The following is a 72,089-nucleotide window of genomic DNA, read 5'->3' on the forward strand; positions in this document are numbered from 1 at the left end:
TCACATTCGTCAAACGTGTTGGGGGCTATATATAAAAGTTTGTCCCAAATACATACATTTAAATATCACTCGATCTGGACAGTATTTGATAGATTTCTATAAAATCTATAGACTCAAAATTTATGTCGGCTAATGCGCTAGGGTGGAACACAATGTTAGTAAAAAACAAGTAAGAAAAGTCTAAAGTCGGGCGGGGCCGACTATATTATACCCTGCACCACTTTGTAGATCTAAATTTTCGATACCATATCACATCCGTCAAATGTGTTGGGTGCTATATATAAAGGTTTGTCCCAAATACATACATTTAAATATCACTCGATTTGGACAGAATTTGATAGACTTCTACAAAATCTATAGACTCAAAATTTAAGTCGGCTAATGCACTAGTGCGGAACACAATGTTAGTAAAAAATATGGGAAACATTTAAATCTGAAGCAATTTTAAGGAAACTTCGCAAAATTTTATTTATGGTTTATCGCTCGATATATATGTATTAGAAGTTTAGGAAAATTAGAGTCATTTTTATAACTTTTCGACTAAGCAGTGGCGATTTTACAAGGAAAATGTTGGTATTTTTACCATTTTTGTCGAAATCAGAAAAACTTATATATGGGAGCTATATCTAAATCTGAACCGATTTCAATCAAATTTGGTACACATGACTATATTACTAATTGTACCTCTAGTGCAAAATTTCAACCAAATTGGGCCAAAACTCTGGCTTCTGAGGCCATATAAGTCCATATCGGGCGAAAAATATATATGGAAGCTATATCTAAATCTGAACCGATTTCAATTAAATTCGGCATACATGACTACACAACCAATTGTACTCCTCGTGCAAAATTTCAACCAAATTGGGCAAAAACTCTGGCTTCTGGGGCCGTATAAGTCCATATCGGGCGAAAAATATATATGGAAGCTATATCTAAATCTGAACCGATTTCAATCAAATTTGGCACACTTGACTACACGACTAAGTGTTATGTTTGTACAAAATTTCAAGCAAATCGGTATAAAACTCTGGCTGCTGGATCCATATTAGTGCATATCGGGCGAAAGATATATATGGGAGCTATATCTAAATCTGAACCGATTTCAATCAAATTTTGCACACTTGACTATATTTCTAATTGTACTCTTAGTGCAAAATTTCAACCAAATTCGGCGAAAAATCTGCCTTCTGGGGCCATATAAGTCCATATCGGGCGAAAGATATATATGGGAGCTAAATCTAATTCTGAACCGATTTGAATCAAACTTTGCTCACTTGACTATACGACTAAGTGTTATGTTTGTACAAAATTTCAAGCAAATCGGTATAAAACTCTGGCTGCTGGATCCATATTAGTGCATATCGGGCGAAAGATATATATGGGAGCTATATCTAAATCTGAACCGATTTCTTCCAAAATCAATAGGATTCTATTCTGACCCAAACTAGCAACAGGTGCCAAATTTGAAGGCGATTGGACTTAAATTGTGACCTAGACTTTGATCACAAAAATGTGTTCACAGACAGACGGACGGACGGACGGACGGACGGACAGACGGACATGGTTATATCGACTCAGGGACCCACCCTGAGCATTATTGCCAAAGACACCATGTGTCTATCTCGTCTCCTTCTAGGTGTTACAAACATATGCACTAACTTATAATACCCTGTTCCACAGTGTGGCGCAGGGTATAAATATGGGAAACATTTAAATCTGAAGCAATTTTAAGGAAACTTCGCAAAAGTTTATTTATGATTTATCGTTCGATATATATGTATTAGAGGTTTAGGAAAATTAGAGTCATTTTTACAACTTTTCGACTAAGCAGTGGCGATTTTACAAGGAAAATGTTGGTATTTTGACCATTTTTGTCGATATCAGAAAAACATATATATGGGAGCTATATCTAAATCTGAACCGATGTCAACCAAATTTGGCACGTATAGCTATAATGCTAATTCTACTCCCTGTGCAAAATTTCAACTAAATCGGAGTTAAAAATTGTCCTCTGTGGTCATATGAGTGTAATTTGGGCGAAAGCTATATATGGGAGATATATCCAAATCTGAACCGATTTGGCTGATATTTGGCAAGTTTTTCGAGACTCATAAAATATTCGGATGTACGGAATTTGAGGAAGATCGGTTGATATACACGCCAATTATGACCAGATCGGTTAAAAATATATATGGCAGCTATATCTAAATCTGAACCGATTTTTTCCAAAATCAATAGGGATCGTCTTTGAGCCGAAACAGGACCCTATACCAAATTTTAGGACAATCGGACTAAAACTGCGAGCTGTACTTTGCACACAAAAATACATCAACAGACAGACAGACAGACGGACAGACAGACAGACAGACAGAGAGACAGACAGACGGACATCGCTAAATCGACTCAGAATTCAATTCTAAGACGATCGGTATACTAAACGATGGGTCCCAGACTTTTCCTTCTTGGCGTTACTTACAAATGCACAAACTTATTATACGCTGTACCACAGTAGTGGTGAAGGGTATAAAAAAAGCAACAACAGATTAAATGCGTGTATAATTCAATTATTGACCGGTACATATAGGGAAGTCTACGAATAATTACAAACCGATATGAAGTATTTCGAGGTAATTACACGCAAAGAAAAAAAAACGTTTGGAAAACGTGTACCGAAAACGTTTTTCTTTTGTTAGAGTTTTTTGAATTGCTTCGAAAAGTATACTCTTTTATCACCAAAAAAAATCGTTTGTTACAAAATTTTTATTTTTTCAGTAAAAAAAGTTATTTTTGAACCAACAACACAGTCCATTTCATTTATATCAAACACTGTTCTTTTTTAAATTTAAGTCTTTAATAAGACACATTTTACAGTTCATAGTAAAAATTTAATATAGTAGAATGTAATGTTGAAATTTTTTTCGGAATCTTCCGATCATATCTGGAATATATGTAAAAAAAAAACTTTGGTCGAAGCAGGGATCGAACCCACGACCCTTGGCATGCAAGTCAGAAGTAGTAACCACTGCTCCACGGTGCCCAACTAAATGTATTTTTCTGTTAAATAAACTTTGTTTAATCGGCTCGTGGGCGCCGCAAGCTATGCTATATAAATATAACTTAGTTATATGGGTAATTGTCTATTGATGACTATAACGGCTACATGGCTCAGTGGATAGTGTGTTGGCTTACAAATTGCATGGTCCGCGGTTCGATCCTCCGTCCAGGCGAAAGGTAAAAAAAAAAAAACAAAAATAAAAATTTATAAAATCGTATAATTTCTTCTACATTGTTTGTGTTACAGAAAAAGGTGCTAAGAACTAAAAAACTTCGTGGAAGTGGAAAAGATGTGAGGGAAAATGCAATTAGCCAGAAAAAAAATTTTTTGAGTTAGTCTTTATGAAATTGTTTTTACATCCTGGAAAAGAATAAACGTTTATCACAAAAAAAATATACTTTTCTTCCAAATACACTTCCTTTCAACGAAAAGCAAATGAGAAACGAACTTTGTTTGTCTAAAATTTCGTTTGGGAGGAAAGAATTATTTTTTTGCGTGTAGAGAACCAGAATTGAAATATGGGGGTCGCTTTATATTGGTGCTATATACAATTAAGAATCGATATGGACCAATTTTTGTGTGATTGGTAATCCGTTTATCTGAGGGCTATATATAACTATAGATCGATATGGACCTAGTTAGGCATGATTGTTAACGGCCATATTCTAGCACAACGTACGAAATTTCAATCGGATTCGATGAATTTTGCTACTCCAAGAGGCTCTGGAGGTCAAATCTGGAGATCGGCTTATATGAGGCCTACATATGATTATGAACCGATATGGGCCAATTTTTGCATGGTTGTTAGAGACCACATACTAACACCACGTACTAAATTGTAAACGGATCGGATTAATGTTGCTCCTCTTGGATTTGCACTTGAAGAAATGCAAGTTTATGCGATTCTTCAGGTCTAGGTCTATTAGTGTTCGGTATAGTATACGGGGCTCGTTATTGGAAGAGTTTGAGTCTTTTGTTGATCTTTGCATTGTTATGGATCGTAGGCTTAATTTTAATGATCATATTAATTCGATGGTATACTCAGAAAATTGAATATTGTAACTACAAGTAAATTCCTTAATATTGAGTAGTTCAAAATTTTACTCACAGTTAGTTAAATTTAACTATTGACGAGCCACCGTGGTGCAATGGTTAGCATGCCCGCCTTGCATACACAAGGTCGTGGGTCCGATTCCTGCTTCGACCGAACACCAAAAAGTTTTTCAGCGGTGGATTATCCCACCTCAGTAATGCTGGTGACATTTCTGAGGGTTTCAAAGCTTCTCTAAGTGGTTTCACTGCAATGTGGAACGCCGTTCGGACTCTGCTATAAAAAGTAGGTCCATTGTCATTGAGCTTAGCATGGAATCGGGCAGCACTCAGTGATAAGAGAGAAGTTCACCAATGTGGTATCACAATGGGCTGAATAGTCTAAGTGAGCCTGATACACCGGGCTGCCACCTAACCTAACCTAACTTTTGACGAACAAAATTAACTCAGGGGAAGCAAATTGAACTTACGGCCATTACCAGCAAAATGGTTAAGAACTCCCAATGAGTTCGTAAATGGAGTGAAGCAAATATAATAATAGGGAATACGTATTTTCTCGAACGTACGAAGAAGTTTCTCAGTGTTACTGAACTTTTACTGTGCAATATTACGAAGTCTATTTGGACACGAAATTTCCATTTTTAGTATAAATAAACTAACGATGAATGTCAATTCTAAATACCGGTGAGTGAATCTATTTCTACACGCAACAAAATAATTCTTTCCTCAAAAACGAAATTTTAGACAATGTTCGTTTCTCATTTGCTTTTCGCTGTAAGGAAGTTTCTTTGGGAGAAAAGTATATACTTTTTGTGATAAACGTTTATTCTTTTCCAGGATGTAAAAACAATTTCATAAAGACTAACTCAAAAAACAATATTTTTTGGTTAATTGTCGATATAACCATGTCCGTCCGTCCGTCCGTCCGTCCGTCTGTCTGTGAACACATTTTTGTGATCAAAGTCTAGGTCGCAATTTAAGTCAAATCGCCTTCAAATTTGGCACATGTTCCTAATTTGGGTCAGAATAGAACCCTATTGATTTTGGAAGAAATCGGTTCAGATTTAGATATAGCTCCCATATATATCTTTCGCCCTATTTTCCGTCATATGACCACAGAGGTCAATGTTGTAGTATGATTTTCGTGAAATTTTGCACAGGTAGTAGAATTAAAATACTAAGTATGCATGTCAAATTTGTTTGAAATCGGTTCAGATTTTTATATAGATTCCATATATATGTTTTTCCGATTTGAGCAAAAATGGCCAAAATACCCACATTTTCTCTAAAATATCGCCACTGCTAAGTCGAAAACTTGTAAAAATGACTCAAATTTTCCTTTATTTCTAATACATATCCACCGACCGATAAATCATAAATACACCTTTGCGAAGTTGCCTCAAAATTGGATCAGATTAAAATGTTTCCCATATTTTTATACCCTCCACCATAGGATGGGGGTTATATTAACTTTGTCATTCCGTTTGTAATACATCGAAATATTGCTCTAATACCTCATTAAGCATATATATTCTGGGTTGTGGTGAAATTCTGAGTCGATCTGAGCATGTCCGTCCGTCCATCCGTCTGTTGAAATCACGCTAACTTCCGAACGAAACAAGCTATCGACTTAAAACTTGGCACAAGTAGTTGTTATTGATGTAGGTCGGATGGTATTGCAAATGGACCATATCGGTCCACTTTTCAATTGGTCCATATCGGTCAATAATTATATATAGCCCCATATAAACCGATCCCCCGATTTGGCTTGTTGAGCCTCAAAGAGAAGCAAATTTCATCCGATATGGTCCTTAACATCCAAGCAAAAATTGGTCCACATCGGTCCATAATTATATATAGCCCCCATATGAACCGATCCCTAGATTTGGCTTGCGAAGCCTCAAAGAGAAGCAAATTTCATCCGATGCGGCTGAAATTTGGTACATGGTATAAGTATATGGTCTCTAACAACCATGCAAAAATTGGTCCATATCGGTCCATAATTATATATAGCCCCCATATAAACCGATCCCCAGATTTGAACTCCGGAGCCTCTTAGAGGAGCAAAATTCATCCGATCCGGTTGAAATTTGGTACGTGGTGTTAGTATATGGTCTCTAATAAACATGTACAAATTGGTCCATATCGGTCCATAATTATATAAAGCCCCCATATAAACCGATCCCTAGATTTGGCTTGCGGATCCTCTAAGAGAAGCAAATTTCATCCGATCCGGCTGAAATTTGGTACATGGTATAAGTATATGGTCTCTAACAACCATGCAAAAATTGGTCCATATCGGTCCATAATTATATATAGCCCCCATATAAACCGATCCCCAGATTTGAACTCCGGAGCCTCTTAGAGGAGCAAAATTCATCCGATCCGGTTGAAATTTGGTACGTGGTGTTAGTATATGGTCTCTAATAACCATGTACAAATTGGTCCATATCGGTCCATAATTATATAAAGCCCCCATATAAACCGATCCCTAGATTTGGCTTGCGGATCCTCTAAGAGAAGCAAATTTCATCCGATCCGGCTGAAATTTGGTACATGTTATTAGTTTATAGTCTCTAACAACCATTCAAAAATTTGTCCATATCAGTCCATAATTATATATAAACCGATCCCAAGATTTGAACTCCGGAGCTTCTTGGAGGAGCAAAATTCATCCGATCCGGTTCAAATTTGCAACGTGGTGTTAGTATATGGCCGCTAATAACCATGCCAAAATTGGTCCATATCGGTCTATATTTATATATAGCCGATCCCCAATCACACAAAAATTGGTCCATATCGGTTCATAATCATGGTTGCCATTCGAGTCAAAAATAATCTAGCAAAATTTTATTTCTATAGAAAATTTTGTCAAAATTTTATTCCTATAGAAAATTTTGTCAAATTGTATTTCTATAGAAAATTTTGTCCAAATTTTACTTCTATAGAAAATGTTGTCAAAATTTTATTTCTATAGAAAATTTTATCAAACTTAATTATATACGTATTTACCCAAGTAATTCGATTGTGGATGACAGTCTTCAGTAGAAGTTTCTACGCAATCCATGGTGGAGGGTACATAAGCTTCGGCCTGGCCGAACTTACGGCCGTATATACTTGTTTTTACTAACATAGTGTTCCATCCCAGGGCATTTGCCGACTTATTTTAATTTTAAGTCTATAGATTATAAATTTGTTCATATGGAGTCAGATTTAAATGTATGTATTTGGGACAAAAACCTTTATATATAGCACCCAACACATTTGGCGTATTTGGTACAGTATCGAAAATGTGGATTTACAAAGTGGTGTAGGGTATAATATAGTCGGCCCCGCCCGACTTTAGACTTTCCTTACTTGTTTTTATTGAAAAATAAAAATTTTGTAACAAACGAATTTTTTGGCGATAAAATGTTAAAATTTTCGAAGAAATTCAAAAAACTTTAACAAAAGAAAAAAGTTTTCGGTTCACGTTTTCCAAACGTTTTTTTTTCTTTGCGTGTAGACAATAGTTCATCTCCGAAACATGTGCCCGTGTGGCGTTTCTAAGTTTATATATATATTATATACCCTTGACTGTATGTATTAAATAAATACATGCATTCAAGCAAGAAAAGTATAAACAAAGTCACATTTGGTTGTTGATGTTGTTTAGTTAGAAAACTGATGGTACGCAGTTCGATCCTCCGTCCGGACAAAAGGTACAATTTTATAAAATGATGCAAATAAAATCTAAATATGAAAGGATTTGTACTACAGAAGAGAAAGTGGTTTGTACTAAATATAATATGACATGTAGAAATGAGGACCTCCCCTTGAGGTCTCCTTGCTCCAAGTCAACAGGTGGTCTAGGAAATTCAGAACATTAATTTCTTTCGTTTTGAAAATGTATTATTTGGTAATTTTTTACTTCTGAACAGTTAAATTTGACAAAAGTTAAAACAAAGTACTAACCTATAGGAAAATATTGAACTTACTATGGGTATATGATTCTTTAGCGACATACGAAGTTAACACTGGATAGTTAGAAATAACTCGCTAATGGGTTCACTCTTCTCTGAGTGTAAATAAGGCATCAGGGGTTAAAGCGTTGGGCGAAGGAGTTTTCGGACCCTTATGTTACCAAGAGGCTTTTTACTGCCCTTGTTAGACCCATTCTGGATTATGGCTCTATCGTGTGGGATCCTTAGTTTGATGTTTACATTGATAGACTAGAATCGGTTCAGAAGCAGTTTTTATACCCACCACCATAGAATGGTGACGGGGGTATAATAAGTTTGTCATTCCGTTTGTAACGCATCGAAATATCGATTTCCGACTATATAAAGTATATATATTCTTGATCAGGGAGAAATTCTAAGACGATATAACGATGTCCGTCTGTCCGTCTGTCTGTCTGTCTGTCTGTTGTAATCACGCTACAGTCTTCAATAATGAAGCAATCGTGTTGAAATTTTGCACAAACTCGTCTTTTGTCTGCAGGCAGGTCAAGTTCGAAGATGGGCTATATCGGTCCAGGTTTTGATATAGTCCCCATAGAAACCGACCTCCCGATTTGGGGTCTTGGGCTTATAGAAATCGTAGTTTTTATCCAATTTGCCTGAAATTTGAAATCTAAAGGTATTTTAGGACCATAAAGAGGTGTGCCAAAAATGGTGAGTATCGGTCCATGTTTTGGTATAGCCCCCATATAGACCGATCTCCCGATTTTACTTCTTGGGCTTATAGAAACCGCAGTTTTTATTCTATTTACCTGAAATTGGATATCAAGAGGTATTATAGGACCACAAATACGTGTGCCAAAAATTGTGAGTATCGGTCCATGTTTTGGCATGGTCCCCATATAAAACGACCTCCCGATTTGGGGTCTTGGGTTTATAGAAACCGTAGTTTTTATCAAATTTGTCTGAAATTGGAAATCTAGAGGTATTTTAGGACCATAAAGAGGTGTGCCGAAAATGGTGAGTATCCGTCCATGTTTTGGTATAGCCCCCATATAGACCGATTTCCTAATTTTACTTCTTGGGCTTCTAGAATCCGAAGTTTTTATTCAATTTACCTGAAATTGGAAATCTAGAGGTATTATAAGACCGCAAATACGTGTGCCAAAAATTGTGAGTATCGGTCCATATTTTGGTATAGCCCCCATATAGACCGATCTCCCGATTTTACTTCTTGGGCTTTTAGAAAACGCAGTTTTTATTCAATTTACCTGAAATTGGAAATCTAGAGGTATTGTAGGACCACAAATACGTGTGCCAAAAATTGTGAGTATCGGTCCATATTTTGGTATGGTCCCCATATAAAACGACCTCCCGATTTGGGGTCTTGGGTTTATAGAAACCGTAGTTTTTATCCAATTTGTCTGAAATTGGAAATCTAGAGGTATTTTAGGACCATAAAGAGGTGTGCCGAAAATGGTGAGTATCGGTCCATATTTTGGTATATCCCCCATATAGACCGATTTCCCGATTTTACTTCTTGTGCTTCTAGAAACCGTAGTTTTTATCTGATTTGCCTGAAATTGTAAATATTCCGGTCCATTTGGTAATGACTCCATATAGACCGACTTCACTTCTTGAGGGTGTAGAAGGCGCACTGATCATGAAAATTGCTTGAAACTCAATGTAAAATTTCCAGATTTTACTTCTACAGATTTAAGATTTCAAATCAAGACGTTATTTTATAATTTTCTTGCACACTTACAAGAGATGTTAATGATTCCTTTAAAACTCAAACAAAAATGGTTCTTATAAATCCAGAATCTGATATAGTCCTCATAGTTGAAATCTTTAAATTTATCTTCGGGAAGTGTCCTCAAGTCCTCAAGCCCTCCTGAAATTTCAAAGGAAACCCTAATATTTGGTTCACGGTGGTGGGTATTTAAGATTCGGCCCGGCCGAACTTAGTGCTGTGTATACTTGTTGTTCTTCGCTTTGAGACATCTTCATTGGAACAGTGATTTTGTTCTTCCTCCTTATATTTCTAGATTGAGGCTGATTCATTACACTTCTAGATTGAGGTTGAGCTCTATGATGATGTATAGGTTAGTTAGGTTAGGTGATATTCCATGCTCGGAAATGATATCTAGGATTAGGATAAATATTCGTTTGATTTTCAACGTTCGAATTATGCTTCTGTGGAGCCTATTCGTAGAATTAAAATTTTGACAACATTTTCTATAGAAATAAAATTTTGGCAAAGTTTTCTATAGAAATAAAGTTTGACAAAATTTTCTATAGAAATAAAATTTTGGTAGATTATTTTTGGCTCGAGTGGCCACCATGATTATGAACCGATATTGACCAATTTTTGTGTGATTGGGGATCGGCTATATATAACTACAGACCGATATGGACCAAATTCGGCATGGTTATTAGCGGCCACATACTAACACCACGTTGCAAATTTCAGCCGGATCGGATGAATTTTGCTTCTCCAAGAGACTCCGGAGATCAAATCCGGAGAACGGTTTATATGGGGGCTATATACAATTATGGACCGATATGGACCAATTCGTGTCCATATCGTGTTTGTTAGAGACCACATACTAACACCACGTTCCAAATTTCAATCGGATCGGATGAATTTTGCTCCTCCAAGAGGCTCCGGAGGACAAATCTGGGGATCGGTTTATATGAGGACTATATATAATTATGGACCGGTATGGACCAATTCTTGCATGGTTGTTAGAGACCATATACTAACACCACGTACCAAATTTCAACCGGATCAGATGAATTTTGCTCCTCTAAGAGTCTCCGGAGTTCAAATCTGGAGATCGGTTTATATGGGGGCTATATATAATTATGGACCGATATGGACCAATTTTTGCATGGTTGTTAGAGACCATATACTCGTACCATGTACCAAATTTCAACCGGATCGGATGAAATTTGCCTCTCTTAGAGGGTCCGCAAACCAAACCTGGGGATCGGTTTACATGGGGGCTATATATAATTATGGACCGATATGGACCAATTTTTGCATGGTTGTTAGAGACCATATACTAACACCAAGTACCAAATTTCAACTGGAACGGATGAATTTTGCTCCTCTAAGAGGCTCCGGAGGTCAAATCTGGGGATCGGTTTATATGAGGGCTATATATAATTATGGACCGATATGGACCAATTTTTGCATGGTTGTTGGATACCATATACTTACACTATGTACCAAACTTCAGCCAGATCGGATGAAATATGCTACTCTTATAGGCTCCGCAAGGCAAAACTGGGGGCTATACGTAAAAGTGGACCGATATGGCAAATTTGCAATACCATTCGACCTACATCAATAGCAACTACTTGTGCCAAGTTTCAAGTCGATAGCATGTTTCGTTCGGAAGTTAGCGTGATTTCAACAGACGGACGGACATGCTTAGATCAACTCAGAATTTCACAACGACCCAGAATATATGTATACTTTATGGGGTCTTAGAGCAATATTTCGATGTGTTACAAACGGAATGACAAAGTTAATGTACCCCCCATCCTATGGTGGAGGGTATAAAAAATACTTCAAAATAAATTCGATATTTGTTAACAAATGGTCTCTCTACACTCAAAAAAAGTGAACCCTCTATTTCACTAAAGTCAATTTAACTTTATTTTAGTTCATGGAATTATTATGTTTGGAGAAAGCTTCCTTCCCAATAAAAGTTTTTTTGCGTACGTTAGTTAAATTAACTAAAATATGGGAAAAATTTATACGCAAATGAAACATAAAGATTTACTAAATTCGTACTTCCACTGAAAAAAATATTGTCGTGAGTTCAAAGATTTCATGTCTTTAAAATACGAATGCAAATTTTGCTTAGTATAAAAGATGCAATTCTCTAATATAAAGTTTTTTTTCTTGTCCAAAAGTCGATAAACTTTTTAATGAAGTAGTATTGGCCTTATAATTAACTGATTTGACTTGAAAATTGGTATCATAACATGAAAGAAAAAATTTTTGGGCTAAGGTCAACTTGACTTTAAGAATTCAGAAAAATTCTTTAAATTTAATGAAATTGTCTTTAAATTTATTGTCTTTTTGCACCTTGACTACAAAGCAAAAAATCCTTCAAAAATAGTACATGTTTTTAAATACTTTATATTAAAGACGATTTTACTGGAAACATAACATAATTTGTACTGGAAGGCAAGTCTGAAGTTGGAAAATAAAGTTGTCGTTAACTCGTTTTTAAAGGACTTTGATAGCATATGAAGGAAAAAAGCTGAGCGAAAAATTAAAATTTGCTACACAAAACCCAAATTTAAATGAGAATTGTGTCTTAAAAGTATCCTTACTTGTATTCTCCGCTTCTTTGGCTCAGAATCAATACCAAACTTTTTAAAGTGGAGACAAAATCTTTGGAACCGAGAATGCTTTTATTCAGTGTTTCGTAAAATAGATCATTATTTCTTTAAATATGTAAATTGTTCGTATGACACTAAATATATTCTTGCAATTTTGAACTCCAAGTTTTTCTTCCAAACTACAAAATTTTCTTTAACAAGTGAAAAAAAAAATAATAATTTGTTGGAAAATATATACTTATGTTTGTGATTTCGGCATGACGTCAGCGTTTGTAATACTGTTTAGTTAAAATTTTCTAAAAATTATCTAAATTTTCTAAAATTAACCAAAAACTTTCTTCTGGTGGGTTCACTGTTTTTCAGTGTAGCCTCGCTGAGCGCCGGGTTCGACTAGTGTATACATAAATCTGAACCGAAATATTCGAAATTTTTAAGGTGGGTACTATACTCAGGTTTAGAACCGACAACCAGTTATGTAAGAGTTTTACCAATCAATGCCCAAGATCTTTTCCGTCCATAATTTGACATGATTTGATAAAAAATTGTATTCCCAGTAAAAAAATTGGAAGTTGTTCTAAAGGCACAACTATAAAAGCAATTCCAAAAATGTCCTCCCAAAAATGTTCTTTATTTTAGCTACGCAGGACGTTCTTTTATTCAAGTTTTTATAACTCGTTTTTTTTCCAATTTTTAATTGGTAATTTTAACTTTTGTTGTTTCAAATAGGTTAAAAGGGATTAATAAAATGGTACAAATGGTGACCATGTAACATTTTTATCGCAACCATGTTTTTTTCTCGGAAACTATGTATCTGTTTTCAGAAAAATGTTATGTTTGGCGAGAAAACGAAATTTTTGCGATAAACACTTTACATGTTCACCATCCAAAAATAACATTTTGCTCTTGAAACATGTTTGAGGTGATCATATTCCTTTTTTGTGTGTAGATCTAAAATTTCGATACCATATCACATCCGTCAAAGGTGTTGGGGGCTATATATAAAGGTTTGTCCCAAATAAATACATTTAAATATCACTCGATCTGGAAGAATTTGATAGACTTCTACAAAATCTTTAGACTCAAAATTTAAGTCGGCTAATGCACTAGGGGGGAACACAATGTTGTAAAAAAATATGGGAAACATTTAAATCTGAAGCAATTTTAAGGAAACTTCGCAAAAGTTTATTTATGATTTATTGCTCGATATATATGTATTAGAAGTTTAGGAAAATTAGAGTCATTGTTACAACTTTTCGACTAAGCAGTGGCGATTTTACAAGGAAAATGTTGGTATTTTGACCATTTTTTTCGAAATCAGAAAAACATGTATATGGGAGCTATATCTAAATCTGAACCGATTTCAACCAAATTTGGCACGCATAGCTACAATGCTAATTCTACTCCCTGTGCAAAATTTCAACTAAATCGGAGCAAAAAATTGGCCACTGTGGTCATATGAGTGTAAATCGGGCGAACGATATATATGGGAGCTATATCTAAATCTGAACCGATTTCAACCAAATTTGGCACGCATAGCGACAATGCTAATTCTACTCCCTGTGCAAAATTTACATTAAATCGGAGTAAAAGATTGGCCACTGTGGTCATATGAGTGTAAATCGGGCGAACGATATATATGGGAGCTATGTCTAAATCTGAACCGATTTCAATAAAATTTGGCACACTTGACTATAGTACTAATTGTTCTTCTTGTGCAAAGTTTTAAGCAAATTAAGGTAAAACTCTGGCTTCTGGGGGCCATATAAGTCATATAAGTCCGTATAAGCTATATCTAAATCTGAACCGATTTCAATAAAATTTGGCACACTTGACTACACTACTAATTGTACTCCTAGTGCAAAATTTCAACCAAATTGGGGTAAAACTCTGGCTTCTGGGACCGTATTAGTACATATCGGGCGAAAGATATATATGGGAGCTATATCTAAATCTGAACCGATTTCAATAAAATTTGGCACACTTGACTATAGTACTAATTGTTCTTCTTGTGCAAAGTTTTAAGCAAATTAAGGTAAAACTCTGGCTTCTGGGGGCCATATAAGTCTTTATCAGGCGAAAGATATATATGGAAGCTACATCTAAATCTGAACCGATTTGTTCCAAAATCAATAGTGTTCTATTCTGAGCCAAAAGACATACTGGTGCCAAATTTGAAGCCAAGTGGACTAAAACTGCGACCTAGACTTTGATTACAAAAATGTGTTAACGGACAGACGGACATGCAAACATATGCACTAACTTATAATACCCTGTTCCACAGTGTGGCGCAGGGTGGGTTAGGTTAGGTGGCAGCCCGATAAATCAGGCTCACTTAGACTATTCAGTCCATTGTAATACCACATTGGTGAACTTCTCTCTTATCCCTGAGTGCTGCCCGATTCCATGTTAAGCTCAATGACAGGGGACCTCCTTGTTATAGCCGAGTCCGAACGGCATTCGACATTGCAGTGAAACCACTTACACGGATGAAAAAGACTGTTTTTCATATGTTTGGCTATAAACATTATATGTTTGGAACACAAATTTTTAAACACAATATTTTTGAGTGCAAGCATATAATGTTCATAAACTAGCATAACATGTTTGGGACATATATGTTAATATGTTAGAACATATTATGTTTGGGACATAAAATGTTTGTAAATATAATATGCTTGCATGCAAACATATATTAATTTAGAAATATCCTATAAACATATATGTGTTTAGTAGCTTGGAGCGCTATTTAACAGGGAGCGATATTGAATTAAGTTGGTGGTTGTTGCTTGTTATTACAAAATTAACATTTTATTTTTCCTTGGGCAATTGATCAGCTACTTCTTTGATCCTTACAAACTGTGTGGTCCGCTGTTCGAATCCCCGTCCGGCAAAAGGTAAAATTAAAATAAAAAAAATCATACAATTGAATAATTTCTTCTACAATGTTTGTATTACAGAAAAGGTGCTAAGAACTAAAAAATCTCGTGGAAGTGAGAAAGATGTGGGGGAATATACAATTGGGCAGAAACAAAATTTTGAGCATTCAGGTCGAAAACCTATGTTGTTAGCACCTATATTACCTGTTTATTTTCATAATTCATTATGATTGTAAATATATAAATAAATAAATAAAATTTTGAGCACAATATTGTTTGGGAGAATTTTTTTAAGCATATAATATTTTTGGGTGCAAAATGCTTCCAAACATATTATATGGTCACATAATAACATATTGTTTTTTGGAAGACAACATTATTGAATTTGGATGCAAAAATACAAAATGTTTGGAACTTAGACTACCCAAACATATATTGTTTAGACCAATATGCTTTCAAACATATTATATATTGGTAGAGATCAAACATATAAATGTTTGGGCAATACCCAAAAATGTATATGCTTGAAGCAAAATATGTTTGGGAGTATATGTTACAGAAGCGATTTTTTGTGAGCGTGTGGTCCGCTGTTCGAATCCCCGTCCGGCAAAAGGTAAAATTAAAATAAAAAAATCATACAATTGAATTATTTCTTCTACAATGTTTGTATTACAGAAAAAGGTGCTAAGAACTAAAAGAATATACAATTGGGCAGAAACAAAATTTTGAGCATTCAGGTCGAAAACCTATGTTGTTAGCACCTATATTACCTGTTTATTTTCATAATTTATTATGATTGTAAATATATAAATAAATAAATAAAATTTTGAGCACAATATTGTTTGGGAGATTTTTTTTAAGCATATAATATTTTTGGGTGCAAAATGCTTCCAAACATATTATATGTTCACATAATAACATATTGTTTTTTGGAAGACAACATTATTGAATTTGGATGCAAAAATACAAAATGTTTGGAACTTAGACTACCCAAACATATATTGTTTAGACCAATATGCTTTCAAACATATTATATATTGGAAGAGATCAAACATATAAATGTTTAGGCAATACCCAAAAATATATATGCTTGAAGCAAAATATGTTTGGGAGTATATGTTACAGAAGCGATTTTTTGTGAGTGTGTAGAGGAGCTTTGAAACCCTCAGAAATGTCACCAGCATTACTGAGGTGGGATAATCCACCGCTGAAAAACTTTTTGGTGTTCGGTCGAAGCAGGAATCGAACCCACGACCTTGTGTATGCAAGGCGGGCATGCTTACCATTGCAGCACGGTGGCTCCCATTGCACCACGGTGGCGCAGGGTATAAAAATTGAATAAAAGGAACTTCCTGTGTAGTTAAAATAGCGAACACCTTTGGGAGGACATTTTTGGAAGTGCTTTTAAAATTGCGCCTTTGGAAGAACTTCCAAATATTTTTGCTGGGATGTTGAATTCATAGCTTCTGCGTCAATTTTGCACCACTTCCGGATCCAAAAAAAACATGTTCACTACTTTTTGGCGATGCTTCTTTTGCTGGGTTTTTGCACATATACCCAGCAAAAAAGCGTCGCCAAATAAGTATTGAAAATGTTCTTTTTGGATCAGGAAGTGGTGCAAAATTTGCGCAGAAGCGATGAATTTAACATGGGCTTGTCATAGGACGGTTGTCAACCATTTCAACAGCCTTTGCACTAAATATGAATCATTTTTTAGGGTGTGATCTGAATTCAGTATTTTTGATGTGAATTATAAAATTTTGTGATATTTTGCCAACTAAATAATTTTCATAGTTTTTTTTATGATTTTTAGTGAATTCTAACGACTGTCTGAAACGTTTGACCTTAAATATTTTCAAAAATTCGCAATGTTTATACCCTGTGCCACACTGTGGAACAGGGTATTATTTTGGATTGGATTTAGGATTTTCATCGACAAAATTTGAATAATTTGTTCCAGTTTATTAATTCTTATGTTACTCTAGTTTTAATCTATTTGAAACAAAAAAGTTAAAATTACCCATTAAAAATATAAAAAAAGCGAGTTATAAACAAATTACTTAAAAGAACTTCATGTGTAGTTAAAATAAAGAACATCTTTGGAAGGACATTTTTGGTAGTGCTTTTAAAGTTGTGCCTTTACTTCTTTAATTTCCAAACTTTTTTGTTGGGTAATTTAGTGCTTTGGTGGAAAAATCAAATTCACTTTTGAACGGTACTATAAAAGGTTACTTTCGATAATATTCCCCAGTGTTCTTGCTAGCGTTAATTACTAATTAGTTTTGGTTAATTGACAATGTTACAGGAAAACGTTCTACTGTACGGGACTATAATTTCAATGTTTGGTTTTTGTTTTAAATCTCATTAACTTTGAGGATTCCGAATACCTACTTTGGTCAAGGAGATTAATCTCCATAACAATCTAGGAATTTCAAACACTTCTTTTTGAATACGAATGTATTCAACTACGTCTAATGTAAATTGTCGACATGAGTCAACAATTTAGATTTCCTTTTTCGTTTCATATTGACTTTTGTTGTTTCATTGATGAATTAATGGTCATTTTACCTTTTTGGGTTTCATATATGTTTACCTTGGAATAACACTTACTGCAGTAATCCAATCTTCAGATTGTTCTGAGAATAACATCTTATTCAGATTTTCATTCGAGCACATTGGGACTATCTTTTTTGTTCACATTCGTTTGCTTTACATTTTCAATTCTTGTTTGTTTTGTTGTCGTAATTTATAATCTTCTAAATTCAAAACACATCTTTAACAATTCAACAAAAACTTTTACACACGTATCGCAACTTAGTCGTTCTATTTACCGTGATAGTTGCCGTAAAAAACTGCTACTTTTCATGGAAATGCGTTATCCTATGCCATGAGAAAACTAACGTTCAACATTCACTTCCAACCAGAACACACCGTTCACAATGCTTTCACCACCCAAAATCCACTTGAATGAATGTCTTTCTGTTTTTCCTATACGACTTCGATATTATTGTATGTCAAGCCGCCGAAACCGCATGCCAAATATGATTTTCCTTGTTCAATGTCAAGTTCGAAATGAGATTTTGTACATCGAAATCAGCCTTTTTATTACAGAAGGATACTGGTGAATATGTGCTGGTGTTTTAGATTTTTCTCTCGCCGAAGGATGTTGCGCAGTGTATGGACATTCGCCCACCACCTGAATGGCAAATTGTAACATGTTAATGGACTGCAATGTGACCGAGAGCGAATGGTTAAGACTGCAATTCGTATTGAAGTGGACAAAGCGAAAAATGTTCACAAATGAATGAACTGAATGAAAATATTTTATTCGAATTGGTTTAGTTGAATAATAAGAAAAATAGAAAGGAAAGTCAAAAATACCATCAATTACAATATTTTTATACCCTCCACCATAGGATGGGGGTATATTAACTTTGTCATTCCGTTTGTAACACATCGAAATATTGCTCTAAGACCCCATAAAGTATATATATTCTGGGTCGTGGTGAAATTCTGAGTCGATCTAAGCATGTCCGTCCGTCCGTCCGTCTGTCCGTCTGTGGAAATCACGCTAACTTCCGAACGAAACTAGCTATCGACTTGAAACTTGGCACAAGTAGTTGTTATTGATGTAGGTCGGATGGTATTGAAAATGGGCCATATCGGCCCACGTTTACGTATAGCCCCCATATAAACCGATCCCCAAATTTGGCTTGCGGAGCCTTCCGGAGCAGCAAAATTCATCCGATCCGGTTGAAATTTGGTACGTGGTCTAAGTATACGGTATCTAACAACCATGGAAAAATTGGTCCATATCGGTCCATAATACATAAGATTCGGCCTGGCCGAACTTACGGCCGTATATACTTGTTTCTACATGCTATTACAATATTTATTCGAGCCTATTGGACAAGAAGATTTAGGGAATTAACACCATTAAGTTACTGAAAAGAAATTCTTGTTTGTTAGAGAAAATTTCGTAGTATGAAGGAAAAACTTGGAGTTAAAAATTGCTAGAATGTCTTTAGTATCATGCGAAAATTGTAAAATTTACAAATATTATGCTATTCTCGTATTTTGTGGGAGGTGATGGGGTTATAATAAGTTTGTCATTCCGATTGTAACACATCGAAATATCGATATTTCACTAAAGCCGATTTAACTATCTTTAAGTTCATGGAATTATTACTTTTTAAGAAAAATTCCATGCCTTAAAATTTTTTTTTGCATACATTAGTTAAATTAACTAAAACAGAGGAAAAACAAGTATGTACGGCCGTAAGTTCGGCCAGGCCGAAGCTTATGTACCCTCCACCATGGATTGCGTAGAAACTTCTTCTAAACACTGTCATCCACAATCGAATTACTTAAGTTGCGGTAACGCTTGCCGATGGCAAGGTATCTTAAAACTTCCTAACACCGTCTTCTAAATTGTATGTAAGTCCATACGTGGTTATATTAAATCAAACAAGTATATACGGCCGTAAGTTCGGCCAGGCCGAATCTTATGTACCCTCCACCATGGATTGCGTAGGAACTTCTACTAAAGGCTGTCATCCACAATCGAATTACTTGGGTTGCGATAACACTTGCCGATGGCAAGGTATCGTAAAATTTTTTAACTTCTAAATTGTAAGTTAGTCCATAAGGGGTATATATTAAACAAAAAAAAAAAAGGCCGATTAAATACGTATATAATTCAGTTTGACAAAATTTTCTATAGAAATAAAATTTTGACAAAATTTTCTATAGAAATAAAAACTTGACAAAATTTTCTATAGAAATAAAATGTTGATAAAATTTTCTATGGCAGTAAAATGTTGACAAAATTTTCTATAGCAATAAAATTTTGACAAAATTTTCTATAGAAATAAAATGTTGACAAAATTTTCTATAGAAATAAAATGTTGACAAAATGTTCTATAGAAATAAAATGTTGACAAAATTGTCTATAGAAATAAAATGTTGACAAAATTTTCTACAGAAATAAATTTTTTACAAAATTTTCTATAGAAATAAAATTTTGACAAAATTTTCTATGGAAATAAAATGTTGACAAACATTGCTATAGAAATAAACTTTTTACAAAACTTTCTATAGAAATGAAATTTTGACAAAACTTTCTATAGTAATAAAATTTGACAATTTTTACATGGCTGTTAGAGGCCATATACTAACGAAATGTACCAAATTTCAACCGCATCGGATGACTTTTGCTCCTCCAAGAGGCTCCGGAGGTCAAATCTGGGGATCGGTTTATATGGGAGCTATATATAATTATGGACCGATATGGACCAATTTTTGCATGCTTGTTAGAGACCGTATACTAACATCAGGTACCCAATTTCAAACGGATCGGATGAATTTTGCCCCTCCAAGAGGCTCCGGAGGTCAAATCTGGGGATCGGTTTATATGGGAGCTATATATAATTATGGACCGATATGGACCAGTTTTTGCATGGTTGTTAGAGACCATATACTAACACCACGTACCAAATTTCAATCGGGTAGGATGAAGTTTGCTCCTCCAAAAGGCTCCGGAGTTCAAATCTGGGGATCGGTTTATATGGGAGCTATATATATTTATGGACCGATATGGACCAATTTTTGCATGGTTGTTAGAGACCGTATACTAACATTAGGTACCAAATTTCAACCGGATCGGATGAATTTTGCCCCTCCAAGAGGCTCCGGAGGTCAAATCTGGGGATCGGTTTATATGGGGGCTATATATAATTATGGACCGATATGGACCAATTTTTGCATGGTTGTTAGATACCGTATACTTAGACCACGTACCAAATTTCAACCGGATCGGATGAATTTTGCTGCTCCGGAAGGCTCCGCAAGCCAAATTTGGGGATCGGTTTATATGGGGGCTATACGTAAACGTGGGCCGATATGGCCCATTTTCAATACCATCCCGACCTACATCAATAACAACTACTTGTGCCAAGTTTCAAGTCGATAGCTAGTTTCGTTCGGAAGTTAGCGTGATTTCCACAGACGGACGGACAGCCGGACAGACGGACGGACGGACGGACATGCTTAGATCGACTCAGAATTTCATCACGACCCAGAATATATATACTTTATGGGGTCTTAGAGCAATATTTCGATGTGTTACAAACGGAATGACAAAGTTAATATACCCCCATCCTATGGTGGAGGGTATAAAAAGATCGATCAAATACGTATATAATTCAGTTTGACAAAATTTTCTACAGAAATAAAATTTTAACAAACTTTTCTATAGAAATAAAATTTTAACAAAATTTTCAGCAGAAATAAAATTTTGACTAAATTTTCTATAGAAATAAAATTTGACAAGATTTTCTATACAAATAAAATTTTAACAAAAATTTTCTATAGAAATAAAGTTTTGACAACATTTTCTATAGAAGTAAAATTTGGAAAAAAATCTATAGAAATAAAATTTGGAAAAAATTTTCTACAGAAATAAAATTTTGATAAAATTTTCTATAGAAATAAAATTTTGACTAAATTTTCTATAGAAATAAAATTTTGACAAAATTTTCTATAGAAATAAAATTTTAACAAATTTTCTATAGAAATAAAATTTTGACAAGATTTTCTATAAAAATAAAATTTTAACAAAAATTTTCTATAGAAATAAAATTTTGCTAGATTATTTTTGGCTCGAGTGGCAACCATGAATATGAACCGATATCATATGCTGACACCACGTACCAAATTTCAACCGGATCGGATGAAATTTGCTTCTCTTAAAAGCTCCGCAAGCCAAATCTGGTGATCGGTTTATATGGGGGCTATATATAATTATGGACCAATGTGAACCAATTTTTGCATGGTCATTAGAGACCATATACTAACACCATGTACCAAATTTCAGCCGGATCGGATCAAATTTGCTTCTCTTAGAGGCTCCGCAAACCAAATCGGGGGATCGGTTTATATGGGGGCTATATATAATTATTGACCGATGTGGACTAATTTTTACATAGTTGGTAGAGCCCACACTTACACCATGTACCAAATTTCAGCCGAATCGGATGAAATTTGTTTCTCTTAGAGGCTCCGCAAGCCAAATCGGGGGATCGGTTTATATGGGGGCTATATGGACCAATGTGGACCTATTTTTGCATGGTTGTTAGAGATCATATGCTCACCCCATTCGATCCGGCTGCAATTTGCTTCTCTTAGAGTCCGCAACGCAAATTTGGGGGTTCGTTTTTATGGGGGCTATACGTAAAAGTGGACCGATATGGCCCATTTGCAATACCATCCGACCTACATCAATAACAACTACTTGTGCCAAGTTTCAAGTCGAAAGCTTGTTTCGTTCGAAAGTTATCGTGATTTCAACAGACGGACGGATGGACGGACATGCTCAGATCGACTCAAAATTTCACCACGACCCAGAATATATGTACTTTATGGGGTCTTAGAGCAATATTTCGATGTGTTACAAACGCAATGACAAAGTTAATATACCCTCAACCTATGGTGGAGGGTATAATTATACACAATTAAAGCATAAAGATTAGCGAATTTCGTGTCTCTCACAAAATAGTTCAGAATTTCTTAAAATGTATCAATTTTACCAATAATGCGCCTAACTTGAACTTCGTATGTCACTAAAGACATTCTTGCAATTTTGAACTCGATCTTGAATTTTCTTTAACAAGTGAAAAAAATTAATTAAGTCTAATAAATTTTCATGAATTTGTCGAAAACTATTTACTTATGTTTGTGATGTCATCGTGATGTCGGCGTGATGTCAACGTTTGTAATACTGTTTAGTTCAAATTTTCTAAAAATATTCGAAATTTTCTAAAATTAACCAAAATGTTTCTTCTTGCTGGGTTCACTGTTTTTTCAGTGTAATGAAGCAATCGTGCTGAAATTTTGCACAAACTCGTCTTTTGTCTGCAGGCAGGTCAAGTTCGAAACCTATATCGGTCCAGGTTTTGATATAGTCCCCATATAGCCGACCTCCCGATTTTTTTTCTTGGGCTTATAGAAACCGTAGTTTTTATCCAATTTGCCTGAAATTTTAAATATACTCACAATAACGTGTATCGGAGTTAGTTTTTATCGGTCCATTTGGTAAGGCCTCCATACACAGAAAAAAATATCACCAAAATATTTCCAATTAAAAAGTTAATTGAAGTTGAAAATTTTTTCAATTAATAAATTAATTGATACAATTAACTTTTTAATCATGATAGAAACATTAAGTTAATCATTGACTTAGATTGAAATTTTTAAAATGTTTAATTAAAAAATTAATTGATACAATTAACTTTTTAATCAAATTCGGAAGACTAATTCAGTTAAAAAAGTGCTGATTTTTTTTTTACTTTTTTAATTAAAAATGTATTTCAAACAATCATTTGTTAATCCAAATAAAAACTCTAAGCCAATCTAACTAAGTAATTAAAAATAGTTACCTTTTTTAATTAATAAATTAATTGCGTTTTGCAATCAACATCAATTAAATTTTTAATTGAATCAATTAAAAAATTAATTGAATTTTGCTGAAAAAATCAATTAATTTTTTAATCAAGAATTTTTTCTATGCCCAATTAAAACTGTGATTGATACTATCATTTTCGTGATTAAAGACATTTCAATTAAAAAATTAATTGGATCAATTAATTTGGTGATTGAATCAGAGAAAAAATTTTTTGTGTGTATAGACCGATTTCACTTCTTGAGGGTACAGAAGGCGCACTGATCATGAAAATTGCTTGAAACTGAATGTAAAGTTTCCAGATTTTACTTCTCGTAATCATTTAAATAATGGGTGTGAAAATCTACAGATTTTAGATTTCAAAGCAACTCAAACAAAAAATGATTCTTATAACTACTTGTCATCAAACCCCTTGACATTTTCAAAGGAAACTATAATATTTGATTCATTCATTCATATTTAAGATTCGGCCCGGCCGAACTTACTGCTGTATATACTTGTTTTTAGTTCATTAAACTAATGTACACCAAAAATTATTAAAATCAAAGAAAATTTCTCAATACGTAATACTTCCACGAACTAAACTAGAATTAAATTGTTCACTTTTTTCAGTGCACTAAAAAAACTATTGTCATGAGACTAAAGATTTCGTGACCTTAAACTACATGCAAAGAAAAAAACGTGTGCCGAAAACGTTTTTATACCCTCCACCATAGGATGGGGGTATATTAACTTTGTCATTCCGTTTGTAACACATCGAAATATTGCTCTAAGACCCCATAAAGTATATATATTCTGGGTCGTGGTGAAATTCTGAGTCGATCTAAGCATGTCCGTCCGTCCGTCCGTCTGTCCGTCTGTCCGGCTGTCCGTCCGTCTGTGGAAATCACGCTAACTTCCGAACGAAACTAGCTATCGACTTGAAACTTGGCACAAGTAGTTGTTATTGATGTAGGTCGGATGGTATTGAAAATGGGCCATATCGGCCCACGTTTACGTATAGCCCCCATATAAACCGATCCCCAAATTTGGCTTGCGGAGCCTTCCGGAGCAGCAAAATTCATCCGATCCGGTTGAAATTTGGTACGTGGTCTAAGTATACGGTATCTAACAACCATGCAAAAATTGGACCATATCGGTCCATAATTATATATAGCCCCCATATAAACCGATCCCCAGATTTGACCTCCGGAGCCTCTTGGAGGGGCAAAATTCATCCCATCCGGTTGAAATTTGGTACCTAATGTTAGTATACGGTCTCTAACAACCATGCAAAAATTGGTCCATATCGGTCCATAAATATATATAGCTCCCATATAAACCGATCCCGAGATTTGACCTCCGGAGCCTCTTGGAGGAGCAAACTTCATCCTACCCGATTGAAATTTGGTACGTGGTGTTGGTATATGGTCTCTAACAACCATGCAAAAACTGGTCCATATCGGTCCATAATTATATATAGCTCCCATATAAACCGATCCCCAGATTTGACCTCCGGAGCCTCTTGGAGGGGCAAAATTCATCCGATCCGTTTGAAATTGGGTACCTGATGTTAGTATACGGTCTCTAACAAGCATGCAAAAATTGGTCCATATCAGTCCATAATTATATATAGCTCCCATATAAACCGATCCCCAGATTTGAACTCTGGAGTCTCTTGGATGAGCAAAATTCATCCGATCCAATTGAAATTTAGTACGTGGTGTTAGTATATGGTCTCTAACAACCATGCAAAAATTGGTCCATATCGGTCCATAATTATATATAGCTCCCATATAAACCGATCCCCAGATTTGACCTCCGGAGCCTCTTGGAGGAGCAAAAGTCATCCGATGCGGTTGAAATTTGGTACATTTCGTTAGTATATGGCCTCTAACAGCCATGTAAAAATTGTCAAATTTTATTACTATAGAAAGTTTTGTCAAAATTTCATTTCTATAGAAAGTTTTGTAAAAAGTTTATTTCTATAGCAATGTTTGTCAACATTTTATTTCCATAGAAAATTTTGTCAAAATTTTATTTCTATAGAAAATTTTGTAAAAAATTTATTTCTGTAGAAAATTTTGTCAACATTTTATTTCTATAGACAATTTTGTCAACATTTTATTTCTATAGAACATGTTGTCAACATTTTATTTCTATAGAAAATTTTGTCAACATTTTATTTCTATAGAAAATTTTGTCAAAATTTTATTGCTATAGAAAATTTTGTCAACATTTTACTGCCATAGAAAATTTTATCAACATTTTATTTCTATAGAAAATTTTGTCAAGTTTTTATTTCTATACAAAATTTTGTCAAAATTTTATTTCTATAGAAAATGTTGTCAAACTGAATTATATACGTATTTAATCGGCCTTTTTTTTTTGTTTAATATATACCCCTTATGGACTAACTTACAATTTAGAAGACAGTGTTAAAAAGTTTTACGATACCTTGCCATCGGCAAGTGTTATCGCAACCCAAGTAATTCGATTGTGGATGACAGCCTTTAGTAGAAGTTCCTACGCAATCCATGGTGGAGGGTACATAAGATTCGGCCTGGCCGAACTTACGGCCGTATATACTTGTTTTTTGTTCAGTGTAGCCAATTGACAATGTTAGTATTACACGAAAACATTCTACTGTACGAGACTATTATTTCAATATTTGTTTTCTTGTTATAAATCTCATTAACTTTGATGATCCCGAATGCCCACTTTGGTCAAGAAGATTCATCTCCATAACAATCTAGGAATTGCAAACACTTCTTTTTGAATTCGAATGTATTCAATGGGAAATCCTCGGCAAGCAGTTGGCATGAGCCAACAATTTAATTTTCCTTTTTCTTTTCATATTGATTTGTTGTTGGCTTATTGATGAATTAAAATATCTTGTCTTTTTGGGTTTCGTATATGTTTACCTTGGAATAACACTTACTGCATTAATCCGATTTTCACGTTGTTTATTCAGATTTTCACTCAAGCATATTTGGGTTAACTTTGTTGTTCACATTCATTTGTTTTACATTCTCATATTGAGCACAGGATTACGAATATTTTCGCACAATTCTTGTCCGTTTTCTTATCTTAGATTAAAATGTCTTAAATTTAAAATACATCCTTAACAATTCAAACAAAAACTTTTACGCACGACAGTTACCGTAAACAACCGCACCTTTCTTTCAAATGCGTTATCCTATGCCATCAGAAAACTACCGTACAACATTCACTTCCAACCAGAGCACACCGTTCACTATGCTTTCATCGTCAATATCCAACTTGAATGAATGTGTTCTGTGGATTTCCTATAATATTTCGATATTATTGTATGGCAAGTCGGCGAAACCGCATGCCGAATATGATTTTCCTTGTTCAATGTCAAGTTCGAAATGAGATTTTGTACATCGAAATCAGCCTTTTTGTTAGAGAAGGATACTGGTGAATATGTGCTGGTGTTTTAGATTTTTCTCTCTCCGAAGGATGTTGCGCAGTGTATTGGCATTGGCAAAAACATCAACTAAAATATTTTTCATTGGAATTGGTAATAGGTAAAAAACAGCATGAAATTGGATAGTTAGGTTAGGTTAGGTTAGGTTATGTGGCAGCCCGATGTATCAGGCTCACTTAGACTATTCAGTCCATTGTGATACCACAGTGGTGAACTTCTCTCTTATCACTGAGTGCTGCCCGATTCCATGTTAAGCTCAATGACAAGGGACCTCCTTTTTATAGCCGAGTCCGAACGGCGTTCCACATTCCAGTGAAACCACTTATAGAAGCTTTGAAACCCTCAGAAATGTCACCAGCATTACTGAGGTGGGATAATCCACCGCTGAAAAACTTTTTGGTGTTCGGTCGTAGCAGGAATCGAACCCACGACCTTGTGTATGCAAGGCGGGCATGCTAACCATTGCACCACGGTGGCTCCCGAAATTGGATAGTGAAAATCCCCCAAATTAAACATGAGATACGAAATTGAATATGGGAAGCTTCATCCATTTAACTATCGGATACTGTAAATGCCACAAATGCATTTTATTGTGTTAATTGCATTACATGAAAAAATGTCCAATATAAGTTTGCATGGAATCACTTTTGGTTTTCTGTAAAAGAGTTATCGAGAAACTTTATTTTTATTACGTACAAATATCCTGATATTTTGGGGAGTGAGATAAGTTCGTTAGAATTATTTTACAATATTCACACTAAAAAAACTTCACTTGGATCCAAAGACATCCCAGCAAAAAAATTTTGAAGTTCTTCTCATGGCACAACTTTACAAGAACTTCCAAAAATGCCCTCCCAAAGATGTTCTTTATTTTAACTGCACAGGAAGATCATTTGAGTCAATTTTTTATAACTCGTTTTTTTCATATTTTTAATGGGAAATTTATTTTGTTTGTTTCAAATAAGTTAAAAACAGATTAAGATTTAATAAAATGGTACAAATTATTTAAATTTAGCCGAAAAAGGTGTTACATCCTTTCTAGAAAAATTGCGAATTTTTGAAAATATTTGATGGCAAACGTTCCAGACAAGCGTTATAATGCATTAAAAATAATAAAAAATTTTAAAAATTTTTTATTTGTCAAATTATCACATAATTTCTTAGTTCACATCCAAAACACTGAATTCACCTCACACCTTAAGAGGTGATGTAAATTCAGTGCAGTGGCTGTTGAAATGGTGGACATCCGTCCTATGACAAGCCCATGTTAAATTCATCGCGTTTGCGTCCGTTTGGCACCACTTCCGGATCCAAAAAGAACATTTTCAGTACTTTTTTGACGACGCTTTTTTTGCATGGGTGTTTGAGGCCATATATTAACACCACGTACCAAATTTCAACTAGAAGCCCAAAAAGTAATATCGGGAGATCGCTCTATCTGATGGCTATATCAAAACATGGACCTATACTCACCATTTTCGGCATACCTTTTTATGGTCCTAAAATACCTCTAGATTTCCAATTTCAGGCGAATTGGATAGAAACTACCGATTCTAGAAGCCCTAGAAATATAATTGGGAGATCGGTCTATATGGGGGCTATACCAAAACATGGACCGATACTCACCATTTTTGGCACACCTCTTTGTGGTCATAAAATACCTCTAGATTTCCAATTTCAGGCAAATTGGATAGAAACTAAGATTTCTATAAGCCCAAGACCCCAAATCGGGAGGTCGGTTTATATGGGGACTATATCAAAACTTGGACCGATATAGCCCATCTTCGGACTTGACCTGCCTGCAGACAAAAGACAAGTTTGTGCGAAATTTCAGCACGATTGCTTTATTATTGAAGACTGTAGCGTGATTACAACAGACAGACAGCCACACTGAAAAAAAAGCATACTCGGTTCCAAAGATTTTGTCTTTACTTTAAAAAATTTGGTATTGATTCCGAGCCAAAGAAGCGGAGAATACAAGTAAGGATACTTTTAAGACACAATTCTCTTTTAAATTTAGGTTTTGTGTACTTGCTTCTAGGAAGCAAATTTTAATTTTTCGCTTTCTCAGCTTTTTTTCTTCATATGCTATCAAAGTCCTTTAAAAACGAGTTAACGGCAACTTTATTTTCCAAATTAGGACTCGACTTCCAGTAGAAATTATGCTATGTTTGAAGTAAAAAACTTCTTTAAAATAAAGTTTTGAAAAACATGTCCTATATTTAAACGATTTTTTGCTTTGTAGTCACGATGCAAAAAGACAAAAAATTTAAAGACAATTTCATTAAATTTAAAGAATTTTTCTGAATTATTAAAGTCAAGTTGACCTTAGCCTATAAATTTTTTCTTTCATGTTAAGATACCCATTTTTAAGTCAAATCACTTAATTATAAGGACAATACGACTTCATTGAAAAGTTTATCGACTTTTGGACAAGGAAAATAACTTTATTTTAGAGAAATGCGTCTTCTATGCTGAGCAAAGTTTGTATTCGTATTTTAAAGACATGAAATCTTTGACCTCACGACAATATTTTTTTCAGTGCAGACAGACAGACAGACAGACGGACATGCCTATATCTTCTTAGAATTTCTCCCTGATCAATAATATTTCAATTTCAATTCAATTCATTTTATTCATCCAAAATTTCATAGGTTTACATATAGTATTGAAGACAATTTTGAGATTTTATCTAAAGATATTGCAACAAATAAATACTATATTTAAATGTATGCTAGCTTATTTAATATATTATATATTTATTGTGTTAAGTTAGATGATGTAGGCAAAAGTGGGGAAAAACCTTAATTTAATTTACAGAGAAGGGTTCAAGGATTAGCGTGAGAGTAAAGGTGAATAGAGATAGATTATTTTGAAAAGATAATTTATTATATATCATTTACTCAAAGCTTGATGATGTCATAGTTTGGAGTAGGAATTACTATAATTCTAAACAATCTCTCATTACTTCGTAAGGAGAGTCTATTATTTTGTTGAAGAAATTGGTACTTTGTCTATCTATGTATTCTTTAAAATGTTCATATCCTGTTTCATTATGTAGATGAAAAGTTGAACATCTCCATGGTTTGTTGTTTATCACTTTCAGGCATTTGTTTTGAATGATTTGCAACTTTTTCGTGTGGCTTTTGGCGGCGTTATGCCATACAGGAACAGCGTAGGACATAATCGGCCTTATTACACATTTGTATAATAAATTTTTATTTCTGTTATTTAATTTTGAACGTTTGTTGAGTAAAGGCCACAGAGAACGGAAGATCTTAGTGGCTTTTGCACAGGTAGATTTAATATGTTTCCGAAATAGGAGTTTCTCGTCCAATATGACCCCAAGGTACTTGATTTCTTTGCCAATTCTGATTTCGTTTTGATTAAAGGTGAGAGGCCGCTTCGGGAGTCGTTTGGGTGACTTGTTGAATGGAAAAACAAGAATATACGGCCGTAAGTTCGGCCAGGCCGAAGCTTATGTACCCTCCATCATGGATTGCGTAGAAACTTCTTCTAAACACTGCCATCCACAATCGAATTACTTAAGTTGCGGTAACGCTTGCCGATGGCAAGGTATCTTGAAACCTCCTAACACCATCTTCTAAATTGTATGTAAGTCTATACGTGGTATATATTAAATCAAAAAAGATCGATCCAATACGTATATAATTCAGTTTGACAAAGTAGACATAAAATTTTGACAAAATTTTCTACAGAAATAAAGTTTTAACAAAATTTTCTATAGAAATAAAATTTTCACAAAATTTTCTATAGATATAAAAATTTTCACAAAATTTTCTATAGAAAGAAAATTTTGACAAAAATTTCTATAGAAATAAAATTTTAACAAAATTTTCTATAGAAATAAACTTTTGACAAAATATTCTATAGAAATAAAATCTTGGTAAATTATTTTTGGCTCGAGTGGCAACCATGATTAAGAACCGAATAAAATTTGAACAAAATTTTCTACAGAAATAAAATTTTGACAAAATTTTCTATAGAAATAAAATTTTGACAATGATGAAAATTTTATTATGAACCGAATAAAATTTTAACAAAATTTTCTATAGAAATAAAATTTTGACAAAATTTTCTATATAAATAAAATTTTGGTAGATTATTTTTGGTTCTAGTGGCAACCATGATTATGAACCGATATGGACCAATTTTTGTGTGATTGGACCAATTTTGGTATGGTTGTTAGCGACCATATACTAACACCCCGTTCCTAATTTGAACCGGAACGGATGAATTTTGCTCCTCCAAGAGGCTCCGGAGGTCAAATCTGGAGAACGTTGTATATGGGGGCTATATATAATTATGGACCGATATGGACCCATTCTGGCACGGTTGTTAATGATCATATACTGTTCAAAATTACAACCGGATTGGATGAAATTTGCTTCTCTTGGAGACTTCGCAAGCCAAATCTGGGAATCGACTTATATGGGGGCTATATATAATTATGAACCGATGTGGACCAATTTTTGCATGGTTATTAGAGACCATATAACAATATCATGTACCAAATTTCAGCCGGATCGGATGAAATTTGCTTCTCTTTGAGGCTCCGCAACCCAAATTTGGGGATCGGTTTATATGGGCGCTATATATAATTACGGACCGATGTGGACCAATTTTTGCACGGTTGTTAGAGACCATATACCAATACCATGTACCAAATTTCAGCCGAATCGGATGCAATTTGCTTCTCTATGAGGTTTCGCAAGCCAAATCTGGAGATCGGTTTATATGGGGTCTATATGTAATTATAGAACGATGTGGACCAATTTTTGCATGGTTGTTAGAGACCATATACCAACACCATGTACCAAATTTCAGCCGGATCGGATAAAATATGCTTCTCTTAGAGGCTCCACAAGCCAAATCTGGGGATCGGTTTATATGGGAGCTATAAATAATTAAGGACCGATATGGACCAATTTTGCATGGTTGTTAGAGACCATATACCAACATCATGTACCAAATTTCAGCCGGATCGGATGAAATTTGCTTCTCTTTGAGGCTCCGCAAGACAAATCTGGGGATCGGTTTATATGGGGGCTATATATAATTATGGACCGATGTCGACCAATTTTTGCACGGTTATTAAATACCGTATACCAACACCATGTACCAAATTTCAGGCGGATCGGATGAAATTTGCTTCTCTTTGAGGCTCCGTAACCCAAATCTGGGGATCGGTTTATATGGGGGCTATATATATTTATAGACCGATGTGGTCCAATTTTTGCATGGTTGTTGTAGACCATATACCAACACCATATACAAAATTTCAGCCGGATCGGATGAAATATGCGTCTGTTAGAGGCTCCACAAGCCAAATCTGAGGGTCCCTTTATATGGGGCTATACGTAAAAGTGGACCGATGACCCATTTTCAATACCATCCGACCTACATCGATAACAACTACTTGTGCCAAGTTTCAAGTCGATAGCTTGTTTCGTTCGGAAGTTAGCGTGATTTCAACAGACGGACGGACGGACGGACGGACATGCTTAGATCGTCTCAGAATTTCACCACGACCCAGAATATATATACTTTATGGGGTCTTAGAGCAATATTTCGATGTGTTACAAACGGAATGACAAAGTTAATATACCCCCATCCTATGATGGAGGGTATAATAATGGACTGGGGTTTCCCATGATTAATTTTGATTTTCCATTTTTGAAAATAATTGTTACATATTGTCAAACTTTTTTCCACTTTTTTTCAAAAGTGCACTGGTAAGTTTGCTTTTACTTATTAGTGCCGTATCGTCTGCATAGTAGACAACATCGAAGTTTTTCGTAGTTTTGAAATCAGAGGTATAAAGGTTATATAAAATTGGCGATAAAATTGACCCCTGAGGGAGACCAGCAGGGATTGGCTTTAGTGAAGAGGTACAGTTATTAACGGATACTTCGAATGATCTATTGGAGAGAAAATCGGCAATAATATTACAGAGGTATTTGGGGATATTCTTAGAAATAATTTTAAATACTAGTCCGTTATGCCACACTGTATCGAAGGCCTTCTCGATGTCCAAAAGTACCACTCCTGTCGATCTCTTCTGGCGTTTATTTGTGATGATTTTATTGTGTATTCTTTTTACCTGGTGAACGGTACTGTGTTGTCTTTTAAAGCCGAATTGCTCTTTAGCCAAGAGGTTGTAGATCAATAATATATATATATATATATACTTTATATAGTCGGAAATCGATATTTGGATGTGTTACAAACGGAATGACAAACTTATTATACCCCCGTCACCATTCTATGGTGGTGGGTATAAAAACATTAAAAAGAGAGAAGTTTACCACAACCACGACCACGACAACTTGAAGAAACAAGTAAGGAAAGTCTAAAGTCGGGCGGGGCCGACTATATTATACCCTGCACCACTTTGTAGATCTAAATTTTCGATACCATATCACATCCGTCAAATGTGTTGGGGCTATATATAAAGGCTTGTCCCAAATACATACATTTAAATATCACTCGATTTGGACAGAATTTGATAGACTTCTACAAAATCTATAGACTCAAAATTTAAGTCGGCTAATGCACTAGGGTGGAACATAATGTTAGTAAAAAAATATGGGAAACATTTAAATCTTGAGCAATTTTAAGAAAACTTCGCATAAGTTTATTTGTGATTTATCGCTCGATATATATGCATTAGAAGTTTAGGAAAATCAGAGTCATTTTTACAACTTTTCGACTAAGCAGTGGCGATTTTACAAGGAAAATGTTGGTATTTTGACCATTTTTGTCGAAATCAGAAAAACATATATATGGGAGCTATATCTAAATCTGAACCGATTTCAACCAAATTTGGCACGCATAGCTACAATGCTAATTCTACTCCCTGTGCAAAATTTCAACTAAATCGTAGTTAAAAATTGGCCTCTGTGGTCATATGAGTGTAAATCGGGCGAAAGCTATATATGGGAGCTATATCTAAATCTGAACCGATTTGGCTGATATTTTGCAAGTTTTTCGAGACTCATAAAATATTCGGATGTACGGAATTTGAGGAAGATCGGTTGATATACACGCCAATTATGACTAGATCGGTGAAAGATATATATGGCACCTATATCTAAATCTGAACCGATTTTTTCCAAAATCAATAGGGATCGTCTTTGAGCCGAAGCAGGACCCTATACCAAATTTTAGGACAATCGGACTAAAACTGCGAGCTGTACTTTGCACACAAAAATACACCAACAGACAGACAGACAGACAGACGGACATCGCTAAATCGACTCAGAATTTAATTCTAACCCGATCGGTATACTAAAAGGTTGGTCTATGATTACTCCTTCTTAGCGTTACATACAAATGCACAAACTTATTATACCCTGTACCACAGTAGTGGTGAAGGGTATAAAAAAGTAAAATAATTGTGCAGGGAAATAGAATGAAGTATCATTAATTTGTTTAGTTGAAACTACTTGACAAAACAATGGAAACGAATGAGAAATTTGGGTAAATCTGATAAAAGATATATAAAATGTCGTCCTGGGTGTCTTACTGCAACTGATTCGTTGATACAGGTACCGTTACAAAATTTGCTAAATCATAAAGGTAATATTTAAATATAGACTTACATATAGCAGAGTGTCAAGGTAGTACAGAAGTAATATGATCACTTCAAACATGTTTTAAGAACAAAATGTTATTTTTGGACTAGGAAAGCAAAAATGTTTTTTTCTACAAACACATACAGGTTTGGCAAAATCTAGACATTTTTTAACGAATATGTTCCCATTTCTACATAGTGTTGCAGAAATAATGGTATTCAAAACTTTTAGCTAAAATGAGAGTGTAAGAGATTGAATTGAACTAAAATTGCTGAAATCATATATACACTCAAAAAAAAGTTTACTTGGGTCCAAAGATTTTGACCTTCCTTTAAGGATTTTGGTATTGATTCCGAGACAAAGATGCGACTTCTTTCAAATAAAGACATTTTTTAGCGACCTATCTAGCTTTAAATCTAGGAGCAATAAAATTGAAATTAGGATAGAGATCTAATTTATCAAATTTTCATTCTCTTTTCGCGGTTTATTGATAAAGGTACTCACTTACAAACAAATGCCAGTTTAAAAATCAAAATTATAACGGATACTTCAAAGTAAACAATGTTTACTTAATTCCAAAAAAACTTTAAACCAAAGACGCTAAATCCTCAAAATAAGTCCTAGCCTATATTTGAAGCGCTTTTATCTTAAATCTAAAGTTTCAATATTTCAGTTAATTTAAGGACAATTTCTTTAAATCAAAAAATGTGTTTCTTTACTTTAAGGAAAATTAGGCTTAGGTTCAAAGACATGGGACTTTAACGGAGGGACGCAAATTTACAAAATTTGTGTCCTAAATTTAATGAAAAACAAGTATATACGGCCGTAACTTCGGCCAGGCCGAAGCTTATGTACCCTCCGTCATGGATTACGTAGAAACTTTTTGTGTGATTGGACCAATTTTGGTATGGTTGTTAGCGACCATATACTAACACCACGTTCCCAATTTGAACCGGATCGGATGAATTTTGCTCCTCTAAGAGGCTCCGGAGGTCAAATCTGGAGAACGTTTTATATGGGGGCTATATATAATTATGGACCGATATGGACCAATTCTTGCACGCTTGTTAAAGATCATATACTAACACCATGTTCCAAATTACAACCGGATTGGATGAAATTTGCTTCTCTTTGAGGCTTCGCAAGCCAAATCTGGAGATCGGTTTATATGGGGTCTATATATAATTATGGACCGATGTGGACCAATTTTTGCATGGTTGTTAGAGACCATATACCAACATCATGTACCGAATTTCAGCCAGATCGGATGAAATTTGCTTCTCTTTGAGGCTCCGCAAGCCAAATCTGGGGATCGGTTTATATGGGGGCTATATATAATTATGGACCGATGTGGACCAATTTTTGCATGATTGTTAGAGACCATATACCAACATCATGTACCAAATTTCAGCCGGATCGGATGAAATATGCTTCTCTTAGAGGCTCCACAAGCCAAATCTGGGGATCGGTTTATATGGGGGCTATATATAATTAAGGACCGATATGGACCAATTTTTGCATGGTTGTTGGAGACCATATACCAACATCATGTACCAAATTTCAGCCGGATCGGATGAAATTTTCTTCTCTTTGAGGCTCTGCAAGCCAAATCTGGGGATCGGTTTATATGGGGGCTATATATAATTATGGACCGATGTGGACCAATTTTTGCATGGTTGTTAGAGACCATATACCAACATCATGTACCAAATTTCAGCCGGATCGGATGAAAGTTGCTTCTCTTTTAGGCTCCGCAAGCCAAATCTGGGGATCGGTTTATATGGGGGCTATATATAATTATGGACCGATGTGGATCAATTTTTGCATGGTTGCTAGAGACCATATACCAACACCATGTACCAAATTTCAGCCGGATCGGATGAAATATGCTTCTGTTAGAGGCTCCACAAGCCAAATCTGAGGGTCCCTTTATATGGGGGCTATACGTAAAAGTGGACCGATATGACCCATTTTCAATACCGTCCGACCTACATCGATAACAACTACTTGTGCCAAGTTTCAAGTCTATAGCTTGTTTCGTTCGGAAGTTAGCGTGATTTCAACAGACGGACGGACGGACGGACGGACGGACGGACGGACGGACAGACGGACATGCTTAGATCGACTCAGAATTTCACCACGACCCAGAATATATATACTTTATGGGGTTTTAGAGCAATATTTCGATGTGTTACAAACGGAATGACAAAGTTAATATACCCCCATCCTATGATGGAGGGTATAAAAATTGAAGCAAAGATTATAAACGTTATTTTAATTAAAATTTCATTATTTTGGAGAAATTTGTCCTTAATATTTTGGTAATGTAGGTTGCGTAATCTTTAATATCACGTAAATATTTTTTTCAGTGCACTCTAAGGTAGTGGTCAAGATGGAGTAACAGTGTGCATCAGTTCTAATGTAGATTTTCAGTTTCCAATGTTACTACATATTGAGGTATTTATTTTGGTGTATGATAAAAGTGGTTGAGATGGGCGGATCGGTCCGAAATGTTGGTTATACTTTATTCTCGTCGCCAGTGGTATATGTACAGAATTTCAGAGCTCTAGGCGCATCCTATGGGTTGAAATACGCCCTTCATTTGAAAGTGGGCGGATTGGTCCAAAATTAATCTGAGGCCCGATTATACTTTATTCGCATCCTCAGTGGTAAAATGTACAAACTTTCAGAGCTCTAGGTGCTTCCGTTGATTTAACGCGTCAAAAACCTGTCATTTGTCCCACTGTGCAATGGTACTAAAAATAATTTTTTAGAAGAAAAAATAAGTTAATTTTAAAAAATTTTAAGTAAACTGTATTACAAACGCAAATGTCACTCCGATAAATTCTAGAAAATTTATTTGCTATAGTTCTCCTTTTTTCGTGTTAAGGCTGGTACTCTGTTCGGTTTTCGCGTTGAAACTCCATACAAGACCAAAAAATGCGAAAAACTAGCGAAATATTTTCCATTTGTGGTACTTTGTTTTTTTTTTTTATACCCTCCATCATAGGATGGGGGTATATTAACTTTGTCATTCCGTTTGTAACACATCGAAATATTGCTCTAAGATCCCATAAAGTATATATATTCTGGGTCGTGGTGAAATTCTGAGTCGATCTAAGCATGTCCGTCCGTCCGTCCGTCTGTTGAAATCACGCTAACTTCCGAACGAAACAAGCTATCGACTTGAAACTTGGCACAAGTAGTTGTTATCGATGTAGGTCGGATGGTATTGAAAATGGGCCACATCGGTCCACTTTTACGTATAGCCCCCATATAAAGGGACCCTCAGATTTGGCTTGTGGAGCCTCTAACAGAAGCATATTTCATCCGATCCGGCTGAAATTTTGTTCATGGTGTTGGTATATGGTCTCTAACAACCATGCAAAAATTGGTCCACATCGGTCCATAATTATATATAGCCCCCATATAAACCGATCCCCAGATTTGGCTTGCGGAGCCTAAAAAGAAGCAAATTTCATCCGATTCGGCTGAAATTTGGTACATGGTGTTAGTATATGGTCTCTAACAACCATGCAAAAATTGGTCCATATCGGTCCTTATTTATATATAGCCCCCATATAAACCGATCCCCAGATATGGTTGTGGAGCCTCTAAGAGAAGCATATTTCATCCGATCCGGCTGAAATTTGGTACATGGTGTTGGTATATGGTCTCTAACAATCATGCAAAAATTGGTCCACATCGGTTCATAATTATATATAGCCCCCATATAAACCGATCCCCAGATTTGGCTTGCGAAGTCTCCAAGAGAAGCAAATTTCATCCAATCCGGTTGTAATTTGGAACATGGTGTTAGTATATAATCTTTAACAAGCGTGCCAGGATTGGTCCATATCGGTCCATTATTATATATAGCCCCCATATAAAACGTTCTCCAGATTTGACCTCCGGAGGCTCTTGGAGAAGCAAAATTCATCCGATCCGGTTCAAATTAGGAACGTGGTGTTAGTATATGGTCGCTAACAACCATACCAAAATTGGTCCAATCACACAAAAATTGGTCCATATCGGTTCATAATCATGGTTGCCACTAGAGCCAAAAATAGTCTACCAAAATTTTATTTCTATAGAAAATTTTGTCAAAATTTAATTTCTATAGAAAATTTTGTCAAAATTTTATTTCTAGAGAAAATTTTGTTAAAATTTTATTCGGTTCATAATAAAATTTTCATCATTGTCAAAATTTTATTTCTATAGAATATTTTGTTCAAATTTTATTCGGTTCATAATCATGGTTGCCATTCGAGCCAAAAATAATCTACCAAGATTTTATTTCTATAGAAAATTTTATCAAAAGTTTATTTCTATAGAAAATTTTATCAAAAGTTTATTTCAATAGAAAATTTTGTTAAAATTTTATTTCTGTAGAAAACTTTGTCAAAATTTTATGTCTACTTTGTCAAACTGAATTATATACGTATTGGATCGATCTTTTTTGATTTAATATATACCACGTATGGACTTACATACAATTTAGAAGATGGTGTTAGGAGGTTTTAAGATACCTTGCCATCGGCAAGCGTTACCGCAACTTATTCTAATTCGATTGTGGATGGCAGTGTTTAGAAGAAGTTTCTACGCAATCCATGATGGAGGGTACATTAGCTTCGGCCTGGCCGAACTTACGGCCGTATATACTTGTTTTTTTATACCCTCCACCATAGGATGGGGGTATATTAACTTTGTCATTCCGTTTGTAACACATCGAAATATTGATCTAAGACCCCATTAATTATATATATTCTGGGTCGTGGTGAAATTCTGAGTCGATCTGAGCATGTCCGTCCGTCCGTCTGTTGAAATCATGCTAACTTCCGAACGAAACAAGCTATCGACTTGAAACTTGGCACAAGTAGTTGTTATTGATGTAGGTCAGACGGTATTGCAAATGGGCCATATCGGTCCACTTTTACGTATAGCCCCCATATAAACGGACCCCCTAAATTTGGCTTGCGAAGCCTCTAAGAGAAGCAAATTTCATCCGATCCGGCTGAAATTTGGAACATGGAGTTAGTATATGGTCTCTAACAACCATACGAAAATTGGTCCACATCGGTATATAATTATATGTAGCCCCCATATAAACCGATCCCCCGATTTGGCTTGCGGAGCCTCTAAGAGAAGCAAATTTCATCCGATTCGGCTGAAATTTGGTACATGGTGTTAGTATATGGTCTCTAACAACCATGCAAAAATTAGTCCACATCGGTTCATAATTATATATAATCCCCATATAAACCGATCCCTCGATTTGGCTTGCAGAGCCTCCAAGAGAAACAAATTTCATCCGATCCGGCTGAAATTTGGTTCATGATGTTAGTATATGGTCTCTAATGACCATGCAAAAATTGGTCGAAATCGGTCCATAATTATGTATAGCCCCCATATAAACCGATCACCAGATTTGACCTCCGGAGCCTCTTGGAAGACCAAAATTCATCTGATTCAGTTGAAATTTGGTACGTGATGTTAATATATGGTATCCAACAACCATGCATGAATTGGTTCATATCAGTCCATAATTATATATAGCCCCCATATAAACCGATCCCCAGATTTGACCTCCGGTGCCTTGTGGAGAAGCAAAATTCATCCGATCTGGTTGAAATTTGGTACGTGGTGGTAGTATATGATATTTAACAACCATGCCAAAAGTGGTCCATAATCATTTATAGCCCCCATATAAACCGATCCCGAGATTTGGTTTTGGAGCCTCTTGGAGGAGCAAATTTCATCCGAGTGAGTTGAAATTTGTGGATGACAGTCTTTCGTAGAAGTTTCTACGCAATCCATGGTGGAGGGTACATAAGATTCGGCCTGGCCGAACTTACGGCCGTATATACTTGTTTTTTTTTTTTTGATTTTTCTATTCTTTTTTTGCGAAATTTAATTGTCGAAAATTTAAAATTTCACTTAATACGGACAACTGGAGAATATATATCCTAAGGCTTCTCCAAAAGAATTACATCGGAAATGGAAATAAAACCGAGAGAGGATCCCTTGATTCACTTTAAAAGACATTTTTGTGGAATTACTTTAAAAATTGCGAAATTTAATTATCCAAAATCTAAAAATTGACTTAAAACGGACAAATAGCGTATTTTTTAGCAATTGGTCAAACGAACCACATTGGACGTAGAAAAAATCGTAAGAGTATCCCGGGATGGGGTTTAAAAGAAATGTTTGTTGAAAATTTCCATTTTTTGCTGGGATAATATAATGGTTTTATGATTTTAGTGTGAGTGTTAATGATCAAATCCATAATTGTTATCTATGTATCTTATCCTTCGAAATGTTCTGCGATGAATATGTTTGACTTAGTTAACACAAAATATTTCTTAAAAATACACTTCGAAGTCAAATGCGATACTTGTTAACAAATGGTCTCTCTAGCCGAACCTGTACCGTCTCACTGCGGGCCGGCATTTTAGCAATCAATGTCCTGGATCTATTCCATCCATAATCTGATATGAGTTGATAAAAATTTAAAGTCGATAAAGATATGTTTGCACTTTTAAATTAGTGTTTTGGTGGAAACCCCAAATTTTTACTTTCGATAATATTCTCCACTGTTCTTGATAGCTTTAATTCTTAATTAATTATGGTTAATTGACAATGTTAATATTACATGAAAACGACTATGTTGGACTACCATTTCACTGTTTGTTGTTTGTTTTAAATCTTATTAACTTTGAGGATTCCAAAATAGCCAGTTACTTTGGCCAAGAAAATTAATCTCCATAATAATCTAGGAATTTCAAACACTACTTTTTGAATTCGAATATATTCAATGGGAAATATTTGGCAGACAAGTGACATGAGTCAATAATTTAGTTTTCCTTTTTCGTTTCATATTCATTTGTTGTTGTCCACTGATGAATTGAAATATTTTGTCTTTTTGGGTTTCATATATGTTTACCTTGGAATAACACTTACTGCATTAATCCGATTTTCAAATTGTTTTGACAACAACATCTTATTCACATTTTCACTCAAGCACATTTGGGTTAAATTTTTTGTTCACAATCATTTGCTTTAGATTCTAATTTTGATTTCTGGATTACGTATTTTTTCGCACATTTCTTGTTCGTTTTGTTATTTTCGATTAAAATCTTTTAAATTCAAAATACAACGTTAACAATTCAATGAAAACTTTTACGCACAACAGTTACCGTAAATAACCGACACTTTTCTTTCACATATACCATCAGAAAACTAGCGTATAACATTCACTTCCAACCAGAGCACGCCGTTCACTATGCTTTCATCCTCAAAAACCAACTTGAATGAATGTGTCTGTATTTCGATATTATGGTATGGCAAACCGACGAAACCGCAAGCTGAATATGATTTCACTTGCTCAATGTCAAGTTCGAAATGAGAGTTTGTACAGCGTGGTCAGCCTTTTTATTTGAGAAGGATACTGGTGAATATGTGCTGGTGTTTTAGAATTTTCTCTCGCCGAAGGATGTTGCGCAGTGTATGGCCATTCGCCACCACCTGAATGGCCAAAATTTAAGGGAATGTAGTGTGACCGAGAGCGAATGTTTAGGACTGCAATTCATTTTGGAGTGGACAAGGAGAAAAATTCCAAAACATGGATGGCATGAATGAAAATATTTGTTGAAGAATAACCAAAATAGAAAGAAAGGAAAAAAACAAAAACATCAGTTACAATATTATTCATTGGATTTGGCGAAAGGTAAAAACTTCATGGTGGTTTGGATAACGAAGATCCCCCAAATAAACATGAGCTACTAATTTGAATATCGATAGCTTATTGGTTCATCCATTTAACTATTGGCTGCTGTAAATGCTACAAATGCATTTTATTGTGTTAATTGAATCACACCAAAAATGTCCAATATCAGTTTACGTGGAATCTGCTTAAATTTTCTGTAAAAGAGTTAACTTTACTATTTTTAATATGTAGAGATACTCTGATAAGGAATATCCATAATAAAACAAGTTATACAGAAGTAAGTTCGGCTAGGCCGAATTTTAAATACCCGCCACCTTGATTCAAATATTATAGTTTCCTTTGAAAATTTCAGGGTTTTATGATAGATATTCTCCCAAGCAGATCAGTTCAACCAGTACGCTTCCCGAAGATGAATTTAAAGATTTTTTATAAGAACCACTTTTGCTTGATTTTTAGAGGAATCATAAACATCTCTTCTAAGTGTTTGCATACTTATGATGAAATAACGCCATGATTTAACATCTAAATTCCGTAAATTTTAACCCCTATTATTTGAATAATTACGAGAAGTAAAACCTGAAAATTTTACATTCAGTTTCAAGCAGGTCTCATGATCCGTGAGCCTTCTATTTATACCCTCAAGAAGTGAAATCGGTCTATATGGAGGCCTCACCAAATGGACCGATAAAAACTAAATCCGATACACGTTTTTGTGAGTCTAAAATACCAGTATATATACAATTTCAGGCAAATCTGAGAAAAACTACGGTTTCTAGAAACCCAAGGAGTTAAATCGGGAGATCGCACTTATGGGGGCTATACTAAAACAAGGACCGATACTCACAGTTTTCGGAAATCTCTTTATGGTCTAAAATACTTCTAGATTTCAAATTTCAGGCAAATTGGATAAAAACTACGGTTTCTAGAAGCCCCACAAATAAAATCATTTCTTGCACACCTAACATATTTATAGCCCTAAAACCCCTCCAGATTTGCAATTTCAGGGAAATTGGAAATTTCTACAAGCCCACCAGATAAAATCGAAAGATTGAAATCCTCAAAAAAAAAATGCACATTTTTTATATGAAAAACTTAAAATGGCCATATCTCCTTAAATATGCGTCCTAGAACCAAAAGGAGGTTAATTCGTGACCACCCCCACAAAATCAAAATTTTGGAGAAAATCCTCAAAAAATCAAATTTTTTATATGAAAAATTTAAATTGACGATATCTCCTTAAATATACGACCTAGAGCCGAAAGGAGGTTAATACGTGACCAACCCCAAAAAATCCAAATTTTGATGAAAACCTCCAAAAATCAAATTTCTTATGTGAAAAGCTTAAATTGGTCATATTTCCTTAAATATGCGTCCTAGAGTTAAAAGGAGTTTAATTCGTAACTACCCCCAACAAACCAAAACTTCGATGAAAATCCTCAAAAAATCAAATTTTTTATATGAAAAATTTAAATTGGCCATATCTCCTTAAATATGCGTCCTAGAGCCAAAAGGAGGTTAATTCGCGACCATCCCCAAAAAATTAAAATTTTGGTGAAAATCCTCAAATAATCAAATTTTTTATATGAAAAACTTAAATTGGCTATATCTCCTTAAATATGCGTCCTAGAGCCAAAAGGTGGTTAATTCGTGACCACTCCCAAAAAATCAAAATTTTGATGAAAATGCTCAAAAAATCAATTTTTTATATGAAAAACTTAAATTGGCGATATCTTCTTAAATATGCTCCCTAGAGCCAAAAGGAGGTTAATTCGTGACCACCCCCAAAATATCAAAATTTTGGTGAAAGTCATCAATCTCCATATCTCCTTAAATATGCGTCCTAGAACCAAAAGGAGGTTAATTCGTGACCACCCCAAAAAAATCAAAATTTCGGTGAAATCAAATTTTTTATATGAAAAACTTAAATTGGCCATATCTCCTTAAATATGCGTCCTAGAGCCAAAAGGAGGTTAATTCGTGACCACCCCCAAAAAATCAAAATTTTATGCAATACCTAAAAAAAAAATTATTTTTTATATGAAAAATTTAAATTTGCCATATCTCCTTAAATATGCGTCCTAGAGCCAAAAGGAGGTTAATTCGTGACCACTCCCAAAAAATCAAAATTTTGATGAAAATCCTCAAAAAATCAAATTTTTTATATGAAAAACTTAAATTGGCGATATATTCTTAAATATGCGTCCTAGAACCAAAAGAAGGTTAATTCGTGACCACCCACAAAAAATCAAAATTTTGGAGAAAATCCTCAAAAAATCAAATTTTTTATATGAAAAACTTAAATTGGCGTTATCTCCTTAAATATGCGTCCTAGAGCCAAAAGGAGGTTAATTCGTGACCACCCCCAAAAAAATGAAAATTTTGGCGAAAATTCTCAAAAAATCAAATTTTTTATATGAAAAATTTAAATTGGCCATATCTCCTTATATATGCGTCCTACAGCCAGAAGGAGGTTAATTCGTGACCACCCCCAAAAAATCAAAATTTTGATTAAAATCCTCAAAAAATCAAATTTTTTATATGAAAAACTTAAATTGGCCATATTTCCTTAAATATACGACCTAGAGCCGAAAGGAGGTTAATACGTGACCAACCCCAAAAAATCAAAATTTTGATGAAAACCAACAAAAATCAAATTTCTTATATGAAAAGCTTAAATTGGTCATGTTTCCTTAAATATGCGTCCTAGAGTTAAAAGGAATTTAATTCGTAACCACCCCCAACAATCAAAACTTTGATGAAAATCCTCAAAAAATCAAATTTTTTATATGAAAAATTTAAATTGGCCATATCTCCTTAAATATGCGTCCTAGAGCCAAAAGGAGGTTAATTCGCGACCATCCCCAAAAAATCGAAATTTTGGTGAAAATCCTCAAAAAATCAAATTTTTTATATGAATAACTTAAATTTAATATATCTCCTTAAATATGCGTCCTAGAGCCAAAAGGAGGTTAATTCGTGACCACTCCCAAAAAATCAAAATTTTGATGAAAATGCTAAAAAAATCAAATTTTTTATATCACAAACTTAAATTGGTCATATCTCCTTTAATATGCGTCCTAGAGCCAAAAGAAGGTTAATTCGTGACCACCCCCAAAATATCAAAATTTTGATGAAAATCATCAAAAAATCTAATTTTTTATATGAAAAACTTAAATTGGCCATATCTCCTTAAATAAGCGTCCAAGAACCAAAAGGAGGTTAATTCGTGACCACCCCAAAAAAATCAAAATTGTGGTGAAATCAAATTTTTTATATGAAAAACTTAAATTGGCCATATCTCCTTAAATATGCGTCCTAGAGCCAAAAGGAGGTTAATTCGTGACCACCCCAAAAAATCAAAATTTTATGCAAATCCTGAAAAAAAAAATAATTTTTTATATGAAAAATTTAAATTTGCCATATCTCCTTAATATGCGTCCTAGAGCCAAAAGGAGGTTAATTCGTAAACACCCCCAAAAACTCGAAATTTTGGTGAAAATCCTCAAAAAATCAAATTTTTTATATGAAAAACTTAAATTTGCCATATCTCCTTAAATATGCGTCCTAGAGCCAAAAGGAGGTTAATTCGTGACCACTCCCAAAAAATCAAAACTTTGATGAAAATCCTCAAAAAATCAAATTTTTTATATCACAAACTTAAATTGGTCATATCTCCTTTAATATGCGTCCTAGAGCCAAAAGAAGGTTAATTCGTGACCACCCCCAAAAAAATCAAAATTTTGGTGAAAATCCTCAAAAAATCAAATTTTTTATATGAAAAACTTAAATTGGCCATATCTTCTTAAATATGCGTCCTAGAGCCAAAGGAGTTTAATTCGTAACCACCCCCAACAAATCAAAGCTTTGATGAAAATCCTCAAAAAATCAAATTTTTTATATCAAAAACTTAAATTGGCCATATCTCCTTTAATATGCGTCCTAGAGCCAAAAGGAAGTTAATTCGTGACCAACCCCAAAAAATCAAAATTTTGATGCAAATCCTGAAAAAAAATTAATTTTTTATATGAAAAACTTAAATTGGCCATATCTCTTTAAATATGCGTCCTAGAGTTAAAAGGAGTTTAATTCGTAACCACCCCCAACAAATCAAAACTTTGATGAAAATCCTCAAAAAATCAAATTTTTTATATCAAAAACTTAAATTGGTCATATCTCCTTTAATATGCGTCCTAGAGCCAAAAGAAGGTTAATTCGTGACCACCCCCAAAAAATCAAAATTTTGGTGAAAATCCTCAAAAAATCAAATTTTTTATATGAAAACCTTAAATTGGTCATATTTCCTTTAATATGCGTCCTAGAGTTAAAAGGAGTTTAATTCGTAACCACCCCCAACAAATCAAAGCTTTGATGAAAACCCTCAAAAAATCAAACTTTTTATATGAAAAACTTAAATTGGCCATATCTCCTTTAATATGCGTCCTAGAGCCAAAAAGAGGTTAATTCATGGCCACCCCCAAAAAATCAAAATTTTGATGAAAATCCTAAAAAAAATCAAATTTTTTATATGAAAAATTTAAATTGGCCATATCTCCTTAAATATGCGTCCTAGAGCCAAAAGGAGGTTAATTCGTGACCAACCCCAAAAAATTAAAATTTTGATGAAAACCTCCAAAGATCAAATTTCTTATGTGAAAAGCTTAAATTGGTCATATTTCCTTAAATATGCGTCCTAGAGCCGAAAGGAGGTTAATTCGTAAACACCACCAAAAAATCGAAATTTTGGTGAAAATCCTCAAAAAATCAAATTTTTTATATGAAAAACTTAAATTGGCCATATCAAATATGCGTCCTAGAACCAAAAGGAGGTTAATTCGTGACCACGCCCAAAAATCAAAATTTTTAAGAAAATCCTCAAAAAATATTTTTTTTCTATAAAAAATTTAAATTGGCCATATCTCCTTAAATATGCGTCCTAGAGCCAAAAGGAGGTTAATTCGTGACCACCCACAAAAAATCAAAAACAAAAAACCTAAATTTACAATATCTCCTTAAATATGCGTCCTAGAGCCAAAATGAGGTTAATTCGTGACCACCCCCAAAAAAATCAAAATTTTGATGAAAATCCTCAAAAAATCAAAATTTTTATATGAAAAACTTAAATTTAATTTATATTTAAGGAGATATATGCGTCTTAGAAAATCAAAATTTTATTGAAAATCCTCAAAAAATCAAATTTTTTATATGAAAAACTTAAATTGGCAATATCTACTTAAATATGCGTCCTAGAGCCAAAAGGAGGTTAATTCGTGACCACCCCCAAAAAATCAAAATTTTTAAGAAAATCCTCAAACAATTAAATTTTTAATATGAAAAATTTAAATTGGCCATATCTCCTTAAATATGCGTCCTAGAGCCAAAAGGAGGTTAATTCGTGACCACCCCCAAAAAATCAAAATTTTTAAGAAAATCCTCAAACAATTAAATTTTTTATATGAAAAATTTAAATTGGCCATATCTCCTTAAATATGCGTCCTAGAGCCAAAAGGAGGTTAATTCGTAAACACCACCACAAAATCGAAATTTTGGTGAAAATCCTCAAAAAATCAAATTTTTTATATGAAAAACTTAAATTGGCCATATCAAATATGCGTCCTAGAACCAAAAGGAGGTTAATTCGTGACCACCCACAAAAATCAAAATTTTGGTGAAAATCCTCAAAAATCAAATTATTTATATGAAAAACTTAAATTTTCGATATCTCCTTAAATATGCGTCCTAGAGCCAAAAGGAGGTAAATTCGTGACCACGCCCAAAAATCAAAATTTTTAAGAAAATCCTCAAAAAATATTTTTTTTCTATAAAAAATTTAAATTGGCCATATCTCCTTAAATATGCGTCCTAGAGCCAAAAGGAGGTTAATTCGTGACCACCCACAAAAAATCAAAAACAAAAAACCTAAATTTACAATATCTCCTTAAATATGCGTCCTAGAGCCAAAAGGAGGTTAATTCGTGACCACCCCCAAAAAATCAAAATTTTTAAGAAAATCCTCAAACAATTAAATTTTTTATATGAAAAATTTAAATTGGCCATATCTCCTTAAATATGCGTCCTAGTGCCAAAAGGAGGTTAATTCGTGACCACCCCCAAAAATCAAAATTTTTAAGAAAATCCTCAAAAAATTAAATTTTTTATATGAAAAACTTAAATTGGCCATATCTCCTTAAATATGCGTCCTAGAGCCAAAAGGGGTTTAATTCGTGACCACCCCCAAAAATCAAAAATTTTAAGAAAATCCTCAAACAATTAAATTTTTTATATGAAAAACTTAAATTGGCCATATCTCCTTAAATATGCGTCCTAGAGCCAAAAGAAGTTTAATTCGTGACCACCCCCAAAAATCAAAAATTTTAAGAAAATCCTCAAACAATTAAATTTTTTATATGAAAAGCTTAAATTGGCCATATCTCCTTAAATATGTGTCCTAGAGCCAAATGGAGGTTAATTCGTGACCACCCCAAAAATCAAAATTTTTAAGAAAATCTTCAAACAATTAAATCTTTTATATGAAAAACTTAAATTGGCCATATCTCCTTAAATATGCGTCCTAGGGCCAAAAGGAGGTTAATTCATGACCACCCCCAAAAAATCAAAATTTTGATGAAAATCCTCAAAAAATCACATTTTTCATATGAAAAATTTAAATTGGCCATATCTCCTTAAATATGCGTCAAAAAATCAAAATTTTGGTGAAAATCCTCAAAAAATTAAATTTTTTATATGAAAAATTTAAATTGGCGATATCTCCTTAAATATGCGTCCTAGAGCCAAATGCAGGTTATTCATCAAAATTTTGATGAAAATCCTCAAAAATCTAATTTTTTATATGAAAAACTTAAAACCGTAAATATGCGTCCTAGAACCAAAAGGAGGTTAATTCGTGACCACCCCCAAAAAATCAAAATTTTGGTGAAAATTCTCAAAAATCAAATTTTGTATATGAAAAATTGGCGATATCTCCTTATATATGCTTCCTAGAGCCAAAAGGAGGTTAATTCGTGACCACCCCCAAGAAATCAAAATTTTGATGCAAATCCTGAAAAAAAATTAATTTTTTATATGAAAAACTTAAATTGGCCATATCTCCTTAAATATGCGTCATCAAAATTATGATGAAAATCCTCAAAAAAATCAAATTTTTTATATGAAACATTTAAATTGGCCATATCTCCTTAAATATGCGTCCTAGAGCCGTAAGGAGGTTAATTCGCGACCACCCCCAAAAAATCAAAATTTTGATGCAAATTCTGAAAAAAAAAAATTAATTTTTTATATGAAAAGCTTAAATTGGCCATATCTCCTTAAATATGTGTCCTAGAGCCAAATGGAGGTTAATTCGTGACCACCCCAAAAATCAAAATTTTTAAGAAAATCTTCAAACAATTAAATCTTTTATATGAAAAACTTAAATTGACCATATCTATTTAAATATGTGTCCTAGGGCCAATAGGAGGTTAATTCATGACCACCCCCAAAAAATCAAAATTTTGATGAAAATCCTCAAAAAATCACATTTTTCATATGAAAAATTTAAATTGGCCATATCTCCTTAAATATGCGTCAAAAAATCAAAATTTTGGTGAAAATCCTCAAAAAAATAAATTTTTTATATGAAAAACTTAAATTGGCGATATCTCCTTAAATATGCCTCCTAGAGCCAAAAGGAGGTTATTCATCAAAATTTTGATAAAAATCCTCAAAAATTAAATTTTTTATATGAAAAACTTAAAATGGCGATATCTCCGTAAATATGCGTACTAGAGCCAAAAGGAGGTTACTTCAAAATTTTGGTGAAAATCCTCAAAAATCAAATTTTTATATGAAAAATTGGCGATATCTCCTTAAATATGCTTCCTAGAGCCAAAAGGAGGTTAATTCGTGACCACCCCCAAGAAATCAAAATTTTGATGCAAATCCTGAAAAAAAAAATTAATTTTTTATATGAAAAACTTAAATTGGCCATATCTCCTTAAATATGCGTCCTAGAGCCAAAAGGAGGTTATTCATCAAAATTTTGATGAAAATCCTCAAAAAGTCAAATTTTTTATATGAAAAACTTAAATTGGCGATATCTCCTTAAATATGCGTCCTAGAGTCAAAAGGAGGTAAATTCGTGACCACCCCCAAAAATCAAAATTTTTAAGAAAATCCTCAAAAAATTAAATTTTTTATATGAAAAACTTAAATTGGCAATATCTCCGTAAATATGCGTCCTAGAGCCAAAAAGGAGGTTAATTCATGACCACTAGATAGGGTCGCGAAAAAAAGTTGATGCGGTCACCCCCCATTTTTGTAGCATATTCGAAGACAATTTCAGAACACCAAAACTTTTTTTTCCGTGCACCCTACGACCCCCCGAAATATAATTTATTGTACTGTGTCGTCATTTGAAGTCCGATTGAAAAGAAACGCATATCGTTGTTCGTGGTTGATCAGGGGCTATATTTCGTGCATTGGTCATTTTTAACTCCGACGTCAAATTTGATTTTTAATTTTTTATTTCGCTTCGTATACCCCTATGATGCCCATTTCTGATAACCATTATAAAGATCTTAACAAAATATGAAACTTTTGCTTTTGAAGTATTTACTTATATTGATAAACTAAAAAGTTACAGAGATTTTAAAAAGTCAATAGGTCACCCTACACAGCACCAAATAGTTTTTGCTGTGTTGTCATGATGTCCGATCGAAACCACATGCACATCATTATTCACATCTACGAAATTAGTTTATAAGGCATTTAGAACACAAAACCTGTTTATCTGTAAATCTCTAACGGTACCTTTGTATACATACTCGTTGTTTGCACTACGGCATTTTCTGCGTTATGCAAAGTGCATGTGTTTTTGCTAGAACAATTTGAGGCCTACTGTTTTAAAATTCTAACAATCACATTCGCTACATGATTTTTTAAGTCTGTCCATATTTTTATGAGAGAAGGCTGTTGTTTTCACTTTTTTCAGATACTATCAACAGCCTTCTCTCACAACAATATGGACAGATTTAAAAAACATGTAGCGAAAGTAATTGTTAGAATTTTAAAACAGTAGGCTCTCAAATTGTTCTAGCAAAAACACATGCACTTTGCATAACGCAGAAAATGCCGTAGTGCAAACAACGAGTATGTATACAAAGGTACCGTTAGAAACTTACAGATAAACAGGTTTTGTGTTCTAAATGCCTTATAAATTAATTTCGTAGATGTGAATAACGGTGCATGTGGTTTCGATCTGACATCATGACAACACAACAAAAACTATTTGGTGGTGTGTAGGGTGACCTATTGACTTTTTAAAATCTCTGTAACTTTTTTGTTTATCAATATAAGTAAATACTTCAAAAGCAAAAGTTTCATATTTTGTTAAGATCTTTATAATGGTTATCAGAAATGGGCATCATAGGGGTATACGAAGCGAAATAAAAAAATTAAAAATCAAATTTGACGTCGCAGTTAAAAATGACCAATGCACGAAATATAGCCCCTGATCAACCACGAACAACGATATGCGTTTCTTTTCAATCGGACTTCAAATGACGACACAGCACAATAAATTGGATTTCGGGGGGTCGTAGGGTGCACGGAAAAAAAGTTTTGGTGTTCTAAAATTGTCTTCGAATATGCTACAAAACTGGGGGGTGACCGCATCAACTTTTTTTTCCTTTAGGCCGTGACACTATCTAATGACCACCCCCAAAAAATCAAAATTTTGATGAAAATCCTCAAAAAATCAAATTTTTTATATGAAAAATTTAAATTGGCCATATCTCCTTAAATATGCGCCCTAGAGCCAAAATGAGGTTAATTCGCGACCACCCCCAAAAAATCAAAATTTTGATGCAAATCCTGAAAAAAATTTAATTTTTTATATGAAAAACTTAAATTGGCCATATCTCCTTATATATGCGTCCTAGAGCCAAAAGGAGGTTAATTCGTGACCACCCCCAAAAATCAAAATTTTTAAGAAAATCCTCAAAAAATTAAATATTTTATATGAAAAACTTAAATTGGCGATATCTCCGTAAATATGCGTCCTAGAGCCAAAAGGAGGTTAATTCGCGACCACCCCCAAAAAATCAAAATTTTGATGCAAATCCTGAAAAAAAATAATTTTTTATATGAAAAAATTAAATTGGCTATATCTCCTTAAATATGCGTCCAAGAGCCAAACGGAGGTTAATTCGTGACCACCCCCAAAAAATCAAAATTTTGATGCAAATCCTAAAAAAAATTTAATTTTTTATATGAAAAACTTAAATTGATCATATCTCCTTAAATATGCGTCCTAGAGATAAAAGGAGGTTAATTCGTGCCACCCCCAACAAAATCAAAATTTTGGTGAAAATCCTCAAGAAATTAAATTTTTATATGAAAAACTTAAATTGGCGATATCTCCTTAAATATGCGTCCTAGAGCCAAAAGGAGGTTAATTCGTGACCACCCCCAAAAAATCAAAATTTTGGTGAAAATCCTGCAAAAAATCACATTTTTTATATGAAAAACTTAAATTGGCTACATCTCCTTAACTATGCGGCCTAGAGCCAAAAGGAGGTTAATTCGTGACCATACCCAAAAAATCAAAATTTTGGTGAAAATCTTCAAAAAATCAAATTTTTTATATGAAAAACTTAAATTGGCTATATCTCCTTAAATATGCGTCCTAGAGCCAAAAGGAGGTTAATTCGTGACCACCCCCAAAAAATCAAAATTTTGTTGCAAATCCTGAAAAAAATTAAATTTTTTATATGAAAAACTTAAATTGATCATATCTCCTTAAATATGCGTCCTAGAGATAAAAGGAGGTTAATTCGTGACCACCCCCAAAAAAGTCAAAATTTTGGTGAAAATCCTCAAAAAATTAAATTTTTATATGAAAAACTTAAATTGGCGATATCTCCTTAAATATGCGTCCTAGAGCCGAAAGGAGGTTAATTCGTGACCACCCCCACAAAAATGAAAATTTTGGCAAAATTCTGAAAAAATCTAATTTTTTTATATGAAAAACTTAAATTGACCATATCTCCTTAAATATGCGTCCTAGAGCCAAAAGGAGGTTAATTCAAGGCCACCCACAAAAATTAAAATTTTGGTTAAAAACCTCAGAAAATTAAATTTTTTATATGAAAAACTTAAATTGGCGATATCTCCTTAAATATGCGTCCTAGAGCCAAAAGGAGGTTAATTCGTGATCACCCCCAAAAAAAATGAAAATTTTGGCGAAAATTCTCAAAAAATCTAATTTTTTATATGAAAAACTTAAATTGGCCATATCTCCTTAAATATGCGTCCTAGAGTCAAAAGGAGGTTAATTCGTGACCACCCCCCAAAAAAAATGAACATTTTGGCGAAAATTCTCAAAAAATCTAATTTTTTATATGAAAAACTTAAATTGGCCATATCTCCTTAAATATGCGTCCTAGAGCCAAAAGGAGGTTAATTCATGACCACCCCAAAAAAAAAATGAACATTTTGGCGAAAATTCTCAAAAAATCTAATTTTTTATATGAAAAACTTAAATTGGCGATATCTCCTTAAACATGCGTCCTAGCCAAAAGAAAACCACATTTTTTATATGAAAAACTTAAATTTGCGATATCTCCTTAAATATGCGTCCTAGAACCAAAAGGAGGTTAATTCGCGACCACCCCCAAAAAATCAAAATTTTGGTGAAAATCCTCAAAAATTTAAATTTTTTATATGAAAAACTTAAATTGGCTATATCTCCTTAAATATGCGTCCTAGAGCCAAAAGGAGGTTAATTGGTGACAATACCCAAAAAATCAAAATTTTGGTGAAAATCTTCAAAAAATCACATTTTTGATATGAAAAACTTAAATTGGCGATATCTCCCTAAATATTCGTCCTGGAGCCAAAAGGAGGTTAATTCGTGACCACCCCCCAAAAATCAAAATTTTGATGCAAATGCTGAAAAAAATTTAATTTTTTATATGAAAAACTTAAATTGGCTATATCTCCTTAAATATGCGTCCTAGAGCCAAAAGGAGGTTAATTCGTGACCACCCCCAAAAAATCAAAATTTTGATGCAAATCCTGAAAAAAATCACATTTTTTATATGAAAAACTTAAATTGGCTATATCTCCTTAAATATGCGTCCTAGAGCCAAAAGGAGGTTAATTCGTGACCATACCCAAAAAATCAAAATTTTGGTGAAAATCTTCAAAAAATCAAATTTTTTTATATGAAAAACTTAAATTGGCGATATCTCCTTAAATATGCGTCCTGGAGCCAAAAGGAGGTTAATTCGTGACCATACGAAAAAAATCAAAATTTTGGTGAAAATCTTCAAAAAAATCAAATTTTTTATATGAAAAACTTAAATTGGCGATATCTCCTTAAATATGCGTCCTAGGGCCAAAAGGAGGTTAATTCGCGACCACCCCCAAAAAATCAAAATTTTGGTGATAATCTTCAAAAAATCACATTTTTTATATGAAAAACTTAAATTGGCGATATCTCCTTAAATATGCGTCCTGGAGCCAAAAGGAGGTTAATTCGTGACCACCCCCAAAAAATCAAAATTTTGATGCCAATGCTGAAAAAAATTTAATTTTTTATATGAAAAACTTAAATTGGCTATATCTCCTTAAATATGCGTCCTAGAGCCAAAAGGAGGTTAATTCGTGACCACCCCCAAAAAATCAAAATTTTGATGCAAATCCTGAAAAAAATTTAATTTTTTATATGAAAAACTTAATTGGCGATATCTCCTTAAATATGCGTCCTAAAGCCAAAAGGAGGTCAATTCGTGACCACCCCCAAAAAATAAAAATTTTGGTGAAAATCCTCAAAAAATAAAATTTTTTATATGAAAAACTTCAATTGGCCATATCTCCTTAAGTATGCGTCCTAGAGCCAAAAGGAGGTTAATTCGTGACCACCCCTAAAAAATCAAAATTTTGGTGAAAATCCTGAAAAAAATTAAATTTTTTATATGAAAAACTTAAATTGGCCATATCTCCTTAAATATGCGTCCTAGAGCCAAAAGGAGGTTAATTCGTGACCATACCCAAAAAATCAAAATTTTGGTGAAAATCTTCAAAAAATCAAATTTTTTATATGAAAAACTTAAATTGGCGATATCTCCTTAAATATGCGTCCTAGGGCCAAAAGGAGGTTAATTCGCGACCACCCCCAAAAAATCAAAATTTTGGTGAAAATCTTCAAAAAATCACATTTTTTATATGAAAAACTTAAATTGGCTATATCTCCTTAAATATGCGTCCTAGAGCCAAAAGGAGGTTAATTGGTGACCATACCCAAAAAATCAAAATTTTGGTGAAAATCTTCAAAAAATCACATTTTTTATATGAAAAACTTAAATTGGCGATATCTCCTTAAATATGCGTCCTGGAGCCAAAAGGAGGTTAATTCGTGACCACCCCCAAAAAATCAAAATTTTGATGCAAATCCTGAAAAAAATTTAATTTTTTATATGAAAAACTTAAATTGGCCATATCTCCTTAAATATGCGTCCTAGAGCCAAAAGGAGGTTAATTCGTGACCACCCCCAAAAAATCAAAATTTTGATGCAAATCCTGAAAAAAATTTAATTTTTTATATGAAAAACTTAAATTGATCATATCTCCTTAAATATGCGTCCTGGAGCCAAAGGAGGTTAATTCGTGACCACCCCCAAAAAATCAAAATTTTGATGCAAATGCTGAAAAAAAATTAATTTTTTATATGAAAAACTTAAATTGGCGATATCTCCTTAAATATGCGTCCTAGAGCCAAAAGGAGGCTAATTCGTGACCACCCCCAAAAAATCAAAATTTTGATGCAAATCCTGAAAAAAATGTAATTTTTTATATGAAAAACTTAATTGGCGATATCTCCTTAAATATGCGTCCTAAAGCCAAAAAGAGGTCAATTCGTGACCACCCCCAAAAAATAAAAATTTTGGTGAAAATCCTCAAAAAATAAAATTTTTTATATGAAAAACTTCAATTGGCCATATCTCCTTAAGTATGCGTCCTAGAGCCAAAACGAGGTTAATTCGTGACCACCCCTAAAAAATCAAAATTTTGGTGAAAATCCTGAAAAAAATTTAATTTTTTATATGAAAAACTTAAATTGGCCATATCTCCTTAAATATGCGTCCTAGAGCCAAAAGGAGGTTAATTCGTGACCACCCCTAAAAAATCAAAATTTTGGTGAAAATCCTGAAAAAAATTTAATTTTTTATATGAAAAACTTAAATTGGCCATATCTCCTTAAATATGCGTCCTAGAGCCAAAAGGAGGTTAATTCGAGACCACCCCCAAAAAATCAAAATTTTGATGCAAATGCTGAAAAAAAATTAATTTTTTATATGAAAAACTTAAATTGGCGATATCTCCTTAAATATGCGTCCTAGAGCCAAAAGGAGGCTAATTCGTGACCACCCCCAAAAAATCAAAATTTTGATGCAAATCCTGAAAAAAATTTAATTTTTTATATGAAAAACTTAATTGGCGATATCTCCTTAAATATGCGTCCTAAAGCCAAAAAGAGGTCAATTCGTGACCACCCCCAAAAAATAAAAATTTTGGTGAAAATCCTCAAAAAATAAAATTTTTTATATGAAAAACTTCAATTGGCCATATCTCCTTAAGTATGCGTCCTAGAGCCAAAAGGAGGTTAATTCGTGACCACCCCTAAAAAATCAAAATTTTGGTGAAAATCCTGAAAAAAAATAAATTTTTTATATGAAAAACTTAAATTGGACATATCTCCTTAAATATGCGTCCTAGAGCCAAAAGGAGGTTAATTCGTGACCACCCCTAAAAAATCAAAATTTTGGTGAAAATCCTGAAAAAAATTTAATTTTTTATATGAAAAACTTAAATTGGCCATATCTCCTTAAATATGCGTCCTAGAGCCAAAAGGAGGTTAATTCGAGACCACCCCCAAAAAATCAAAATTTTGGTGAAAATCCTGAAAAAAATCACATTTTTTATATGAAAAACTTAAATTGGCTATATCTCCTTAAATATGCGTCCTAGAGCCAAAAGGAGGTTAATTCGTGACCATACCCAAAAAATCAAAATTTTGGTGAAAATCTTCAAAAAATCACATTTTTTTATATGAAAAACTTAAATTGGCGATATCTCCTTAAATATGCGTCCTAGCCAAAAGAAAACCACATTTTTTATATGAAAAACTTAAATTGGCTATATCTCCTTAAATATGCGTCCTAGAGCCAAAAGGAGGTTAATTCGCGACCACCCCCAAAAAATCAAAATTTTGGTGAAAATCCTCAAAAATTTAAATTTTTTATATGAAAAACTTAAATTGGCCATATCTCCTTAAATATGCGTCCTAGAGCCAAAAGGAGGTTAATTCGTGACCACCCCCAAAAAATCAAAATTTTGATGCAAATCCTGAAATTTAAATTTTTATATGAAAAACTTAATTGGCGATATCTCCTTAAATATGCGTCCTAAAGCCAAAAGGAGGTCAATTCGTGACCACCCCCAAAAAATAAAAATTTTGGTGAAAATCCTCAAAAAATAAAATTTTTTATATAAAAAAATTAAATTTTTTATATGAAAAACTTAAATTGGCCATATCTCCTTAAATATGCGTCCTAGAGCCAAAAGGAGGTTAATTCGTGACCATACGAAAAAAATCAAAATTTTGGTGAAAATCTTCAAAAAATCAAATTTTTTATATGAAAAACTTAAATTGGCGATATCTCCTTAAATATGCGTCCTAGGGCCAAAAGGAGGTTAATTCGCGACCACCCCCAAAAAATCAAAATTTTGGTGAAAATCCTGAAAAAAATCAAATTTTTTATATGAAAAACTTAAATTGGCTATATCTCCTTAAATATGCGTCCTAGAGCCAAAAGGAGGTTAATTGGTGACAATACCCAAAAAATCAAAATTTTGGTGAAAATCTTCAAAAAATCAAATTTTTTATATGAAAAACTTAAATTGGCGATATCTCCTTAAATATGCGTCCTGGAGCCAAAAGGAGGTTAATTCGTGACCACCCCCAAAAAATCAAAATTTTGATGCCAATGCTGAAAAAAATTTAATTTTTTATATGAAAAACTTAAATTGGCTATATCTCCTTAAATATGCGTCCTAGAGCCAAAAGGAGGTTAATTCGTGACCACCCCCAAAAAATCAAAATTTTGATGCAAATCCTGAAAAAAATTTAATTTTTTATATGAAAAACTTAATTGGCGATATCTCCTTAAATATGCGTCCTAAAGCCAAAAAGAGGTCAATTCGTGACCACCCCCAAAAAATAAAAATTTTGGTGAAAATCCTCAAAAAATAAAATTTTTTATATGAAAAACTTCAATTGGCCATATCTCCTTAAGTATGCGTCCTAGAGCCAAAACGAGGTTAATTCGTGACCACCCCTAAAAAATGAAAATTTTGGTGAAAATCCTGAAAAAAATTTAATTTTTTATATGAAAAACTTAAATTGGCCATATCTCCTTAAATATGCGTCCTAGAGCCAAAAGGAGGTTAATTCGTGACCACTCCTAAAAAATCAAAATTTTGGTGAAAATCCTGAAAAAAATTTAATTTTTTATATGAAAAACTTAAATTGGCCATATCTCCTTAAATATGCGTCCTAGAGCCAAAAGGAGGTTAATTCGAGACCACCCCCAAAAAATCAAAATTTTGATGCAAATGCTGAAAAAAAATTAATTTTTTATATGAAAAACTTAAATTGGCGATATCTCCTTAAATATGCGTCCTAGAGCCAAAAGGAGGCTAATTCGTGACCACCCCCAAAAAATCAAAATTTTGATGCAAATCCTGAAAAAAATTTAATTTTTTATATGAAAAACTTAATTGGCGATATCTCCTTAAATATGCGTCCTAAAGCCAAAAAGAGGTCAATTCGTGACCACCCCCAAAAAATAAAAATTTTGGTGAAAATCCTCAAAAAATAAAATTTTTTATATGAAAAACTTCAATTGGCCATATCTCCTTAAGTATGCGTCCTAGAGCCAAAAGGAGGTTAATTCGTGACCACCCCTAAAAAATCAAAATTTTGGTGAAAATCCTGAAAAAAAATAAATTTTTTATATGAAAAACTTAAATTGGACATATCTCCTTAAATATGCGTCCTAGAGCCAAAAGGAGGTTAATTCGTGACCACCCCTAAAAAATCAAAATTTTGGTGAAAATCCTGAAAAAAATTTAATTTTTTATATGAAAAACTTAAATTGGCCATATCTCCTTAAATATGCGTCCTAGAGCCAAAAGGAGGTTAATTCGAGACCACCCCCAAAAAATCAAAATTTTGGTGAAAATCCTGAAAAAAATCACATTTTTTATATGAAAAACTTAAATTGGCTATATCTCCTTAAATATGCGTCCTAGAGCCAAAAGGAGGTTAATTCGTGACCATACCCAAAAAATCAAAATTTTGGTGAAAATCTTCAAAAAATCACATTTTTTTATATGAAAAACTTAAATTGGCGATATCTCCTTAAATATGCGTCCTAGCCAAAAGAAAACCACATTTTTTATATGAAAAACTTAAATTGGCTATATCTCCTTAAATATGCGTCCTAGAGCCAAAAGGAGGTTAATTCGCGACCACCCCCAAAAAATCAAAATTTTGGTGAAAATCCTCAAAAATTTAAATTTTTTATATGAAAAACTTAAATTGGCCATATCTCCTTAAATATGCGTCCTAGAGCCAAAAGGAGGTTAATTCGTGACCACCCCCAAAAAATCAAAATTTTGATGCAAATCCTGAAATTTAAATTTTTATATGAAAAACTTAATTGGCGATATCTCCTTAAATATGCGTCCTAAAGCCAAAAGGAGGTCAATTCGTGACCACCCCCAAAAAATAAAAATTTTGGTGAAAATCCTCAAAAAATAAAATTTTTTATATAAAAAAATTAAATTTTTTATATGAAAAACTTAAATTGGCCATATCTCCTTAAATATGCGTCCTAGAGCCAAAAGGAGGTTAATTCGTGACCATACGAAAAAAATCAAAATTTTGGTGAAAATCTTCAAAAAATCAAATTTTTTATATGAAAAACTTAAATTGGCGATATCTCCTTAAATATGCGTCCTAGGGCCAAAAGGAGGTTAATTCGCGACCACCCCCAAAAAATCAAAATTTTGGTGAAAATCCTGAAAAAAATCAAATTTTTTATATGAAAAACTTAAATTGGCTATATCTCCTTAAATATGCGTCCTAGAGCCAAAAGGAGGTTAATTGGTGACAATACCCAAAAAATCAAAATTTTGGTGAAAATCTTCAAAAAATCAAATTTTTTATATGAAAAACTTAAATTGGCGATATCTCCTTAAATATGCGTCCTGGAGCCAAAAGGAGGTTAATTCGTGACCACCCCCAAAAAATCAAAATTTTGATGCCAATGCTGAAAAAAATTTAATTTTTTATATGAAAAACTTAAATTGGCTATATCTCCTTAAATATGCGTCCTAGAGCCAAAAGGAGGTTAATTCGTGACCACCCCCAAAAAATCAAAATTTTGATGCAAATCCTGAAAAAAATTTAATTTTTTATATGAAAAACTTAATTGGCGATATCTCCTTAAATATGCGTCCTAAAGCCGAAAGGAGGTTAATTCGTGACCACCCCCAAAAAATAAAAATTTTGGTGAAAATCCTCAAAAAATAAAATTTTTTATATGAAAAACTTCAATTGGCCATATCTCCTTAAGTATGCGTCCTAGAGCCGAAAGGAGGTTAATTCGTGACCACCCTCAAAAATATGAAAATTTTGGCGAAAATGCTCAAAAAATCTAATTTTTTTATATGAAAAACTTAAATTGACCATATCTCCTTAAATATGCGTCCTAGAGCCAAAAGGAGGTTAATTCGTGACCACCCCCAAAAAAATCAAAATTTTGGTGAAAATCCTCAAAAAATTAAATTTTTATATGAAAAACTTAAATTGGCGATATCTCCTTAAATATGCGTCCTAGAGCCGAAAGGAGGTTAATTCGTGACCACCCTCAAAAATATGAAAATTTTGGCGAAAATGCTCAAAAAATCTAATTTTTTTATATGAAAAACTTAAATTGACCATATCTCCTTAAATATGCGTCCTAGAGCCAAAAGGAGGTTAATTCGTGACCACCCCCAAAAAATAAAAATTTTGGTGAAAATCCTCAAAAAATAAAATTTTTTATATGAAAAACTTCAATTGGCCATATCTCCTTAAGTATGCGTCCTAGAGCCAAAAGGAGGTTAATTCGTGACCACCCCTAAAAAATCAAAATTTTGGTGAAAATCCTGAAAAAAATTAAATTTTTTATATGAAAAACTTAAATTGGCCATATCTCCTTAAATATGCGTCCTAAAGCCAAAAGGAGGTCAATTCGTGACCACCCCCAAAAAATAAAAATTTTGGTGAAAATCCTCAAAAAATAAAATTTTTTATATGAAAAACTTCAATTGGCCATATCTCCTTAAGTATGCGTCCTAGAGCCAAAAGGAGGTTAATTCGTGACCACCCCTAAAAAATCAAAATTTTGGTGAAAATCCTGAAAAAAAATTAAATTTTTTATATGAAAAACTTAAATTGGCCATATCTCCTTAAATATGCGTCCTAGAGCCAAAAGGAGGTTAATTCGTGACCATACCCAAAAAATCAAAATTTTGGTGAAAATCTTCAAAAAATCAAATTTTTTATATGAAAAACTTAAATTGGCGATATCTCCTTAAATATGCGTCCTAGGGCCAAAAGGAGGTTAATTCGCGACCACCCCCAAAAAATCAAAATTTTGGTGAAAATCCTGAAAAAAATCTAATTTTTTATATGAAAAACTTAAATTGGCCATATCTCCTTAAATATGCGTCCTAGAGCCAAAAGGAGATTAATTCGTGGCCATACCCAAAAAATCAAAATTTTGGTGAAAATCTTCAAAAAATCAAATTTTTTTATATGAATAACTTAAATTGGCGATATCTCCTTAAATATGCGTCCTGGAGCCAAAAGGAGGTTAATTCGTGACCACCCCCAAAAAGTCAAAATTTTGATGCAAATCCTGAAAAAAATTTAATTTTTTATATGAAAAACTTAAATTGGCCATATCTCCTAAAGTATGCGTCCTAGAGCCAAAAGGAGGTTAATTCGTGACCACCCCCAAAAAATCAAAATTTTGGTGAAAATCCTGAAAAAAATCACATTTTTTATATGAAAAACTTAAATTGGCTATATCTCCTTAAATATGCGTCCTAGAGCCAAAAGGAGGTTAATTCGTGACCATACCCAAAAAATCAAAATTTTGGTGAAAATCTTCAAAAAATCAAATTTTTTTATATGAAAAACTTAAATTGGCGATATCTCCTTAAATATGCGTCCTGGAGCCAAAAGGAGGTTAATTCGTGACCACCCCCAAAAAATCAAAATTTTGATGCAAATTCTGAAAAAAATTTAATTTTTTATATGAAAAACTTAAATTGGCTATATCTCCTTAAATATGCGTCCTAGAGCCAAAAGGAGGTTAATTCGTGACCACCCCCAAAAAATCAAAATTTTGATGCAAATCCTGAAAAAAATTTAATTTTTTATATGAAAAACTTAAATTGATCATATCTCCTTAAATATGCGTCCTAGAGATAAAAGGAGGTTAATTCCTGACCACCCCCAAAAAAATAAAAATTTTGGTGAAAATCCTCAAAAAATAAAATTTTTTATATGAAAAACTTCAATTGGCCATATCTCCTTAAGTATGCGTCCTAGAGCCAAAAGGAGGTTAATTCGTGACCACCCCTAAAAAATCAAAATTTTGATGCAAATCCTGAAAAAAATTTAATTTTTTATATGAAAAACTTAAATTGGCCATATCTCCTTAAATATGCGTCCTAGAGCCAAAAGGAGGTTAATTCGAGACCACCCCCAAAAAATCAAAATTTTGGTGAAAATCCTGAAAAAAATCACATTTTTTATATGAAAAACTTAAATTGGCTATATCTCCTTAAATATGCGTCCTAGAGCCAAAAGGAGGTTAATTCGTGACCATACCCAAAAAATCAACATTTTGGTGAAAATCTTCAAAAATTAAATTTTTTTATATGAAAAACTTAAATTGGCGATATCTCCTTAAATATGCGTCCTGGAGCCAAAAGGAGGTTAATTCGTGACTACCCCCAAAAAATCAAAATTTTGATGCAAATTCTGAAAAAAATTTAATTTTTTATATGAAAAACTTAAATTGGCTATATCTCCTTAAATATGCGTCCTAGAGCCAAAAGGAGGTTAATTCGTGACCACCCCCAAAAAATCAAAATTTTGATGCAAATCCTGAAAAAAATTTAATTTTTTATATGAAAAACTTAAATTGATCATATCTCCTTAAATATGCGTCCTAAAGCCAAAAGGAGGTCAATTCGTGACCACCCCAAAAAAATAAAAATTTTGGTGAAAATCCTCAAAAAATAAAATTTTTTATATGAAAAACTTCAATTGGCCATATCTCCTTAAGTATGCGTCCTAGAGCCAAAAGGAGGTTAATTCGTGACCACCCCTAAAAAATCAAAATTTTGGTGAAAATCCTGAAAAAAATTAAATTTTTTATATGAAAAACTTAAATTGGCCATATCTCCTTAAATATGCGTCCTAGAGCCAAAAGGAGGTTAATTCGTGACCATACCCAAAAAATCAAAATTTTGGTGAAAATCTTCAAAAAATCAAATTTTTTATATGAAAAACTTAAATTGGCGATATCTCCTTAAATATGCGTCCTAGGGCCAAAAGGAGGTTAATTCGCGACCACCCCCAAAAATCAAAATTTTGGTGAAAATCCTGAAAAAAATCAAATTTTTTATATGAAAAACTTAAATTGGCCACATCTCCTTAAATATGCGTCCTAGAGCCAAAAGGAGGTTAATTCGTGACCATACCCAAAAAATCAAAATTTTGGTGAAAATCTTCAAAAAAATCAAATTTTTTTATATGAAAAACTTAAATTGGCGATATCTCCTTAAATATGCGTCCTGGAGCCAAAAGGAGGTTAATTCGTGACCACCCCCAAAAAATCAAAATTTTGATGCAAATCCTGAATAAAATTTAATTTTTTATATGAAAAACTTAAATTGGCCATATCTCCTTAAATATGCGTCCTAGAGCCAAAAGGAGGTTAATTCGTGACCACCCTCAAAAAATCAGAATTTTGGTGAAAATCCTGAAAAAAATCACATTTTTTATATGAAAAACTTAAATTGGCTATATCTCCTTAAATATGCGTCCTAGAGCCAAAAGGAGGTTAATTCGTGACCATACCCAAAAAATCAAAATTTTGGTGAAAATCTTCAAAAAATCAAATTTGTTTATATGAAAACCTTAAATTGGCGATATCTCCTTAAATATGCGTCCTGGAGCCAAAAGGAGGTTAATTCGTGACCACCCCCAAAAAATCAAAATTTTGATGCAAATTCTGAAAAAAATTTAATTTTTTATATGAAAAACTTAAATTGGCGATATCTCCTTAAATATGCGTCCTGGAGCCAAAAGGAGGTTAATTCGTGACCACCCCCAAAAAATCAAAATTTTGATGCAAATTCTGAAAAAAATTTAATTTTTTATATGAAAAACTTAAATTGGCTATATCTCCTTAAATATGCGCCCTAGAGATAAAAGGAGGTTAATTCGTGACCACCCCCACAAAAATGAAAATTTTGGCGAAAATTCTCAAAAAATCTAATTTTTTTATATGAAAAACTTAAATTGACCATATCTCCTTAAATATGCGTCCTAGAGCCAAAAGGAGGTTAATTCAAGGCCACCCACAAAAATTAAAATTTTGGTTAAAAACCTCAGAAAATTAAATTTTTTATATGAAAAACTTAAATTGGCGATATCTCCTTAAATATGCGTCCTAGAGCCAAAAGGAGGTTAATTCGTGACCACCCCCAAAAATATCAAAATTTTGGCGAAAATTCTCAAAAAATCTAATTTTTTATATGAAAAACTTCAATTGGCCATATCTCCTTAAGTATGCGTCCTAGAGCCAAAAGGAGGTTAATTCGTGACCACCCCTAAAAAATTAAATTTTGGTGAAAATCCTGAAAAAAATTAAATTTTTTATATGAAAAACTTAAATTGGCCATATCTCCTTAAATATGCGTCCTAGAGCCAAAAGGAGGTTAATTCGTGAACATCCCCAAAAAATGAAAATTTTGGCGAAAATTCTCAAAAAAATAAATTTGTTATATGAAAAACTTAAATTGGCGATATCTCCTTAAATATGCGTCCTAGAGATAAAAGGAGGTTAATTCGTGACCACCCCCAAAAAGTCACAATTTTGATGCAAATCCTGAAAAAAAATTAATTTTTTATATGAAAAACTTAAATTGGCTATATCTCCTTAAATATGCGTCCTAGATCCAAAAGGACGTTAATTCGTGACCATACCCAAAAAATCAAAATTTTGGTGAAAATCTTCAAAAAATCAAATTTTTTATATGAAAAACTTAAATTGGCGATATCTCCTTAAATATGCGTCCTAAAGCCAAAAGGAGGTTAATTCGCGACCACCCCCAAAAAATCAAAATTTTGGTGAAAATCCTGAAAAAAATCAAATGTTTTATATGAAAAACTTAAATTGGCTATATCTCCTTAAATATGCGTCCTAGAGCCAAAAGGAGGTTAATTGGTGACCATACCCAAAAAATCAAAATTTTGGTGAAAATCTTCAAAAAATCCCATTTTTTATATGAAAAACTTAAATTGGCGATATCTCCTTAAATATGCGTCCTGGAGTCAAAAGGAGGGTAATTCGTGACCACCCCCAAAAAATCAAAATTTTGATGCAAATCCTGAAAAAAATTTAATTTTTTATATGAAAAACTTAAATTGGCGATATCTCCTTAAATATGCGTCCTAGAGCCAAAAGGAGGTTTATTCGTGACCACCCCCAAAAAATCAAAATTTTGATGCAAATCCTGAAAAAAATTTAATTTTTTATATGAAAAACTTAAATTGATCATATCTCCTTAAATAAGCGTCCTAGAGCCAAAAGAAGGTTAATTCGTGACCACCCCAATAAATTAAAATTTTGGTGAAAATCCTAAAAAAATTAAATTTTTTATATGAAAAACTTAAATTGGCGATATCTCCGTAAATATGCGTCCTAAAGCCAAAAGGAGGTTAATTCGTACCACCCCCAAAAATCAAAATTTTGGTGAAAATCCTCAAAAAATTAAATTTTTTATATGAAAAACTTAAATTGGCGATATCTCCTTAAATATGCGTCCTAGAGCCAAAAGGAGGTTAATTCGTCCACCCCCAAAAAATCAAAATTTTGGTGAAAATTCTGAAAAAATTAAATTTTTTATATGAAAAACTTAAATTTACCATATCTCCTTAAATATGCGTCCTAGAGCCAAAAGCAGGTTAATTCGTGACCACCCCCAAAAAATACAAATTTTGGTGAAAATCCTCAAAAAATCAAATTTTTTATATTAAAAACTTCAATTGGCATTACATATACGTCCTAGAGCCAAAAGAAGGTTAATTCGGGACCACCCCCAAAAAATCAAAATTTTGGTGAAAATACTCAAAAAATCAAATTTTTTATATTAAAAACTTCAATTGGCCTTAAATATGCGTCCTAGAGCCAAAAGAAGGTTAATTCGTGACCACCCCCAAAAAATAAAAATTTTGGTGAAAATCTTCAAAAAATCAAATTTTTTATATGAAAAACTTATATTGGCGATATCTCCTTAAATATGCGTCCTAGAGCCAAAAGGAGGTTAATTCGCGACCACTACCAAAATATCAAAATTTTGGTGAAAATCCTCAAAAAATTAAATTTTTTATATGAAAAACTTAAATTGGCGATATCTCTTTAAATATGCGTCCTAAAGGCAAAAGGAGGTTAATTCGTGACCACCCCCAAAAAATAAAAATTTTGTTGAAAATCCTCACAAAATCAAATTTTTTATATTAAAAACTTCAATTGGCCTTAAATATGTGTCCTAGAGCCAAAAGAAGGTTAATTCGGGACCACCCCCAAAAAATCAAAATTTTGGTGAAAATCCTCAAAAAATCAAATTTTTTATATTAAAAACTTCAATTGGCCTTAAATATGCGTCCTAGAGCCAAAAGAAGGTTAATTCGTGACCACCCCCAAAAAATAAAAATTTTGGTGAAAATCTTCAAAAAATCAAATTTTTTATATGAAAAACTTCAATTGGCCATATCTCCTTAAGTATGCGTCCTAGAGCCAAAAGGAGGTTAATTCGTGACCACCCCTAAAAAATCAAAATTTTGGTGAAAATCCTGAAAAAAATTAAATTTTTTATATGAAAAACTTAAATTGGCCATATCTCCTTAAATATACGTCCTAGAGCCAAAAGGAGGTTAATTCGTGACCATACCCAAAAAATCAAAATTTTGGTGAAAATGTTCAAAAAATCAAATTTTTTATATGAAAAACTTAAATTGGCGATATCTCCTTAAATATGCGTCCTAGGGCCAAAAGGAGGTTAATTCGCGACCACCCCCAAAAAATCAAAATTTTGGTGAAAATCCTGAAAAAAATCAAAATTTTTATATGAAAAACTTAAATTGGCCATATCTCCTTAAATATGCGTCCTAGAGCCAAAAGGAGGTTAATTCGTGGCCATACCCAAAAAATCAAAATTTTGGTGAAAATCTTCAAAAAATCAAATTTTTTTATATGAAAAACTTAAATTGGCGATATCTCCTTAAATATGCGTCCTAGAGCCAAAAGGAGGTTAATTCGTGACCACCCCCAAAAAGTCAAAATTTTGATGCAAATCCTGAAAAAAATTTAATTTTTTATATGAAAAACTTAAATTGGCCATATCTCCTTAAATATGCGTCCTAGAGCCAAAAGGAGGTTAATTTGTGACCACCCCCAAAAAATCAAAATTTTGGTGAAAATCTTGAAAAAAATCACATGTTTTATATGAAAAACTTAAATTGGCTATATCTCCTTAAATATGCGTCCTAGAGCCAAAAGGAGGTTAATTCGTGACCATACCCAAAAAATCAAAATTTTGGTGAAAATCTTCAAAAAATCAAAGTTTTTTATATGAAAAACTTAAATTGGCGATATCTCCTTAAATATGCGTCCTGGAGCCAAAAGGAGGTTAATTCGTGACCACCCCCAAAAAATCAAAATTTTGATGCAAATTCTGAAAAAAATTTAATTTTTTATATGAAAAACTTAAATTGGCTATATCTCCTTAAATATGCGTCCTAGAGCCAAAAGGAGGTTAATTCGTGACCACCCCCAAAAAATCAAAATTTTGATGCAAATCCTGAAAAAAATTTAATTTTTTATATGAAAAACTTAAATTGATCATATCTCCTTAAATATGCGTCCTAGAGATAAAAGGAGGTTAATTCCTGACCACCCCCAAAAAAATAAAAATTTTGGTGAAAATCCTCAAAAAATAAAATTTTTTATATGAAAAACTTCAATTGGCCATATCTCCTTAAGTATGCGTCCTAGAGCCAAAAGGAGGTTAATTCGTGACCACCCCTAAAAAATCAAAATTTTGATGCAAATCCTGAAAAAAATTTAATTTTTTATATGAAAAACTTAAATTGGCCATATCTCCTTAAATATGCGTCCTAGAGCCAAAAGGAGGTTAATTCGAGACCTCCCCCAAAAAATCAAAATTTTGGTGAAAATCCTGAAAAAAATCACATTTTTTATATGAAAAACTTAAATTGGCTATATCTCCTTAAATATGCGTCCTAGAGCCAAAAGGAGGTTAATTCGTGACCATACCCAAAAAATCAAAATTTTGGTGAAAATCTTCAAAAAATCAAAGTTTTTTATATGAAAAACTTCAATTGGCCATATCTCCTTAAGTATGCGTCCTAGAGCCAAAAGGAGGTTAATTCGTGACCACCCCAAAAAATCAAAATTTTGATGCAAATCCTGAAAAAAATTTAATTTTTTATATGAAAAACTTAAATTGATCATATCTCCTTAAATATGCGTCCTAGAGATAAAAGGAGGTTAATTCCTGACCACCCCCAAAAAAATAAAAATTTTGGTGAAAATCCTCAAAAAATAAAATTTTTTATATGAAAAACTTCAATTGGCCATATCTCCTTAAGTATGCGTCCTAGAGCCAAAAGGAGGTTAATTCGTGACCACCCCTAAAAAATCAAAATTTTGATGCAAATCCTGAAAAAAATTTAATTTTTTATATGAAAAACTTAAATTGGCCATATCTCCTTAAATATGCGTCCTAGAGCCAAAAGGAGGTTAATTCGAGACCTCCCCCAAAAAATCAAAATTTTGGTGAAAATCCTGAAAAAAATCACATTTTTTATATGAAAAACTTAAATTGGCGATATCTCCTTAAATATGCGTCCTGGAGCCAAAAGGAGGTTAATTCGTGACCACCCCCAAAAAATCAAAATTTTGATGCAAAGTCTGAAAAAAATTTAATTTTTTATATGAAAAACTTAAATTGGCTATATCCCCTTAAATATGCGTCCTAGAGCCAAAAGGAGGTTAATTCGTGACCACCCCCAAAAAATCAAAATTTTGATGCAAATCCTGAAAAAAATTTAATTTTTTATATGAAAAACTTAAATTGATCATATCTCCTTAAATATGCGTCCTAGAGATAAAAGGAGGTTAATTCCTGACCACCCCCAAAAAAATCAAAATTTTGGTGAAAATCCTCAAAAAATTAATTTTTTATATCAAAAACTTAAATTGGCGATATCTCCTTAAATATGCGTCCTAGAGCCGAAAGGAGGTTAATTCGTGACCACCCTCAAAAAAATGAAAATTTTGGGGAAAATGCTCAAAAAATCTAATTTTTTTATATGAAAAACTTAAATTGACCATATCTCCTTAAATATGCGTCCTAGAGCCAAAAGGAGGTTAATTCGTGACCACCCCCAAAAAATCAAAATTTTGATGCAAATCCTGAAAAAAATTTAATTTTTTATATGAAAAACTTAATTGGCGATATCTCCTTAAATATGCGTCCTAAAGCCAAAAGGAGGTCAATTCGTGACCACCCCCAAAAAATAAAAATTTTGGTGAAAATCCTCAAAAAATAAAATTTTTTATATGAAAAACTTCAATTGGCCATATCTCCTTAAGTATGCGTCCTAGAGCCAAAAGGAGGTTAATTCGTGACCACCCCTAAAATATCAAAATTTTGGTGAAAATCCTGAAAAAAATTAAATTTTTTATATGAAAAACTTAAATTGGCCATATCTCCTTAAATATGCGTCCTGGAGCCAAAAGGAGGTTAATTCGTGACCATACCCAAAAAATCAAAATTTTGGTGAAAATCTTCAAAAAATCAAATTTGTTTATATGAAAAACTTAAATTGGCGATATCTCCTTAAATATGCGTCCTGGAGCCAAAAGGAGGTTAATTCGTGACCATACCCAAAAAATCAAAATTTTGGTGAAAATCTTCAAAAAATCAAATTTATTTATATGAAAAACTTAAATTGGCGATATCTCCTTAAATATGCGTCCTGGAGCCAAAAGGAGGTTAATTCGTGACCACCCCCAAAAAATCAAAATTTTGATGCAAATTCTGAAAAAAATTTAATTTTTTATATGAAAAACTTAAATTGGCTATATCTCCTTAAATATGCGTCCTAGAGCCAAAAGGAGGTTAATTCGTGACCACCCCCAAAAAATCAAAATTTTGATGCAAATTCTGAAAAAAATTTAATTTTTTATATGAAAAACTTAAATTGGCTATATCTCCTTAAATATGCGTCCTAGAGATAAAAGGAGGTTAATTCGTGACCACCCCCACAAAAATGAAAATTTTGGCGAAAATTCTCAAAAAATCTAATTTTTTTATATGAAAAACTTAAATTGACCATATCTCCTTAAATATGCGTCCTAGAGCCAAAAGGAGGTTAATTCAAGGCCACCCACAAAAATTAAAATTTTGGTTAAAAACCTCAGAAAATTAAATTTTTTATATGAAAAACTTAAATTGGCGATATCTCCTTAAATATGCGTCCTAGAGCCAAAAGAAGATTAATTCGTGACCACCCCCAAAAAAATCAAAATTTTGGCGAAAATTCTCAAAAAATCTAATTTTTTTATATGAAAAACTTAAATTGACCATATCTCCTTAAATATGCGTCCTAGAGCCAAAAGGAGGTTAATTCAAGGCCACCCACAAAAATTAAAATTTTGGTTAAAAACCTCAGAAAATTAAATTTTTTATATGAAAAACTTAAATTGGCGATATCTCCTTAAGTATGCGTCCTAGAGCCAAAAGGAGGTTAATTCGTGAGCACCCCTAAAAAATCAAAATTTTGGTGAAAATCCTGAAAAAAATTAAATTTTTTATATGAAAAACTTAAATTGGCCATATCTCCTTAAATATGCGTCCTAGAGCCAAAAGGAGGTTAATTCGTGAACACCCCCAAAAAGTCACAATTTTGATGCAAATCCTGAAAAAAAATTAATTTTTTATATGAAAAACTTAAATTGACTATATCTCCTTAAATATGCGTCCTAGATCCAAAAGGACGTTAATTCGTGACCATACCCAAAAAATCAAAATTTTGGTGAAAATCTTCAAAAAATCAAATTTTTTATATGAAAAACTTAAATTGGCGATATCT

The sequence above is a fragment of the Haematobia irritans genome, chromosome 4 (genome assembly GCF_050003625.1).
Source record: "Haematobia irritans isolate KBUSLIRL chromosome 4, ASM5000362v1, whole genome shotgun sequence".
Taxonomy (NCBI): domain Eukaryota; kingdom Metazoa; phylum Arthropoda; class Insecta; order Diptera; family Muscidae; genus Haematobia; species Haematobia irritans.